The sequence below is a fragment of the Rhinolophus sinicus genome, linkage group LG06, assembly GCF_036562045.2.
Source record: "Rhinolophus sinicus isolate RSC01 linkage group LG06, ASM3656204v1, whole genome shotgun sequence".
In the NCBI taxonomy this organism is placed as follows: domain Eukaryota; kingdom Metazoa; phylum Chordata; class Mammalia; order Chiroptera; family Rhinolophidae; genus Rhinolophus; species Rhinolophus sinicus.
This window is the reverse complement of record NC_133756.1, coordinates 118,494,166-118,551,606: the sequence shown is the minus strand read 5'-3', so window position 1 is coordinate 118,551,606 and position 57,441 is coordinate 118,494,166. Positions and strand designations below refer to the sequence as shown.

Below are 57,441 nucleotides of genomic sequence, written 5' to 3'. Positions count from 1 at the left end.
CTCTCCCATGTTCTCTCCCCCAGGAGCCAAATTATTAATAACCATAATCCCTCATGTCCCACTCTTGACACTTCACAAAAGCAGTGGTTCATCCATTATCTCATGCTGTCCTTCCCAAAAGACAGGATAGAGCAGAATGAAACCTTTCCTGTTATCCCCCCACCACCATTTTATAATAAGGAAACTGAGGACCAGGCAGGAAATGGACCCTGACCAATGCCAGTGTGTTGGTGGCAGAGCCGGGGTTGGGGGCCAGCCAGTGCCCAGTCTGGACCCCGTGAGAGGGCACAGCCCTGTAGTACCCATGGAACAACAGCTGCTAACAACGGCCACCTGCCTGCCTGGTGAACCCCAGTTTTGCCCTTGAGCTCTGTCCGACCTCAGGGGGCCTTCCCTTGTGATTTATTCCCATGGGGTTGTCAGTTAGGTTGTACTGACCTGACACCACCTGAGTCTTCCTCATCTTCTGTTTCCAGAATTACCAGAGTCATTGCCACCATCCCCACATTAATAATGGCTTGTGTCTGATCCGCTCTCAGAACTTAGCAAGGACTAATCCATCCATCAGCTCATCGCAGCCTTATGACAGCCCGGGGAAGGTATTTCCCAGACAAGGGCACTGAGGATCAGAAAGGCAAGTGACTAGCCTCAGGTCACCCAGCTAGGCCTTGGGGGTGGATACGGTCTCCTGAGAGAGAGAAGCTGTGCACATGCCGAGTTGAAGATAAGGTGAGGTGATCGGGTTTAGTGCAGGCCTGCAGGAGGTTTCCTGTCATCTCAATGTTATGGATGAGGAAACTGAGTATCAGAGCTCTTCTTACTGGGTCAGGATTGAACTGTCTGATGCCCAGGCTCGTGCTCTTTTAAGGCTCAGGGCTGCCACTTTCAGGGAGGGATGCAGAGCTTCTAGCATGGTATGCGTTCTCTCCAGGGGGGAATGGATGGTGGGAGGTGGAGTCCGTTGGACCCTGGGAAGCCTGCAGTTGGGGCAAAGGGGCTTCCTGAGGAGGAACCTCCAGGAGAGGCCTAAGGCCGAGTGGGCTGGAGCAGCCAGTGGCTGTGCCCACCTAACCAGCACTTTCCCGACAGGGTTAGGCAATTTGCTGTGTTCTAATCCAGGAGCTGTGTCAACAAAGAGGGGTAAAGTGGTAAACCCTCGGCAGAGAGAGAAACTGAAACCTAAAGAAAAACAGTGACTTCCCCGTGGTCACGACATGCACAGCAGAGCCTACCCCTCTTCAGGCCTCAGTCTCCCAATCAGAAAAGGGGAAAGGTTGAATTAAATGGGCCCCAAGTTCCCTCCCGCTCTGACCTCCGGAATACCGTGCATCCATCCTTGCTGTCCTTGGCTCAGATTCCAGTCCCTACTGTATATTTGACATGTATCCTTGGGCAAGTCACATGGCCTCTGAGTGTCAGAGTCCTCATGGGTGAAATAAATATGACATTGCCTTCCTTGGACAGAAGTAATGAGCCATGCACGGGAGAATGTCTGCACAGCTTGGGTTCTGACTCCCAGACAGCACCTGGAGGGGTAGGAAAGCCTGAGGCTCTCACTTGTCTCAGCAGCCAAGGGCTCATTTATAGATATCCGCTCCCCGGCTGCCAGGCTAGAGGGAAGTGGGAGTAAAGGTGCTGAGGTGGCACTTTGGAGCCTTTTTCAGGAAGCAGCCTCTGACCACTCTTCCCTCCCCCTTCCCCATCTTCTGGGCATCCTTACAGCGATCCTCAAAACAGTCCTGAAGGTGAACCATTTGACTTCACAATCTCCGTTTAACAGATGAGAAGACCAAGACCCAGAGAGGAGGAAGGACTTGCTCTAAGTCCCACTGCAAGGTAGCAACAGAGCTGGGACCAGAATCGAGGTCTTGAGTCTGGAGTCCAGGACTCTTCCCTCCTACCCAAACTCAGTTCTATAAAATGAAGTCTATTTTGCCTGGTTTGCAAAAAGGCATTTCCCCGAATTGGTTGGCATAAAGAGGGGAAGAACTTGGGTTCTGCAAACAGCCTGAGGTTTTACCAACAGTTTCAGGCTCAGCATGAGGACACAGGGCTGTGAGAACATCACGGGGCCCTGAAAGCTACAGAACTCTGCAAGCTGTGCCAGGCTTTGCCAATAGCACGAGACTCAAAAAAGGCATCAAGTTTGCAAACTGGGGAATCTACAGATGGTACTGCAATCCCCACACATCGTGGGGCTCTGTAAAATGCACAGGGCTCAGCAAACACCACTCTGGCAAGCGGCAAAGCTGGGGTGCAAACCAGGTTGTCAAACCTCAAACCTGGGCCACCCAGAATGGGACCTCACTGCAGGATTAGCCCAGGAGCCATCAGAAGACCTGTTTACCTAACTCCCTGAGGCTCCCAGGTACCTGACCCTTGGTCCAAATCCACAGCTGTGTTCAGAAATATTCTTGGACCCAGCTGTACCAGCCTGGGGAGGCTAAAGTGATCAATGAAGACCGCTCCTGCCTGAGGTTACTGTATGTTCCATACCCTGTGGAATGTTGTGCCTTGATAAGATGAACTTAGCCAAGCAAGCTAGTCCCAGAACATACCCAGACCAATCCACGTGTAGAACTTCTTTAGCCTCCAGGACCAAGATAGGGGCAACTAGGCTTCCAGAAAGTCTAAAGGGATCTCCCCTCTTGCAACCTTGCACCTGCAGTTTACAGTCTGGAAGGATGCCCTTCTGCCAACCTCAGGGAGGACATGCAGTGCTGACTTCGCTCTGAAGGCTTTATAGAGAGAGACCCAATTTGGTTTTCTCGGGCAGGATCAGGGTCTCATCTTTCTATCAGTCCAAGCCAACTTTTGACCTTTCCCAGTGCAGTGGTCACATTCTGGTTTCTCACACGTTCACATTTCTGGTTTCTCAAAGACTCATTCACGCAACAGGTATCTGTTGAGTGCTTACTATGTGCTAGGCCAATCTGTGATTATTTCAAATACCCCTCACTTCCTATGACCATCCTCATACAGCCACTAGAAGCCAAGGGGGGCTAATGTATATTTCTCTATCATTGCACCTTGAAAGTTGGACTCCAAACCACACATTGCCATTTCATGTAAAGACCCTGTTTCTGGAACTCGATCAGGTTTACCTACTAGCTGGGTGACCTCTGGAGAGATCCTGAGACTCAACACCTCATGTGTCACATGAGGGAATAAATTCCTGGCCTATAGTGTCAATAAGAGAGCCCGATGTGACCACACACATATGTGAAAATACTGAGCAAGCAAAACCAGGTTTTTCTCTCTTGCTGCTCTGTTTGGGTTTTGTTTTATTTTTAATTTCAAGTGTGTTTTTCCAGGACCCATCAGCTCCAAGTCAGGTAGTTTTTTCATTCTAGTTGTGGAGGGCGCAGCTCACAGTGGCCCATCTGGGGATGGAACCGGCAACCTTGTTGTTAAGAGCACCGCCCTCTAACCCACTGAACTAACCGGCGCCCCATTGCTGCTCTAGTCTGAGCCCCACCTCAGCCACTCCCTTCTCTGAGCCCCAGGCCTTCAGAAGCGGCTTCTTTCTAGCTCACTGAACTTCCACAGCAGCCCTGCCAGTGAGGAATAGTGTTCCTTCTTTATAGATGAGGGAACTAATGCTCAGAGGTGCAGAAACTTGCCTAAGGCCACTTGCCCAGTGAATGATACAGCTAAGAGGGGACCCGGGTCTTCCTGGCTCCAAGGCCTCCAGCTTCAGTCCTTAGTCCAGGGAACTCTGGGAATTTCCTACTTGCCTTCTGCTCCCCACCCCACTCCCACTGAGATGGCCGTACTTTATGGAGCTGCTACCATGAGTCCTTCCCAGGCAGGCTGGTCATTGTGATTCCCAGTGGACAGAGTCCCTCCTTGCTCTGGGTCCTTGGATTCATAGAGGAGATGGGGGTTCAGTGAGAGGGGATAAGAGCTTGAGGAGGACAGGGGTTCAGTGAAGGAGGAGAGTGGGAGAACAAGGCTCTCTATGGTGCTCATGGAGGGTGACAGATGTTCTGTGAGGGGAACAAGAGCTTCATGGTGCAGGGGGCTCAGATTGAGAATGGGAGCTCAGTGAGGAGACTAGAGAATCAGGGCTGAATGGCCCTGGGGTTTGGGGACGCTCCCTTTGGCCCCACCTCTCTGCTGCAGCCGTGTTTCCCTGATGAGAAGACCTAGCTGGACCATCAGCTCTAACGCGTCTTTTGGAGCAAACATTAATACATGACCCGGTCTTCTAGTAAAATAAGACTGGGTCTTATATCTTGCTCCAAAAGACGCATTAGAGCTGATGGTCCAGCTAGGTCTTACTTTCAGGGAAACAGGGTAACAGAGTAGGAGAAAATATCCAAGGGAAATGCTGAGGCAAGAGACTGGGATCAGGCTGAGGGGAGCCTCCTCCCATCAGAGGGGCTGAACTAAACAAACCCAGCCTCCCACACAAGTGGCCCTGGACTGCCTCAGCCAGAGATCAGAGGAATTCAGAGAGAGTCAGTGAGCCAGGACACCGGTAGGGGGCCAGGGCAGAGAGACAGAAGGAACACGTGGCAGAGAGAGACAGGCACTTGGAGAGTGGGGTCAAGTGTGAGCAGGACTTCCTAACTCCTACCTGAAAGGTAGCTGCCGCACAGGGTGGCCCAAGAGGCATCAGCCCGCTGCCTGGAGTCCCCACGTTAGTGCATCCCTGCTGTGGCGCGCAGCTGCTGTCTCCTGGAGTACCTGACAGGGGCTTCCTTCCTCTCTCCTGCTAAGCTCTGGTCCTGGGATTGAACTAGGGGCTGGAACTCACCGCACCCCAGCAGTCATGGGACCCAGGATAGGTAAGTCCAGATAAAGTAAGGAAGGGACATTGGGAGGGAGTCTGGGGGCCACGTTTCCAGTGTATAGGGTAAGGCTGTGGAGCCAAAATGGGTGGGGTGGGGGTGGGGTGGGGGGGTCTCATGGTTCCCTACACAGAGCCAGGTTCGTGGCTGGACCTAGTAAAAGTGCGTTGAATGAATGAGTGAATGGCGGGAGGGGCAGGAAAGGATTCTGTTTACTCAGCTGGAGGCAGGGAACCTAACCTAACCTCCCTGATGAGAGTAGAGACCAACAGGGCAATGGAAAGTCAGTCCGCCCACCTCACACCAGTCATTCACCGAGTCCTGTTTCCCGTCTCTGAAGCAGCTAAAGACAGAGACACACATAGGAGAGAAAAACAAAGGGAGAAGCGTAGTCAGAGACAGAGCAAGTCCAGAGAAATGCAGGAGTCAAAGGCCCAGGTAGAAGGACCGAGGCAGGGAGAGGACAAAGATCAACAGGTGTCTGCCTGCGGAGCAGGCGGGGAGAAGACCAGCCCTGAGGGAGGCCTGCAGAAGAGACTGGCAGAAATAACAAGAAGCAGAGAGAGTGAGCAAAAGAGAAAGCCAAACAGAGGCAGGTACAACAAGACAGACAGACCTGCAGACAGAGAATCAGATCAGCACAGGAGAGAAGCGGATTCAGAGAGAGAGAGAGACCTGCAGAGACCTACGTGTGCTGGCCTTGGGGTAGGGAGCAGGCCAAAGGGAAGCTGTCCTGACGCCTTGAGAAGCCTGTCTCGGAGTGTGGCTGAAGCACCCTGTGGAGAGGGTGTTGGTTTTGAACAGAGATCCCAGCTGAGCATTTCTTGGGCAGGGAGAGGGAAGTGGAAGAAACAAAGGGTCTTAAGAGAGGATGGCCCTCCGGGCAGGGCACCCTGCTGTGATTACCTCTGACCCGCCCCCCCCACAGCTGTCTGTCCTCCCCTGGCTGTGTTAGCCTCACACCCACTCAGGCAAGGCTGGACTTGCTCCCTGCAGTGCAGCAGTGAGGACTTTGTGGGCCGGGCAGGCAGACGTGCCTGTGTTGCAGCCATGACTTGGGGACAGAGGCATGACAGGAAGGGTGGGAGTGGACGCTTCCTCTGGGGGCCTCACAGGAGAGATGACAATGAGGTCAGATTTGGAAGGCTTGGTTTGGAGATGGGCCACTGACAAACCATTTCCCAATCACCTGGTGCACTATGAGATCGGAGGTTGGTGATGGGAAGAAACTAGAGACTTTGGCTGTACTGCGCTTGCCTCACCGCCCACCCCTATTGTTATTCTTATCCCTGCAAGGCTCAGTTCTGGAATATTCTGTAGCTCCCCCACCCCATCACTCCCACCACCTACATACATGCAGCATGAGGCTGACCCCAGCATCTGCCCACTTAGCCACCAGAAGCCACATCTGGCCTCTCTTCCTGAGCCCCAACCTGAGCTGTGGCCAGGCTTCCCCCAGGTTCTCTTTCCAGTCTGAGGAATGCGGGGATGCAGGTGGGGCAGGATACAGAGCCTGGAGCCTGGGAAGAGACTCAGTCCCAGCTCACTGGAGGGAGAGGGGCCAGCTGTCCCAGCCAGGAGCAGACACAAGAGAGAAAGGAGACAGCCTCAGATCTGGCTCTCCCAGCTGAGCCCACCACCAGCTCACCACATGCCCTTAGACAACAGGCAAAGCTTCCTTGTCTGCGGAGGAGGGGCTGGAGGAAATGCACTAAGACCAGGCCCATTTTGTAATTCAGAGAAGACACTGTCCCACCTCTGCACCTTTGCTCAGCTTTATCTCCCAGGAAAGTCCCTGCCCACATCCCATTCTGGTGAAATTAGCCGTTTTCCAATTCCTCCAAACACCAACTCTTCCAAGGAGGCCTTCCGGACTGCTTCTCCTAGCTAGCACAAACCTCTCTCCCATGTGCTGTTTGACCCCCTCTTTGTGGTTCATCCTTCCTTGTCCCTGATGTTGTTTCTATTGCTCTCTCGAGCTCTTCTGGGTTCAAATGTGAGCCGATCCAGGGCAGATAGGAGGGGCAAACGAAAAAACCCACAGCCCTACGTTCAAATTTCAGCTCTGCATCACTGGCTTTATGAGAATGCAGTGACATGCTCTCACCCTGTTTAATAGGTGAGGAAACAAATGTTCAGAGAGGGCAAGTGACTCGCCCAAGGTCACCCAGCAAACAAGCAGCAGCGTGGGGGCCAGAACTCAGCTCTGCCTGATACCCAAACCCTTTCCTCTCTGTGCCAATGCCTTCAGGGCTTCCGTTGCCCTTCTACAGACCTCACACTGGTGAGCCTCCACCCACCTTGGGCATTTCTCCACTGGCTCCAGACAAAGAAAGCTGTTCTGGGGTATAGTGCGGGTATAGTGCCTGGGGAAGCGGCAGTGTGTGTGCTGGGTAGGGGGAGTTATTTCCTCCTAGGCTGGGCCTTGCCTGCTGGACCAGATCTCAGACAGCTGTGAACCAAATGGAGTACTTGCTTACCCCACAATCGGGTCCCAGTCTGCTTCTGTCCCTTTCTGGGACTCACTTTCGTCATCTGTGCAGTAGATGGAGGGATTTGGCCAAGGTGGTCACTTGCTCCCTTCCTGTGCTGAGAAGCTTCTGTCTCTGGAAGGAGCATGGAGCAGAGGCCTCTCCTTAGGGCCAGGGCTGGGTCTTCCCATCAGTGTTAGGGGACTTGGCTATCTCTGGGGGCCCAGCCTCCGCCTCAGCTGCACCTTGGCGGTGGAGTGAACGGAAGCCTGGTCCCTGCTACCCCTAATGGGCCGCAACCCGGAGCCCTAAGCACTCATGACTGAAATGATGGAGAATAATGCTGCCTCTCCAGACTGGGAGTTCCCTGGGGGTGGAGCCTGATTTGATCCATTCTTGAGGCCCCAGAACTCAGCAAATGTGGGGCAGAGGTGGGTACTGGGAAAGCCTCAGTTCTAAGCTGTCTTCCTTCCTCTCTGTGCCCCCATCCTCCCATGACTTTCCTTCCCTCCCTTCCACCTTTTTTGAAAGCCTGCTCTGATTAATGGGAGACTGGAGACTCATGAAATGGAGTGAGGTTGGGGTCCAACAGGGCCCTTAGGGAGTAAGTGTAGGCACAAAGAGATGAGCTAGGACGAGTGGTTACAGGAGGCAGTGGCCTGGGCCACTTATAACTGAGCCTCAGGCTCTGGGTTTTAGGTCTAAGGAAACCAGCCTGGATTCTCTGTAAGCTCAGGGCTCACACCCCACCCATGTCCTCACCACTGCATTTAGGGTCATCTTGGGTCTAGGTGAGAAGCTGGGGCCAGAACTGGGAACAGAAAGTCCCAGCATAGGGTCTCTGACCCGGCTTGGAAACCACCAGAAAGTGGTTGGCTCCATCCTGCACCCCACATGGATCTCCAAGAAGCAACAGCTGGGAGGCCTGCAACAGCTGGACCTCAAACACGATATTATCCTTTCAACAGACCACTCAAGGGTCCTTTTAGGAGGAATTTCCCGAAAATTATAGCCAAGCCCAAGGCCTAGAGATTCTGCTTCCTGCCATTGACGCTGCCTTCTGAAGAAGCCCAGCCTGGCCACCCTGGGACTTGGAGCACTCAGCACCGCCAGCCCCCACCTTAAGCTCCCTTTACAGCCCCCGCCCCAGCCTGTTTTCTCCCTCATTCAGTTTATCTCAATTGAACGATCATGTTTTTGAGCTGGGCCAGGCCTTGAAAAATAAGTGGTTTGCTAAGAGGATGGATGCTCCAGGCTGAGTACAGTATGTGCAAATGCTGAGGTGGGAAAGAAAACAGGATGCATCTCCCAGGGCCAGAGAATATGTTGTTCACTAAGTGTGGGTAGATGAGACAGAGTGGCTCCCAATGGCCTTGACCCCCTAGAGGCTGAGGCATCTACTCACGAGTGGCAGATGGGTGGGAGGGAGGAGAGGCTGACCGCTGCTGAGGACCACAGTGTAAACCAGCAGGGCATGTTTGTGTGAGACGCTTCTCTCACTTCTAGAGAAGGACACTGAGACTTCGAGAGGCTCCAAAGGCTGCCTAAGGTCACACAGCTACAATGCGGCAGAACAAATATTTGAATCCAAGGTCTCTGACCCAGAGGGTTTTAGCAAAGGCCTGACATGGCCCATCAGGGCACAGGACCATTCACTGCCTAATCAGATAAGAGGGAAGTAAATAATGCAGGGGAGTGACCAGCTCTGGCTGAGGGAACTGGCCAAAGTGGAGGATTTTGTGGAGGGAGAGACAGCTGGCCTGGGCTGCAGGAGCAAGGCTGGGGGGCCAGCAGGCCGAGGGAACCCAGGCGATCTAGGAGGTAGGGAGGGCTCAGGCAAAGGGTGGCAAGATGAGGCCGGCTTCTTCCCACCCCAGGCCCTCCAGAGAGAGACATGTGCCCTCATGATGAAGGATGTATTGCCCAGTATCTGCTTCTGGGAATATTTCCGTTTGGAGGCTCAGGCGATGGGTGTGTTAGTGCTGGCGCTTTGTGGATTTTCCAAAATATCTTGGCTCCTTTGTGACACTGCATCCCCACCCCACACCTTTGGCATCTGAACACAGTTCCAGGATGGTTCCTCCTTTCGCTCTGTTCTCCTCAGATAGGGTACATGGTTGGGGCTTCTCAGGCTCACTGGGCAAGTTTGCCCACCTGTGGCTGCCGTTACCTTCTTTCCACACATGCCTCCTAGGCTTCCAGAGGTCTGGCTTGAAGTTACACCCTCTCATGAGTTTTTCTGGAGCCCACAGCCTTGTAGGGATCGCCCCCTGGGTGCACCCTGGCCACCCCAGCCTCACCACGTCTAAGGCTGAAATCATCACCGTCCCACAATCCTGGCCCTCAGTGGTGGTACACCCAGGTGGAAAGCTGTGCCTTTCCCCTGCCTCCAGGACTCCTCAGCCTCTTGCACTCCCCACAGCTGCTTTGCCACCAAGCCCTGTCCATTCCACCTCCTCACTGTGGCGCATCTGCTCATCACTCCAGCTGCCACTGCTCGGCCCAGTCTCATGCCCACTTACTCCCCTGGACCTCACTCCTGACTTCTCCCTGGTTCCTGCTTGCAGCCTCAACTCTCCACTCTGCTCCCACAGGCACAGAGGTCTTCCCAGGTGGCCAAATCAGACCTCCTCACCAGGCTCAGGACAAGGTCCAGCCTTTCCGCTTGGCCCCTCCAACTGCTCCAGCCTCACCTCCCTGCCTTGACCCCAGAGGTCCAGCCTTGCCAGACTATTTGTTCCCCAAGCAGTCGTTGCACATTCATATTTCTGCCCTTCTGTCTGATGCTTCTTCCTCCAGGAAGCCTTCCAGAACCTTCAAACCTAGGCTAGGGCCTCTATGCTCTGTTTCTAAAGCCTTGAAACTCCTTGTGTGATATCAGTGATTCTGTGTTAGATGTCTGCTGCGCCCCTCTCCCCCACGCATACAGCACACACCAGGAGCTCCCCGAGGGCAGGGACTGGGGCTTCTTGCCTCTGTGTTCCCAGTGGCCTGCTTCAGGGAGCTGTCAGTGTGTGTGGAATGAATTTTTATTCTCTTAAACCAGCAGAGACCAGCTCTGTCCCCGCCACGGTGACCCTGGGCAAATCATGGCCCTCTCTGGCCCTATTTCCTCACCCTTCAAAGGGTTAACCCAGCTCAGCTTTCTGTCCAATGGATTCCCCAGGCCCAGTGTTGCTATGGGATCACAGACAGGGAACCACCCAGGCAGGTAAAGAGGGTCCGTGGAGCAAGCTAGGCAGGTACCCCCAAAGAGGCTCCAACAGGGCAACTGCTATGTGCAGGCCCGTAGCTTGGACAAGCTGAGTGTTGCCACATGTGAGTGCAGGCCCAGTGTTGCCAGATCTGCCAGTCTTCCAAGAAAAAACAAAAATCTGGAGTTTTATGTGAAATTTTCTGATTTTTAAATGCTGGCAACTAACGTAAAAATACTCAGCGAGCCTGTATTACGCAAGCTCTCAAAAAATGTCTAGGAGTTAGATGTGCCCCCAGGCACGACTGCTGTGCCCTGCACAACTCCAGAGGGCGCCGTTCCCCTCATGCTGCCCAGCCCACACAGCTGCACACAGGCCAGGGCCTCCCCGGGGTACCTCTGCCTTATAGTCTGTCTCTGCCCATTCCTTTGATGGTCCTCGTAACGTGTGTGTGGTGAGTAGGTGGGAGGCCTTTCCTTGTTTTGCACAGGAAAATTATTAGGAAAAAAACCCCAAAAGCTCTTGGGATGCAGCTAGTGGGGATGGGGTGAGGAAGGAAGAGAAGAGACAGCAGAGGGACAGCATCCAGAGGTGTCTGTGTCTTTAGGAATCAGGAGGAGGTGAGAGAGAATGTTAGGGCTGAGTCTCTTATAGGAAGGAAAATAAGTTATTCTGAGGCCTGGTTGCCAGACCTGGAAATAGACTCCCTGGTGAGTCTGGGGTAAAGACTGACAAAACTGGCACTTATGAAGCATCTTGGAGTTGACAAAGGACATTATCCTGTATGACTCTCACACAGGCTTGAGAGGCAAGGCACTTATCCTATTTCACAGGCACAGGAGAGGTCCAATTGCTGGCCCAAGGCCACACCAGGTCTAAGTCATCCTAGATCTTGCTCTCTCTGCTGAGAGGCAGGCTGGAACATTCTGGAGAGAAAGTGTCACTGCCTTGTGCCCCTTGATCCAAGACCTCCTCCTCCATCCTCAGAATGTGAGAACTCAGCATTTCTCAGCATGCCCCTCCTGGAGGTTCAAATCTGGGCATTCGTATGAGTCCCAAATTCCTACCATACCCAGGTACCCTGGACTGGGGCCCACATGCACTTCTCACCACATTTCTCTTTCCAGCCTTGCCCTGACGGTGCTCTCTGAGGCCCTCAGAAGAGGGTGTTGACTGACTAATGAACTGACTGACTAAGTGACTAGCTACAAAATCAGCTGGTAGAATGGCAGACTGTTCCCTTACAACCACCTTTGATCGCTCACAGGAGGGAAGCCAGGATGAGATAAGAAATGGCTACAAGGGGATTATTTTTGCATTTGTTCTAAGGTCATCATTACAGCCATCTTGTGGTTGTTGGGGGCTCAGGAGTCAGACAGATCTGCGTTCCAGTCCAGGCTTTTCCATTTACCAGCCCCAGGATGCTGGATAAAGCACCTCGCCTCTCTGTGCCTCAGTTTCTTCATCTGTATTATGGAGTCACGGTAGCCAGCTCAAAGGGTTGCTAGGAGGATGGGTGAGTGTGCCCAGCCCAGTCCAACCCAGCCCAGCCCAGCATAGTGTTGCTGGACTATGGTAACCCCTGGGACAAGCTCCTTCACCTGGGCTACTTCCTGTAGGGGGTTGGGGAGCCAGAGAGCTGGGTCTCCCAGCCCCCCACCTTCCCAGCCCTTGAGGTTGAACTTTCTCTGATTCTCAGGTTCTGAAGGTGATGATGCTCCTTGCTGTCACAGACAAGTATGGAGGCTGGCGGGGTGTTTGTGCCAGGACAGATAGCTGACAGAAGGACTGGCTGCCTGACTGAGAAGGAAACAAAGTTCATTGAACATTTGCTATGTGCCATGTCTGTACTGGCTCCCCACTCATTACTGACACAACTGCTGATAGGACAAAGTGTATTGTTTACCAGATAAGAACGGGCACCACTACGCAAAGCTTTGGCAGTGTCTCAGAGTAGGAGGAAAGGTCAGCATTTGTTGAGAATTGGAAATTTGTTTTAAGGCTGTCCTTCCTTCAGCGCGAGCAGGGAGGTGGGTGAGGGGAGTTTGACTAGGATTGGGTAAGAGTCATGATCTGGGATTTGTAGTCCAGGATTTATGGGTGGAAACAGCAAGGTAAGGATTTTGAGGGGAGAGGTTCAAAGAATTTGAGGGTACACACTCTGTTGATGGTTTCCTTTGAAAGGACGATCAGTCTTTCAGGAAGTTCCTGTACTAAAGTGGTCAAGCCATTGGTTTGGTCTGGTCAGTCTGGGGAGAGTAAGACGGAAAAACGCTAATGAAGACAGTGGAATGTCAAAGTCAAGTTCTTGTGGACGGTAAGGTGTGGTTTTGTGCTTTCACTGTCCAAACCTGTGGGGTAGAAGGGCCTGTCCCCAGGGGACGCTGTCTGCAATGGGAAGTAGGGGTCCTTATGCCTGCACTGCGGATGAGGAGGCCACAGGGTCACTGGTCCAAGCCCACGCAGCAGGATTGCCACTGGGGATTCAAATCTGGGTGGTTGCCTCTGAAGTTAGTGAGTGTGCATGGAGGGAATGGGTCTAGGTCCTCAGGTCTTGTGGTTGATTTGGCTGCGAGGGGGAGAGCTAGTCCTGAGATGGTGTGAACTTGGAGGAGCCAGGTATGTGTGGAAGGGAATGGAGTCAGGTGGGCCTTGTGGTCTCAGAGACAGTTGAAGGTTATCAAGAAAGGGGAAGGCAATGGTCTTCAGTGGGGCCTGCTGTGTGCCAGACATGGGCCAGGCGCCTGTAATACCTTAGCTCCTTGGGGCAGATGCTGTATTCTCACCTCACAGATGAGGAAAAAGGCTCAGAAAGATGAAGGGGCTTATCTAGGCTCACATAGCCAGCCAGTGGCGGTGGGGCTGGGGTTCAGGAAATCTGCCTGGAATTTGCTATTAGCAAATGGGAGGTGGTGGAGAAGGCAGGACCTCAAGCCTTTCCAGCAAAGAGCAGGTGGGAAGGGCAGCCCCCCATCTCAGGCTGTTCTCTGAAACCTTGGCCCTCATCACCTTGGACTCAGTTGGTGTGAAGAATGCCAATTCCTGCCCATGGAAGGGGTAGCTGGAGGCAGACCCTCTGCCCTGAGCACCTCTGAAGTCTGACTGAACTAGCAAATAAGGTCTCTGGCTGACAGGCAGGTAGTGGGCTGACAGCCCAAACAGACACGTCTCCTGAAAGACAAGCTAGACCAATGGCTTGTCGGTTGATGAACTGTGCCTATGTGAATATCCGACACCGAACCCACTGACAGGCTCACAGACCCTTGTCTGTCAACTTTGGGGCCATGAGCTCCAACACTTGGAAACACCTGGCTACCTGCGGCCCCAAAATTTGTTTACCTGGGAGAGAAAGGAGCTGGGATTTTTTTTCTGGGGCTTGGCTCCCTGCCTCTCCCCTCATGCCTCTAGGCCACCTCAGCCCAGCCCAGGTTCACTCCCACAGCTGCCCACTTCCTTCCAGCGCTGGCCCCTGCCAGTCTTCACAGAATGGGAAGGGCTGCAGAGACATCACATAAGGACACACAGCCCTGGATGCAGGACTCTCCTTCTAAGGGGAGTTCTGTCCTCTATCAGGGAGTTGGACTATTTGCTGCCAGCCTCTCAAGAAGCCTCAGGAAGGGCTCAGAGGACAACCTGACTGGCCAGCCCCATTCATTGACCGACTGACTGATGGCTGCTCTTAGAACCCAGGGGGTCAGGGCCAGTGTTTCCCTCTTCTGCTCAGAGCTCAGGCTGTGGACTGGACCATAGGGACGTGGAAGTTCTGAGCTGGTCCATTGACCTTCTCTTCCTCTGCCTCATCCATCCCCTGCGTTTTTTTTCAGAGCTGGGGCTCCAGGTCAGTGACTTCTGCCCTCCCAGCCTCAGCTCCAGCCCCATCACCTGGCTGGCCAGGCCCCTTGGTTGGTGGCTTCTGCTGCCTTCCAGGTGGCCTGGCTAGGCTTGGTTGGGCTAAGACAGAAAAGAGCACTGTGCTTCTTCCCCTCAGCAAACCTGTACAAGGGGCATCAAGTAACGTTGAGGTTAATACCTGCGCTTGAGTCCTGGCACCAATGTCAACCAGCAGACCTAGTTACCTCTGAGCCTTGGCACCCTCATCAGAAGTGTAGAGACAATGAAAGCACCAAAAACATGGAGTTTTGGAGAGCCTTCACGAGCATGTAGAGCGTGCACCTCGGCAGAGAGTGTGACCGGTTTCTGCTGGTGAGAGAAACTAGAGCCTACAAATGGTCCCATCATCTCCTCCGGGTGTCTGCTTGGAACCCCCTCACCTCCTCTTCTCCTTCAGTTGACCTCTGCAGGGTGCCCCCTACTCTTCACTAAGCCAACCCCTAATCTCTTCCCTGTCAGGTGTCATTTTTGTTTCAATATCTCCTTTTTCCTCTGAGTATTTATGTCCCCCAAAGGGGTTCCTCCCCAGCCAACACACTTTCATTTTCCTCAGTCAACTCCTCTAGGTTTTCTTTTTTTTTTAATTTAAAGTTTATTAGGGTGACAATTGTTAGTAAAGTTACATAGATTTCAGGTGTACAATTCTGTATTACATCATCTATATATCACATTGTGTGTTCACCACCCAGAGTCAGTTCTCTTTCCATCACCATGTATTAGACCCCGTTTACCCTCTTCTAGAGTCCCCCTCCCCCCTTCCCCTCTGGTAACCCCTAAACTATTGTCTCTGTCTATGAGTTTTTGTTCCTTCATTTGTTTGTCTTGTTCTTTTGTTGTTTTCAGTTTTATACACCACATATCAGTGAAATCATGTGGTTCTCTACTTTTTCTGTCTGACTTATTTCGTTTAGCATTATAATCTCAAGATCCATCCATATTGTCACGAATGGTCCTATTTCATCTTTTCTTACCGCCGAATAGTATTCCATTGTGTATACATACCACAACTTCTTTATCCATTCATCTATCGAAGGACATTTTGGTTGTTTCCCTGTCTTGGCCACTGTAAATAAAGCTGCAATGAACATTTGGAGCACACATGTTTTTATGGATAAATGTTTTCAGATTTTTTGGGTAGATGCCCAGGAGAGGGATTGCTGAGTCATATGGTAATTCTATTCTTAATTTTTTGAGGAACCTCCACACTGCCTTCCATAGCGGCTGCACCAGTCTGCATTCCCCACAACAGTGTATGAGGGTTCCTTTTTCTCCACAGTCTCTCCAACACTTGTTATTATTTGTCTTGTTGATGATAGCCATTCTAACTGGGATGAGGTGATATCTCATTGTGGTTTTTATTTGCATTTCTCTGATGATTAGTGATGTTGAACATTTTTTCACGTCTGTTGGGCATTTGTATGTCTTCTTTGGAGAAATGTCTCTTCAGGTCCTCTACCCATTTTTCATTATTTGTTTTTTTTGCTGTTGAGTTGTATGAGTTCTTTGTATATTTTTGATATTAGCCCCTTATCGGAGGCACTATTTGCAAAAATCTTCCTCTAGGTTTTTAAACAGACATTTCTCCAAAGAAGATATACAAATGGCCAAAAACCACATGAAAAGATGCTCAACTTCATTAGTCATTAGGGAAATGCAAATCAAAATCACAATGAGGTATCATTTCATACCCACAAGGATGGCTTTAATAAAGAAAGACAGACAACAATAAATATCAGTAAGAATGCGGAGAAACTAGAACCATGATACTTTGTTGGCAGAAGCATAAAAGGGTGCAGCCACTTGGGAAAACAGTTTGGCAGTTCCTCAGAAAGTTAAACAGTTATCATACGACCCAGGAATTCCACTCCTGGCGGTATACCCAAGAGAATTGAGAACGTATGTCTCTGTAAAAATTTTACATGAATGTTCACAATACCTGAATCAACTCAAATGTCTATGAGTGGATGACTGAATAAACAAAATGTGATATATACCCATACAGTGGAATATTATTCAGCCATCAAAAGGAATGAAGTACTGATGTATGATATAACACGATGAACCTTGAAACACTATACTAAGTGAAAGAAACCAGTCACAAAAGACCACATATTTTATGATTTCATTTGTATGAATTTATATGAAACATCTGAAATAGGCCAGAGAGCTAGAAAATAGAATAGTGGTCGCCAGGAGCTGGGGGAGGGAGGAATGGGGGAATGACTGCTAACGGGTATGGGATTTCTTATCGGGGTAATGAAAATGCCCTGGAATTAGGTAGTGGTGATGGTGTATAACTTTGGCCCATACTAAAAACCACTGAATTGTGTACTTTAAAAGGGTGGATTTTATGGTATGTGAATTATATCTCAATTTTTAAAAAATTCCTCAGGTTTCCAGGTACCTAGGGTGAGGAGCACAGAACCTCTGCTTATAGCAGTTCCAGGCCTATGTCGCCCTCTCCTGAGTTTGCCTTCCAGGTCTGGAAATGGAGAGTCCCCAGCCCCCAATCTGGTCAGAGGTGTCCTCAGGTCAGTTTTCAGCCTCCAAAAGGAGCTTGTTGAATGAGAGGAAACTCCTGCCAGGTTAAGAGGCACATGAAACAATGGAGGAGGCTTCCGCAGGAAGTAGGGCCCCAGGAGGCGGGCAAGGCCTGGGCTGTCATGAGGCACAGGTGGTTTCCATCTAAGGGGAGGGGTGGAGTCCCCCAAGGCTGGACTTCCAGTTCCTGCTGAGATTAAACATCAGGAGACATTAGGAGATGCCTTTGAAGGGACTCAGCTTTCCTCTCACTGCAGTGAATGGGATAGTGACATGGTTCCCATGGTGGCCATGGGAGAAAACCGACATGCGACATGCGTAATGGGGCCAGGGGCCAGGTTCTACACATTTCTGCCTCCTGAGTCATCCCCCCACTTGGGGCCTCAGTTTACTGTCTCGGGGACGGGGGTAAATGGGATGACCTCTGAGGGCCCTTTCTGCACCAATCAGCAACATGGTTTGATGTGGGATTTGGAGATTGGATTGGTGAGCTTTGTAATTACACACAGGGTGATGCCCTATGGGGTGTTGGTATCTGTTCCAAACTACCTCTAGGAAAAGGCTTTATACCCTGACCATGGACCACGCCTTCCCCTGCACGTGGCCCCAGATGTCTGATCCTAAGCAAGACAGACCCAGACCAAGACTCAGCCTCCAGGAGCACTGATGTCTCACAGCTGTAAGCCCAAGGGAGGCTGATACTGTGTGTCCCTACCACAGGGGCCACTGCTCAAAGGTTGTGTGACAGGGTCAGCAGCTTCTCCCTAGAAGGCAGGTTTACGCTGGAAATGGAATGAAGGTGTAAAATCGGTAGCCCTAGTCAGGATCTGGCCAGTGTGGGCACAGGGAGCACACACGCACCCTCTTTTAGGAAGGGCCCTTCCAGCACCTGGGACTCAGAAAGGCTGAACGTACTTCGACTCTCAGATTCTCACCAACCCCTGAAACACCATGGCCTACCTGGGTCAGGGTCATTCTCTGGGGTTCTATCTCCACTCTCACCCCCTGGCTATCTATCCCACAGGACCAGTGGGTGAAGAGCCCCAGATGCCAGACAAGGACACCATGGCCATGACGGGCACAGAAGACACACCTGGAGGCAGAGCCAGCCCAGACTCTCAGGACTTGCAGCCAAGTGTGTTCCACAGCATCAAGGTACCTCTTGGGGCTTGGCAGCTAAAGGGCCATCCAAGCCTGGCAGAGCAGGCTATGCCACTCACTGGCTGTGTCACGCCAAGCAAATTGCTGCCTTTCTGAGCCTCAGTTTCCTCATCTGTAGGATGGGTGGCTGCGATATCAAAGGGATGACCTACGAAAGCACTTAGCATGGTTTTGGGCACATGTAAGATGCCTAGCACTTGTTCTCTCCTTTTAGAGACGAAAGAAGAACTACTCTGTGGCAGTGGGGGACCAGTCTCCCTACTGCTTATTTCCCTAGGGGGAAAGAAAAGACCCCGAGAATCCTGAACCTGTGTGATTACCGGGGAGTTCTGGCTCCACCAAGGACAGCCCTCAACATCCAAGCACCCACTGGTCCCTACAGGTTGCGAGGCCATGTGTCAAGTGCTATTCCCACATAATCTTATTTAGTTCTCACAGTGACCCTGTGGGGTAGGGAATTTTCCTCATTGTATATGAGGAAACCATGACTTGAAAGAACAGAGTGAATGTTATTTAATTCGTACAATGTTATTTAGACATAAAAACCTTGTTTTTTAATTCTTTAAGGCTAGTTTTTCTTTTAGGAATTCTGCTGATTTTTAGGAAGCAGGAGAGGATGTTCGCGGTGGGTCTGGGGGGCGGGTAGGCAGCTCAGGGATTCGGTATGTATAGGTGGTCTCTTAGGAGGGCTGTAGGGAAGGATGGGGTGCAGGGGTGAAGGTAGGGGCGGGTGGAGAAGGATATGGGACAGCTTCCTGGAGAGAGATGAGGTGGTGGAATAGGCAGGAAGGTCCAGTCCAGCTCCAGGGGAGCTCTGAGGGTCAGGGGGTGCTTCCACCATTCTTGGTCCCATGAAGACCCTGCTCTCAGTCAGGTAGGTTTTGAGTAGCCCTCAGGCACCAGAGTCGTACCCGGGACAGCTTTTCTAGTTTTTAGGTCTGTGTGAGAAGCTGTGGCTACTCCAATAATTCTTTCTGTCTCTGTCTCTCTCACTCTTGACTCTCCTCCCTTACTCTCTCTTCCTATGTGTCCGTCCCCCCTCATTCTGTTTTCCCATCGCTATTCCTTGTTTCTCTCGTGGCCTTCCTCCTACTCTCCCTCTTTCCTCCACTCTGACTCTGTGTCTCCACAACACCTCCCGCCCCCACCCCTGGCCCCCTGCCCCCTGGCCCCCTGCCCCCTGCCCTCTGCCCTCTGCTCCCTGCCCCCTGCCCCTGCCCTCTGCCCCCTGCCCCCTGCCCCCTGCCCCCTGCCCCTGCTCTCTGCCCCTGCCCCTGCCCCCTGCCCCTGCCCTCTGCCCCTGCCCCTGCCCCTGCCCCCTGCCCCCTGCCCTCTGCCCTCTGCCCCCTGCCCTCACTGCGGCCCCGTCCGGCAGCTCTTCGTGCTGTGCCACAGCCTCCTGCAGCTGGCGCAGCTCATGATCTCGGGCTACCTCAAGAGTTCCATCTCCACCGTGGAGAAGCGCTTCGGCCTTTCCAGCCAGACCTCTGGGCTGCTGGCTGCCTTCAATGAGGTACTGTCCCTGGCCCCGCTTCCGGGGTGGGCCCTGAGGGAAACGGGCACCCCCAGCTCCCCCTGGTCCTCCTCTCTCACTAGCCCAACATACACCCTTTCCCTCCCAGAGCCTGCAGGCAATCACAGCTCCCCCCAAACCTTCTTAGCCAGCTCCTTCTGGGCTCATAAACGGACGAGCCACGTGTTAGGCCTAACAAGGCGACCTCGCCCTCCCTGTAAAATCACAGCATTGGCACTGCTGTCCTTGGGGCACTTTCATGGGGGGGTATGGGGTATTTTAAAGCTAGCCAGGCTTTCCATATCTACCTACTTTCCCTTTGGGTGCTTTTCCTTTTTGGGCACCTGGCTAATGTCTGTTCCAGGAAGGAATCAGAGGAAGTCACTTCAACAGTAGTGAAAAAAGGTTTAAATTAGACCAAAGGCAGGATTTAGGACCTTGAGGTGGTTGGAGAGGTTGTGATAGCATGGCACGGAGTGTCGTCTTCAGAGTTGCCCAGGGATTTACAGGCCGCTGCCTCTGGGGCCAGCCACCAAACAGGGAAGAGTGGACAAACTGCTCTGGGCAGTTTGGAGATCAGAGTCCAGCTGTGCGCAGCACCTCCCCCACCAGATGTTTGGAGAAAGTCACTGTCCAGAGAACACGCTCTCTCTTCCCTGCCCCAGCAGATGTCTGTGAACTTCTCTCCCCACTGGGTGATGTGTCATGTTCTTCCAACTCCAAAGCCTGCTCGCTGCACAGAGTGCCCAGTCTTCAGACCCCACCTCCAGATCTCAGAGGTGTAAAGGAAGCATGATCACCCAGCTCTGGGGCCGTGGGCAAGTCACTCTCTGTCTCTGGACCTCGGTGTCCCATCTATAAAACGGAGAGTGGCTGTCCTTCCCAGGGTCAGTCCTTCCCACCCACCCTCTGCTGATACTGCCCCCATTCTACCAGCAAGGAACCTAGGGTTCAGGGGGTGAGGACCTTGCCCACCGTCACCAGCCAGTAAGCAGCGGAACGGGGTGCACACCCCGGCTTCTGATGGCACAGGCTTCTCCTTCCCTGCAAGCTCTCAAGTCCCCACATCCTAGGATTTTGATGCTAAGGCTCAGAGTTCTAAGTCATAGTCCTCTGGCCTTAAATTTTCTTTATTTGTTTCTCTCATTCATGATGTCCCAGAAACTCAAAACCCCTTTCCTTGACTGCCCCCCTTCACGTTCCAAAATGGGGTCCAACCAGTGTTACAGAATGAAATTGAATTTCTAGCCTTGTCCACTCTGCCCTCATTTCTCTCCCCTAATGGGGCACTGGGGCCCTTCCTAGGAGGACCCAGAATCTGAATGTATAAGAGGGACCCCGGGGATTCTTATTCAGCCAGCTAGTCCATTATACACACAAAAGCACTGAGGCTGTCAATAGAGGAAGGATGGTGCAGGCCTCTAGCCCTGGCCTCTGCTTCATTTTAATGGGTCCCCTTGTCCTTTTGCAGGTGGGAAACACAACCCTGATTGTGTTTGTGAGTTATTTCGGCATCCGGGTACACCGGCCCCGACTGATCGGCTGTGGGGCAATCCTTGTGGCCCTGGCAGGCCTGCTCATGACTCTGCCACACTTCATCTCGGAGCCATACCGCTATGATGGCACCAGCTCTGGTAAGAGCAGGAGCGACTGGGCTGGAGGTGGACATGAGAAGTGGCATTATTGTGAACCAGGGCCTCTCCCCAGACCGGCCTCGGCCCAGCCTCCCAGGACACATGCCACTCCTCCCACCGCATCCCCACTGCCTCCCTCAGTCCCAGCCTGGGTGGGTCCCTCCGGCAGTGCTGAGGAGTGGGGTAGCGGGGAGTCCTGGGGTGAGGCTCTCTGGGCCAATCTTGGTGAGGGCCTGCTTCTGTGTCACTGCTTTTTTGGAGGTGGGGGTGAATTTACAGCACAGCCTACTTTGGGGCCTGGCAGTAATAGGTCCTCAGGAAATATTTGTGGAATAACAGTATCACGTACCACTACTATGCCCCAGACACTGTTCTAAGCACTTTACGTGTGTTAATGCGTTCAATCCTCCCAAGAAGCCAAGATACTGATGAAAGAATGAATGAGGGAATGAACAAATTAAAAAATGAAAGAATTTTAGACAGGGATAGTGAAGCAGGCCCTGTTCAGCTCAGTGGGCTTTTTGTTCAGGGCCTACTTAACAGATGGATACCTGTCCCTTAGATAATCACCCAAGCAGCCTGAGAATTTGTTTCATTCCTTTTTTCTCCCATCTACCCATTTACCCATCCATGCATCCACCCACTCATGACTCTTCATGTTTACAACTCTACGAGCGGATGCAATCGTTATCCTATGTTACAAGTGAGGAAACTGAGGCTTAGAAAAAGAGGGATTTCCCCAAGGCCCACAGCTAATACAGCTATGATAGGCCCAGGGAGCCTGGCCCTAGAACCCCTGCTCTGAACTACTGAATTATTCTTTTCTGAATTCCGTATTTCTATAGAACTTCCATTCTAGGAGACTCTTTTGAGAGATGAGGAAACTGAGGCCCAGAGGTGTGGAAAAATCTCACAGCCCAGGCAGCCTCAGTTGCGGGTCTGGGTCCTTGACCTTGGTTCACCCAGCTTTGCCTCAGAGTCCCGGCTCCTGGAAAGGGCTGGGCAGGCCGCACAGAGTAGGCCTCCTCTAGACCCACACTTGGGATAATAATAGCGTGAGGGTCTCCTTAAGTTTGCTCACCAAATATTGGTGAGCTACAGGAAACAAACATCTGGAACTAAATTAAGAAATACCCCTCTACTGCACTCTGCCTCTGTGTCCCAAGTGGACACCACGCCCTCCCCAGAATGAAAGCCGAGGGCACTAGAGCCCCCACAGGCCAGCCCCAGCACCCATCCCCTGCCAGCCCTGCCTTCAGCCCTGACCTCGCCCGTCACACTGTGTGTGGCAGCCACGCTGACCTTCTCAAGCCCCTTTGTTTACATGTACTGTAACCTCTCCCTGGACCAGCTCTCCCCACCTTCTTTTTCTGGAAAATCTTGTTTGTTCTTCTGGACTCAGTTCAAACTTGACCTCCTTTGACAGCCCCACCCCGCCCAAGAGCCACCACTGCCATGTTGCCATGGCACTTCCACGTACCTCTGCTCAGAAAGGTGGCATAGGGTGGTGTAAGAGCATGGACTTGAAGCCAGGCTGCCTGGGTTCCAGTCCTGGCTTTAACCTTTGCTAGTTGCTGCCTGAGCACAGTCTCCTCATCTGTGAAATAAGAGTCATGCGAGCACCCATCCCCTAGGTTTGTTGTGGGGGTGGTGGTGGAGGGGGGCAGGGTCAAATGATTTAAATACACAAGCACCTAGAATAGTACCTTACATCCAGGAAATGCTATATAAAAGTTTTAATTATGGTCATAATATGTTTTATTATCTCTCAGGGAACGTGTCACAGGATTTCGAGGCTTCCCTGTGCCTTCCCACCACCTTGGTCCCGGCCCCAGCCTCCTCCAGCAGCAACTGCTCAAGTCACACGGAGGCCAAGCATCTGACCATGGTGGGGATAATGTTTGTGGCACAGACCCTGCTCGGCGTGGGTGGTGTGCCCATCCAGCCATTCGGTATCTCCTACATCGATGACTTTGCCCACAGCAACAACTCTCCTCTCTACCTTGGTGAGGACTGGTCCCACCTCTTGGCCTCTGAGGGAGGGCTGGGCTCAGGTATGAGGATGAGAGGCCCCAAGTGAGAGGGGGTGGCCGGGCATGAGTCCCTGACCTTGTCCCATGTGACCGGTAAAGAGCCAGAGAAGCTCTGGAGAGTTTCCCAGGCCCAACCATGAGAGACAGGCTGCCCTGGGCCCATTGGGCAGGCACTGACCTATGGAGGAAACCAGGGTCAGCGAGGCCTAACCCAGGCTTTGTGTTACAGGGATCGTGTTTGCAGTGACGCTGATGGGGCCAGGTTTGGCTTTTGGTCTGGGTGGCGTCATGCTGCGCCTTTATGTGGACATTGACCGGATGCCAGAAGGTGAGCCTTAAGAGCAGGGGTACACAGATATTAGCTGAGTGACCACTGGTCTCATAGGAGACACTGAGCCAGGGGCCCAGGTTCAAACCCCAGCAATCCCACTGACCTTGGACATGCCTCTTAACCTCTCTGAGCCTCAGCTTTCTCATCTTTCTCATCTTTGAGATAATCTCTGTCCTGTCCACCTCCCAAAGCCACAACCAGAATCCAGTGAGGTGATGGAGCTAAGCTATAAAGCGCCATCAGATAAGGAGCTGTGGTTGTCGTCACTGCTATTATTATGAGTCTTTACCTGTTTTATCTCTGAGTCTCCCAGGCCCTCATCCCCGTGCTCAGATATGCTGTGGGCAGAGAGGGGCACATACTCTCTTGGCCTGTAGGGAGCTGCCATCTTTAGGGGGAACAAGACCCAGGTGAAACAGAGAGGACACTGGTATGTCAGAGAGAACTTTGGGAGCAGGACTCAGTTCCCTTGAGCCGTTCTCTGATGAGAAATTTACTGGGTGACCTGTAAGGACCCTTCTAGTTCTGGCCGCCTCAGAGTCTGGGAACCTGTGCTGAGGGCACCATTTGGGGGACAGTGGTCTCTGATCCAGATAGTGGTCAGAGTGGGGCAAAGAGTGAAACTGAAGTTTGGTATGAAGGCAGCCAGGAGGGAGGAGTTTGGGGTGGGGGGTCCTGGTACCCTGGTGCCCTGCTGGAGTGTAAGAGCAATCCTTTTAGAACAGGTCACTGTGGCATCTCAACTGCCTGCCTGTCCTACCAAGCAGCTCTGAGCTGCCTTGATTTCTGCCTTCTGCTACTCAGAAATCTTATCTCTCACCTGGGCATTTTCCAGAAAGCCCTAGAAGCCTCAGGTGATACACATATGAATAGATGGATATGCAGTACAGATTCCGCTTCTTGTTCTCCAGCTTTTGCCCAAGGGTGCCTCCAGCCAGGACAGGTCTGGGCAGCTCTGAGCGAGTAACTAGAAACAGCCCTGCCCTGCCTCCTCTCCTTCTAGAAAGCTGGGCCCAGGAGCCAAGTGTGAGCTCTTGTTATAACTCCTTTGGGAGTCAAGGCTCCCCTAGGTTTCCCAGACACACCCCAGCTCGGGGCAAGCAGGTGTATTTTCTGGTTCTGTTGGCGTCATCCTGCAGATGTGGCTACCTCCACAGGCAGATATGACATTCCTGTGGACGTAGTCCTTCTTTCTCTCTGGGGAAGTTCATGGGGCAGGTGGATTGTGTCCACTGCAGGCACAGACTGGTATATGAGAAGCAGAGGAGTTGGGGACAAGCATGTATGAGCTCTCACCAACTTGGCACAGAAGCAGGAGGAACAATAAGTGGAGGAGGGAATCAGTGCAAAAGCCAACTTCATCTCCAGTTGCACAGATATATTTCCTGAGTGCCAACTGTGTAATCTGGCTCCCGCTCAGAAGGAGCTCAGGACCAAGTACCTGGGAACCAGTCTGACTCATGGGGCTGCTGTCATCATGCATCCATATTGTTACAAAGTGCTTGTGGAAACTGTGGCGATTAAAGGAGGAGGTACCCAACTCAGCCTGGGGGTCAAGACGTTTGATAGGAGATGTGGGCCCCCCCGCCAGCAGGTACATCTGGGATAATCTAGTCCTCATCAAAAAATCACCTGGGGAACTTGTTAAAGGTACAGATTCCTTGGTCACCTTCCCACCTCACCCTGTGGTAGTTCTAAGTTGGTCTTGGGTAAGACCAGGTATTTTTTATAAGCACCCCTGGTGATTTTAATCAACCTGCAGGTCTGAGAGCCACGAGAGTAGTCTTAACCATCAATTTAATAACAATAACCACAGTCGTGACAGTAAAATGAAGAGCAAACACCTATATAGAGCATAGTATATGCCAGCACTATTCTAAGTGCTTTTTACATGTATTCATTTCTATGATTCTCACAACAACCCTCTGACGTAGGTACTACTAATACCTGTATTTTACAGAGGAAGAAACTGAGGCACAAAGAGGTTAAGCAACTTGCCCAAGGTCATGTTAGTAATGGAATTCAGACCCGGCCGTCCATGACCTTGACCACTACACACATTGCCTTAGTAGTTGGAGAAGCCAAGGCCCACAAAGGGTCAGGGACTTGCCTGAGGTCATACAGGACATAACCGGCAGAGCCAGGACCATAACCCAGGTCTCCTGACTCCCCGCCCAGGCCACCTTGTATCTCAGAGGCCAGTCCCAGGGTGGTGGCCAAGAATCGAGGGCCTATTGTGACCCCAACATCACCATGGTCTTCTCTTCCAGGTGGTATCAGCCTAACCTCGAAGGACCCCCGATGGGTGGGTGCCTGGTGGCTGGGGTTCCTCATCTCTGCTGGCGCAGTGGCCCTGGCTGCCATCCCCTACTTCTTCTTCCCCAGGGAGATGCCCAAGGAGAAGCAGGAGCTTCACTTCCGGCGAAGGGTCTTGACAGTTGTCAGCAAAGTAAGCTCCCTCCGTGTCCCCACCCTCCAGGCTCCAGGCCCCAGTCACTTGTCCTCCTTCATTGCATTAAACGTCATCCCTCCTGGGCACTGCGTGTCACCGCTTACAAAACCATTCCTGTCGCGTTCCATTGCATCCCCTCTGACAGCCCTGCCCGGTGAGTGTTTCCTGCCCCTCCCGCAGTGGAGGAGATCAAGGGCCAGAGATGGAAGTGCCCTGCCCAAGAGCACCAGCCCAGCAAGGGCAGCCCTAGGATGAGAACCCAAGCCTGTCTGAGCCCATGCTCCTGGCTCGAACCACTACCCTGCTGCCTCTCTGCTTGTCACTCAAAACGTTTTTGTAAATTCTGAACATGCTATAGTAAGGTTGAAAACTGGTAGGAGATGAAGGGTGTGTGGCAGGTCTGGGAAGACTTCTCTGAAGGGGAGAGAGTTGAGCTGGATTTTAAAAGATGTCTGGAAGCCTGGAAAAGAGAGGGAGGGGCATTTTAGCTGTGGAAACAGCTGGGCAGAGGATTTGGCTACAGAAATGAATCTGACTTTTTCAGGGACAGTGAGAGGACAAACATATATTGAATGCGTCCCCTGGGCCAGGCGTCAGGCTGGACACTGTCTCTACCCATAAATAGGCACAGCTTAGTCAGGACAAAGACTCATTGATAAGTAATAGCTGGTGAGGTGCTCCACGGTATCTCACTGAATCCTTCTGCTTTACTTATGGGGCAGGTGGGCTTTCCTCAGAGGAGGCCACTGAAGCCCAGCAGGTGCCAGGATATGCCAACGGTCACAACTGGTAAGAGAGGGCAGGACCCTGTGAGCCACTGGGCAGGAGAGATGATTCCAGCCAGGAGATTCCAAGGTTTCCAGAGACCCACAATAACATAAGGCCAGGAAAACCATAAATCGCCTCCAAAATACGAAAGAAAATGACAAAATAGAAATGTTTTATAAATACTCAGTTATGAGGTACGACAACTAAGTTTGCGAACTCATCCTCGAAAAAGTGCTCCATACCTCATTGCTGAATATCACTATGGTCACCTTCGAAGTGCTCCCCTTGGGAAGCTATGCACTGATGCCAGCACTTAGTCCACCCTTCAAAGCAATTTTGGAACTCTTTCTGGCATGGGCATCAGAGCTGTCGTCGTATTACCTTTGATGTCCTGAATGTCATCAAAATGTCTTCCTTTCAATATTTCCTTTATCTTTGGGTAAAGAAAGAAGTCATTGGGGGCAAATTAGGTGAGTAGGGAGGGTGTTCCAATACAGTTATTTGTTTACTGGCTAAAAAACTCCCTCAGAGACAGTGCCGTGTGAGCTGGTGCATTGTCGTGATGCAAGAGCCATGAATTGTTGGCAAACAGTTCAGGTTGTCTAACTTTCTCACGCAGCCTTTTCAGCACTTCCAAATAATAAACTTGGTTAAGTGCTTGTCCAGTTGGTACAAATTCATAATGAATCATCCCTCTCATATCAAAAAAGGTTAGCAACATTGTTGCAACAAGTTCACGAACTTAATTGTCAGACCTTGTGGGGGGTGTGTGTAGATATAGATATATAGGTATATATAGATATAGATATACCGGGGGTGCCAAAAAAATGTATACACATTTTAGGAGATGTTATCTATGCTCAAGCAGTAGTTCACAGTAATCAGAAGTGTCTGGACACTGATGGTAACCATTTTGAGCGCCTCTTGTAATTGCAGAAGTCAAATGTATTCATCTTTTGCTATTGGTCTATATTGAGTATTACAATTAATATAGTTTTTTTTCCCTTCTTAAAATGTGTATACTTCTTTTTTGGCACCCTCTGTATATTTCACAGGGAAGTAATTATTGAGAAATCACAATCATAAATTAAGTTAGTTGTTGCTAAGTAATTCTAATTTCAAAGGGAAAATTTATAAAAATCCTGTTTAATATTTTGCAGCAAGAATAATTCTATTTAATGTGTCAGCTTGGTACATTTGAATACGTTTGCTGTAATATATGATAGGGCCTCCTTTGTAGAGCAAGAAAGTTTGGGCCTGGGAGGAAGGGCTGAAAATGTCTCTGCCTAGAAAAGCTGAGACTTGCGCCCAAGTCTGTCTGACCCCTGACCTGGCTGCTCTGTGAATCTCACCACCCATCTACCACTTCCCCCACCCCTACTGGAGCAGAGGGTGTATATATGGGGAACCAAAGAAAAATGATGTAGGAATAGCCAGCAGGGCCACAATAAGAAAAGCCTTGCCTGCCAGCTTCAAGAGCAGCAGGTGGCCCTGGAAGGAGGGTAAGCAGGGGGTCCTGTGGCTCTATCACCAGGTGCTAGGCAGAGAGAGGACTAAAGGGTATGGGGAGTGTGCAGAGAATGGCTGGTGGCAGGGAGGCTGATGCAGCAGCTATGGCATCGGTCCAGGCAGGAGACAGTGCATTGGCAGTGAGGTGGGGCCTGGGGGTGTGTCTAGGAGCCACCCAGGCGGGGACTGCACAGACCTGGGTGCTGGAACATACCAGAGACAGTGAAGGGCGAGGCTGAGGCTGGCTCCGAGGCAGGGGGAGGCAGGCCCTGGAGAGGGACCAGTTTCGGGAGAAGAGGAAAGCTTGGAATCACAGATGGTCCTTCCCGCTTCTGCCTAGCTCAGGCCAAAATTTGAATGAGCTAGAATTCCTAGAACTGAGGCAGTGTTCTTAGAAGTGAGGGAAATCACAGAGGAAAGGGAGAGCCTGGCTTGCTGGTTACGGGTAATCTCCAAGTTGAGCCCTAAATGGAAACAGAAAAAATAGCTTTAATACTTGAACCATGGGGTGGAATGTCTATGCTGGGCTCAGTCCTATGTCAGTCATGTGACCTTGAGCAAGTCGCTTCCCCATTCTGTTCTGTCATGTAAGATGCTGAGGTTAAATAGCTGGAGCATATTCTGTGTGTCTCAGATTCTGAGAATGTGCGATTCCTTGCGTTGAAGCTGTGGAAATGTGGATTTGGATTTTAAGAGCTGTGTCTCCATGATGCCTTGAAACCCTGGTTCCCTAGCTGTGAATCTGTCTGGCTGTCTATATTCATTCTGTCAGCACATTTTGAATGGGGAGTGGGGAGGGAAGGAGGTGAGAGGTTCTTAAAAAAGAACGGAAGGCTGAGAACATGATGATCTGCTTCTAGCAGCTCTCAGGCAATAAATATTGATGTGGGAGGGACTTGTTCCCCCATCCTCCTGAGGCTCCCGTGGCCCCGTCTCCTCGCAGTTACTCAGGCTGGCCCAGACCACTCAGGCACTGACGCAGAGGCGGATGGACCGGAAGGAAGGGCCCAAGCGGACAGAATCAGCTGCCAGAAAGTCCAGGTCCCCAGACATGGGGTGTGTATCTTCTACAGGGAGTGGGAACAAGGAGGGGGAGAAAGCGAATGGGACACTATTTCTGAAACCCCTTTGAGCATCCCCTCTCAGGCTCAGGGGTCCCCTAAATACTCTCCTAGAAGTAAATATGGTTTCTAATGGTATCCAGGCGATGGTGGTATGTAATATAAGGGCTGTGAGACCCAGAGAAGGCCTCAGTCTCCCTGTCTGTACAATAGGCAAAGATTGGACAAGGTCTGTCAGGTTCAGTGATGTCTCCTCTAAATGGCCCCCTGTCTCTGGAGCAGTACCTCAGCGCTATCACAGGTAACAGAGGAGTACACCCCACAGTCTGTGCCCCAAGGAGCAATCAGGTAGTAACTGAAGGCCAGGTGCAGACAGACAGGGCATGGCTGAATGACAGCTCAGGTTTCTCCCCTAACCAGTGCTCAGAGTTCTCTGCCTGGGCGAAGGAGACCATTAATAGTCTCTTAGAGAAGACTATAAGATGAAGGATGGGGCAGGTGGGGGGGGCATACAGGACATGGGAAGGGGCAGGAGCTCTACTTTCCTGCCTTTGGGTCAGGCTGTGAGCTCAGAGCTCAGGTGGCCACCCAGACATTTTTCTAGGAGTGAACCTGGGCAGGTGTCTATAATTAGCCAGTCTCTGAGGTCCTGTCAAGCCCCTGGACTCCTGGTAGATGGCTCTGCAGGGCCCGTGGAGTAAGGGTGGTCTCTTAGGGGCTCCCTAGCAGGTCTTCCTGCTCCATCTGGCCCCATTCAGCCAGCCACCTTCATGTGCCCTCCATCCCGTCAGGTCTTTCTGAGCACCTGCCATTGGGGCTGGGCCAGGGGCTGGGAAGGGCCGTGACTGTTGAGATCCTCTGCCCCTGCCTAGCCTCTAAGCACCACTAGCCTCTGTCACCTTCCCTGGGTTCGTATTTCCTGGGAGTTTCCATGTCTGTTACTCTGGGTTACCTCTCAGGGTCGGGGATTCTAAGATCATATGGTTTTAAAGCTCTGTGTTTCTAGTAGTGGAAGATTCTCCGGTACTTGTGTTCTATTATTCTAAGATTCTATGCCTCAACTGGTCTGTGATTCCCAAAATTCACATTTCTAAAGGGCTAGAATATGGCCCAAGAGTCTATGAAATCCCTGTCTCCCAGTCGTTAACGTTGATGTGCTTTTTTGGAAGAATGGCCGTGGGTGGGTCAGGAGTAGGCCATGGCAATGGCCTTAAAACCCAGGATTTAGGACTAGTCTATTGAGGTTTGCCCTGGCGGGAGGCCCCGTCCCCCTGGGTCTTCAGGCTCCCTCTGCAGCCCCTGTGAGGCCCGAGGTGACTCGGGTTTCCTGTGCCCTGTGCCTCTCCCTCCGGAATCCTCCCGGCTCATCTGGGAGCCGCTGGTATCCTCCCGCATTCCTGGCACCCCAGGCCTTGTGACTCTACCTTCACCCTGCTCACCTCTCTAAGGTAGATGGTCTTGTGTGATCATTCAGTTCAACCCCCTCTGTCTTACAGATGGGGAGACTGAGGCCCAGAGAGAGTTGAGGCCGTGCCCAGTACCACCTCTCCCTGCATTAGTCTGTGCAAGACTAGGTCTTGGCCCCAAAGGACTGAGGAGAGGCCCCCTCCCCAGCCTGGTGCAGATAAGAGCTTCCTCAAACTTCGGGGCTGGAGGGCCCTTTGCGGTGATTTTGCTTGAGTGGTTTTCAAATTGTACCCCTCAGAACCCCAAGGGTGCTACTATAGGGAAACTGAGGGGAGGTGTCCCCAACAGAGCTAAGGGCCTTCTACGCAGCTAGACAAACGCGTACACACACACACACACACACACACACACACACACACACTTCAATCAGACAAGTTCAACTTTTATGTCTTTTTATTCCAGTTATTTGAGTGAGATTTCAACTGGGAAAAGGATTTTGTTGCTAAAAACCAGTTTTAAAAGCACTGGTCTAGTCCAATACACCCATTTGACAGAGGAAGAGACTGAGGCTAGAGAAGAGAGGCGATCGGGTGATTGGTAGCTGATCTGGCCCAAGAGGCACCATGTGAGAGTCTTCTCAGTGTCTGAGACATCCTGCAGTGGCAAGGAGGGAGTCCAACAGTGGCAGGAGTTAGACACATGGTGTCTGCACCATACTGACTGGCGTGTGAATCCTGGCGCAGCCACTAACTAATTCTGAAATATGTAAAATGGGTATAACCAGAAAATCTACATTTTGGGTTTTTTGTAAGAACAAAATGAGGCAAAGTGGTGAGGTGGATAGTTTAATGGCTGATGCAGAACTTCAATAAGCAGGCATGCTCTTTCTTTGCATCTTTCTCTGATCAGATCAACTCTTAAAAGGAAACATAACAGAAAAATGATATTTTTTCTAATTTTCCTTTTATATGCTTTTCTGTATCCTACTTCCCCTATATTCCATAAAAGGTTTAAGGCAGCTTACAACAAAGCATGTACAACACTAGTAAAAGAGTGGGAAATTAAGCTAACATGTATTGCTTAGTCTGTACCATGCACTGTTCTAAGCCCTTGATGTATTATCTCATTTAATCCTTGTAACCTACCTATGAAGTAGGTTCAGTTACTACCCCCATTTTATACCCAAGGAATTGAATCACAGAGGGACTAAATAACCTGATCACGTGGCTAGTGAATGTTAGAACTGGGATTCAGACTCAGGAAGAGCATTGCAGAACCTATGTACTGAACCACTCAATCAAGACCAAGAAGTAAAAAACTAGAAATAACAGCAAAAGGTATCAGAAAGAGACAGAGAAACACAGAAGCGTGGACCACAAAGCTGAATTCAATTGATAACCACTTATTTGGTTCTGAGCTTTCTGGCAGCCAAAGGAAAGTGAGGCATGGCCAGTTGCGTGAATCTCGTTATAAGAAAGCGAGAAGCATGTCACGTTCCTCACAGAAGTTCAGATCTCCAGGCACTCTGCTAGAAAACACCATCTCCCTCCCATAGGAGATAGGAAGTTGAGCAGATAACCCCATCCCTGTGGCTGCTTCTTGTGACCACAGGTGATGGAAGCTGAAGGCTGGCAGAGAGTTCCACATCACTCGCCAGGCTCAGCCCTGACTCCATGGGGCTAGGACAGAACCCCAGGTCAGAGCCTTCCTTCTAGGAACCCAGCTTCCTCTGATGTTCGAACAGCTCCTGGATCTCTGGAGGCCCAGTAGACAGTGGGGCCTTCCATGCACTGGACCACACGGGGATCCGTGTTCTGTGGGTTTGCAGCAGTCAGCACACAGCCCCAAGAGGGGAAATTCTAACCAGCTCCCTCATCCCAGCCTGCTGACCTGGGCAAACCATAGCCAGATGGGTCATACTCCAATCACTGTTCTGAGCAGAGGCATAACGTTTCCTGTTTCTGGAGCCCACTATGAGTCAGGAGTCCTCAAAACAGATCTGGGAGAGAGGGGCAGAAACATGAAGAGCACAGAGACAACATTTAGGAACAGTCAGAGCTCGTGGTGTCCACGGGATAAAGCCCAAGGCCCTTAGCTTGGCCTTCCAAACTGACCAGCTCCTGCCCCAGAGACTTCGGCCGTAGTCAGGTTGGTTTCCCTACCACCCCCCACACACACATACCAGGCCCCTTGCTACCATCACACTTTTGCTGTACTATTGCCTCTGCTTCCGTACCTCTCCCTTTCTGACAATCCAAATCCCAAACCTCACTTCTCCTTGGAAGGGAGGACCCCCAACCCCTGAAAGTCTGTCCCTCCCCTCCTTTCTCCAATCCCTGTGTCCTTTCTCATAGCATGAGACGGGTGAGGCGGGGCTACTGTAGGACCTGGGTTTGAGAGCCTGCTCTGCCAAGTGCTCCCTGGGTGACACTTCCCTTTTTGGGGCCTTAGTTTCCTCTTCTGTAAAATAGATGTGGTACTAATCCCTGCACCAGACTGTTGTGGGAATTCATTGACAAGGTGGATGTGAAAGTGCAGTGTAGACCATCTAGGATCGTCCATGTGGCCACAGACGACACTGTGGTTGTTTTTATTGTTTACTTGAGGACGAAGAGTCCTAGGCAAGGAACTCACAAGATTCTGCCTGTCTAAAGGTCTAGCCCGCCCCTGCGTGATAAGAGAGGCTGGGAAGTTATCAGTCTATCCCAGCCTTTCCTCCTTGCATTTTGGGGGCAGTATCCCACACGGAGCACCCCTCTTCCCACACAGGAGCCTCGCACCACCCTGGGAGGTCCCTCCCACACCACTCTCCCATCGCTTGGCCACGACTGAAAAAGGAGCAAAGAGAGTCTCTCAGTCTCATTCGGCAGCATGTCCAAAAGAAATAGTATGTGAGCCACCCAGCTAATTCTAAATATTCTAGTAGCTATATTCAAAAGTAAAAAGAAATTAATTTTATTAATATATTTCTTTTAACCCCCCTATAGCTAAGATATTCTCATTTTAGTACATCATAAATATAAAGAATGTCGGTGTAAGAAACTTTCAGAGCTGTAGAGAATTTTTGTAAGAGTTTATTTGAGCCCAAATTGACAATTGCCTGGAAGTAAGATCTCAAATGCTCCGTGGAATGAGTTTCAAAGTTTCTTTCAGTACACTTGGAATTAGGGAGGGAATGTAAGGAAGATTACACGAAGGTGTGAGAAAGCAAAGTATAGGATACTTAACAAGATCATGTGCTTCCTTGAGGGGGGTTATGCCTGCCAGGAGTCTGAAAAGAGGATTACTCTGGCATTTTAAAGGTGTTTTAACCTGGGTTCAGAAGAAAAATGGACAGGGCTTGTTTAAGGCAAAGATAAAGCTTTTACTAAAGAAGATATAGGCCTGGGGCATGACTACCCACCATGACCTGCTCAGTTAGGAATTTGTGATCAGACTACCCTGTGAGGTTGAAACCAGAGGGCAACCGAGTCTGGGGCTCGTGCTGCCTGTGCCACTCAGCCAACCCACCGACACAGGAGCTGGGCTATAGGATAAGCGTTTATTATCAGAGCACCAGTGGTCTGAGAAGGCAACAGGGTAACAGCTCCAAAAATTGCCTTAACATTCTCAGACCGCCTTAGGGCACTTAAGGGAAAACCTGAGCGTTCCTCCTGAGGCTACGTGAAGGTTCGGGGGTCTGCATGGAGCCTTCCCTCTGGCAACGTGACTCTCCGATGGCGTCAGCAATCCAGGAACAATGATGGGAGTAGCCTGGAAAGAATGCTAGACCATAGAGATTGTGATCAATAAACCTAAGAGTATTAATCATAAATTTCAGCGTAATTTTCTAAAGCAGGGCACGGGGACAGAGGACATTCCGAGCTCAAGCCGCAGGGGAATGCTCTATTGTTAAGCTATAGGTCACGGAAAGGTGAGGCCAGGGAGGCCTCTACTATGGGGGTCCCAACTGGGCCCTCCTTCAACGGTACTTTCTACCCCTGGATTTGTCAGTTTTATTAAAGAACCCCCCTTTTTTTTTTTACCACAAGAGGCACAACCAGAGGACCCCATGTACGTTTTTCAGCCCAAACTGGCCTCTCCTATAGTGTATTGTACCCGAGACCAGGGAGAAGCCAGCCTCTGCTTGCATGCTCCTAGAGATAGGGAACTCACTTCCTCCCAGGGCAGCCTCATCCAAAGCGCTCTTTACTTTGGGCTTGTCTTCTTCCATGGACCTTGTTCCTCCTGCCTCAGGCTGCATAGAAAAATGTAATAAAACCAGACCCCACTCGATCACTGGTATTTCTCTGCCAGGAGCAACTGCTCTAAGATTTCGTTTCCTTATCTAAAAAATGTGCACAGTAATAGTACCTGCATGAAAGTAGTATATTAGAGCAAGCCACCCAGCACTCAGTGACCTTGGGTTTCACCTTTTAGGGTGAACAAGCCAAGTGAATACAGGCTCTGGAGTCAAGCTATCTGGGTTCAAATCATAGCCAGACTACTTACCAGTTGTGTGACCGAGCAAGTCACTTCATCTCTAAGTCACTTGATCTCCTAACAATGGGGATTATATTATACTAATACCTACTTCTGAAGGTTGCTGTGAGGTTTCAATGAGTCAGTGCATTACGGTGAGAACAGCACTGGGCTTCTAGCAAGTGCTTAGGAACAATTAACCACTATTTATCATTATTTCCTTCTTCCTTTCTGACACTCACAAGACTGCGATTGTGTCCCCGAAGTCTTCTCTTTCCCAGGATTAACGACCTCTCTTTCAAGAGTTGCATGCAGGCCATCCTCATCAGGTGGAAGGACACTAGTGAGGGCAATAGAGGTGATTTATTCATGATGATATTGGTGATGCGAATGGGGTGATATTTAACGTGATGGGAATACTCACGACGATGGTGGTTATGGTGGTAATTTTCATGGTCACGTTGGGGATGATTGTCATGGCATGGAATTAACCCCTGCTTATTCACAAAAGGTGAAAGCATTCACAGACTCCACAAAGGAAGTTTTTATTAAAGGTAGGAAGAGAAAAAATGCCCATGGCAGTGTCCCAAGATGAGGACTGTCATGGGCTGTAAGGAGAGAAACCCCAGCGGGGGGTGGGGGGTGGTCGCCAGGGCAGAGTCCAGAGTCTGAGGGTGGACAGCCGCTGAGACAGAGGGGCAAGAGAGAAATACCGGCAGATTCCTTTGGCAGGGCAGGGCCTGATCTGCAGCTGCACCTGACTTCAGGTTAGCTTTGTCTTACATAGGAAAGGGGGGGGTCAGTTAGGCAGGTCTGGGGGCTGGTCAGGCAGGTTTGAGGGCTGACATCCTTCCTGGAGTCTGGTCTGTTTGAAGATGATGTTATCTCCAGACTCTGGACTTGGACTTCGGACTTCGCCATAGCAGCCTGAGATGGCTGCCAGTGTCACTAGTAAAAACTGCGGGTGGGGGTAGGGGGGAATATGTCCAGATGGCTCAGGTGGTTAGAGCACGAGCTCTTAACAACAAGGTTGCCGGTTCAATTCCCACATGGGATGGTGGGCTGCACCCCCTGCAACTAGATTGCAAACGGCGATTGGACTTGGGAGCTGAGCTGCGCCCTCCACAACTAGATTGAAGGACACCAGCTTGACTTGGAGCTGATGGGTCCAGGAGAAAACACACTGTTCCCCAATAAAATTAAAAACAAACAAACAAACAAAAAACTGCAAGGGAGTTGTAAATTGGATTCCTGTGTCTGGGTGCCTGAGGACTAAGAAATTGCTCTTTTCAGGTTAGGATGTTGTTACTTAACGAGGTATGTGTAGCCTTGAGAAAGAGAACAGAGTTCTTCGGTGAATCAGTGAGGGGAGAAACAGAGAGAAAATAGATGAATATCAGGATGGATCAAATTATATAGGTGGCGAGATAGCGAGCTATGTAGTGAGGCAAACTGCAAACTAGCTAAGTTTAAGTTCATTATTGATTCCCTGAATTCCACCCTTACAATTATTATGATGTTAATGATGGTGAGGACAAAGTGTAACCACTGGAATGTCATTCATTCTTCCAAATCCACTTGTTCAGAACCTATAGGGCCAAGAACAAACGGAACACTGCTGGCCCCTGTTGCTGCTGAGGCAGTGGCAGACGCCATACGTTCTCCCCTCCCAGCGCTCCTTTCCCCAGCCCACAAGCATGTCTGAGCAGAATGTCTGGCATCCAGCTGACTGCCCTCGGTTGTGTGTCTTCCCAGGATGAGGATGCCCCGCCTGGGGAGCCCCCAAAGAAGGAGGGCCTAGCCCAGATGGCACCAGACTTGACTGTGATCCAGTTCATCAAAGGTAAGTGAGCTCAGGCCAGGCTATGGGGAGGCATTCGAGGTTGTACAAGGTCCAGCCCCTGCTTGCCTGTCTCGATTCGTCTCCCACACCGATAAGCCCCTTATAAGCACGATACACTCCTTGTAAGTCTTTGCTCAGAAGATCCCCTCTGCCTTGAACATCATTTTTTATTACTATCTATCAAAATCACCCTTGTCCCTCTAGGTCCAAATCAAGTACCACTCCTCTCCTATCCTCTCTCCCTCCTCTCAGCTCTCCAAACCTCAGGACGTCTATATCAGCTCAGACCTGTGCTACACACTTGTCTAGTCCTTCCCCCCAAGCAGAGAGCTCCTGAAGGCCAGGGCTTGAGCTGGCTCATCGATGACCCTATTCCCACCCACCACTGAGCCCACAAACAGGAGGCGCTCAGTAAATATTTATTAAATTCCCAGGCTGGGGCATGGATAGAGGGCGCTCTGGGTTAAAGTGCAGAAACCTGGGCTTTTGTCCTGGGTACTCGCGCATCCCTGGGCCTCAGTTTCACCATCTGTACAGTGGGGAGTAGACTCAATGATTTAAGATCCATGTCACTCTGATCCTGAGACTATGTCGATCAGTAACCAGGGTCCATATTGTGACCAGGACATCCTTTCTGAAGATTCTGATCCTATCACCACTGATGGAGTGCCTGCTACCATGTTTCCCCGAAAATAAGACCTAACCGGACCATCAGCTCTAATGCGTCTTTCGGAGCAAGAATTAATATAAGACCCAGTCTAATTTTAATAGAAGACCAGGTATGATATAATACCGGGTCTATAATATAATATAATATAATATAATATAATATAATATAATATAATATAATATAATATAATATAATATAATACTGGGTTTACATTAATTTTTGCTCCAAAAGACACATAAGAGCTAATGGTCTGGCTAGGTCTTATTTTTGGAGAAATATGGGATGTGCCAGGCTCTTGTAGGGCCCTGGACAGCACGTCAGAGACCTGGATTAGAGGCCCACCCCCAACATTGACCAATGTACAGTCTTGTGGAAGTTCCTTTCCTCCCCTAACCTGAGTTTTCTCACCTGAAAGATTGGCTACAGGCCTTGCTCTGCCTCTCTCAAGGACTATTGGGAAAATCAAATTGGATGATGAACGGAAAGCCCTTTGTATACTTATTTTTTTTAAAAAAAACTGTACTTATGTAAGGTATAATTACTATTTCAATTACCACTCCTGCCTTACTGTTATTATTCTGACCCTGCCCCAGGACAGAAAATTGAGCTGCCTGTGGTTTAAGAAGGTAATAGCCACTGGGTTTCTTCATGCCCCCACTGAGGACTTTTGCAATAGGAAGTGAATTCTTGGGGAAGTGTTTTCCTAAGACATGATGTTGGGATACTAGTAATCTAGCCCCCAGTTCTCTAGCATTCCCAGGGAACAGGGGCCTGGACCCCAGCGAGCTGAGCCTGAAGTCAGGGGCTTAGAATCCTTAGCCTCATGTCACCCCCGGCTGCTGGAAGGCCCTGGGGTGCGGCTCCGTGGAAGAGCTTATTAATCATTGCTTTGGCTCCTGCCTAGAGGGAAACTGGAGCCCATCACTGACACTGAATCCAAAAACACGTGTCCTGGCCAGATTATCTAGGGTAGACTCAACTTCTACCTGAGACTAGAGGAAACTGAGGCAGGGCTGGCCACAAACACTGTGGCCAGTCAGCCAACTTGGCTCCTGGGCTTTCCCCTGAGCTCCAGAAAGATCAGTCTGACCCTGAGGCTTGGCCTTGAACATCTGGGACCAAGGGAGAAACAAAGGGAGGTAGAATTATGGTCCTTCAGCTGGAGGAGACCTCAACTCTTAGGGGAAGACAGTCCCTGAGCTAAGGAAGGCCCTTGTCTGAAAGGGGAGACATAGCTCCTGAGCTGGGAGAGGCCTTGGTGGCGGGAAGAGACACAGTGTCTGTGCTGGGGGTGGGGTGGGCTTCCCTGTCCGATTTAAGACACATAGTCCCGGAAGGGAGGGAGAACCTGTCTTGTCTTATGGAGGAGGCCCCTGTGTGATGAGGGAGACATTGTCTTTGAGTTGAGGGAGGTCCCTGACAAATGGAAGAAATATAGTCCTTAAACTGAGGGGTGACCTGTGCTATCTGAGAGAGGTACCTGGCCTCTGAGCTGCAGGAGGCTCCTGTCTGACAAGGGAGACATAGTCTCTCAATTCAGCAAGGCCCTGGCTTATCTGATGGGGGAGACATTGTGCTAAGCTATGGGTAGCCCCTGCCTAATGAAAAAGACACGCTTCTGAGCTAGAGATAGATGCTGCAGTCTCCTGTCAGGTATCCCTATCTAAGTGAAAAGCATAGCCCTGACCTCCAGGAATTTCCCATCTGTTCTAGGGACAGGCTGCAGATGCTGGAGATAAAGGATGGGTACAAAGTGCACTGCAGTGATTAGCACAGAAAAATGGGAAACAATGAATGGATGGAGCCCTCTGGAGTCAGGCAGCCAGAGACCCAGGAATGTGGGGTCGGGGGGACAGAAGGGGAAGTGGCCCTTATACTAGAAGTCAGGAAACCCCCTGCAACTCCTGGCCTTGCCCTGACCTCTCCAGATGAACTTGGATGAGTCCTTGCCCCTCCCTGGCTGCCCCTGTACAAAGAGGGTGTCTGTACAGCTTGGGCCAAACCCAGGCCAGTCCTGGCCAGGGCAGCTTACAGAGGGAGGAAGGGAGGCTGGAGTAGCTACCTGGGGTGAAGTTCTGGCGTCACACTGCCCTGTTTCAAATCCTGGCTGAGTGCACTGCGTGTGTGGCAAGGGACCAGGGACAGGAGACAGGCCTGGGACGTGAAGGAGGGGGAATTCCACAGCCCCAGATCCCACCGAACCTGCCTGGACTGTTTGTCTTTATTTTCTGACTCCCAAGAGAAGAGCTTCAGGCCCAGCCCAGAGGGCTGGGGAATCAGCTGGCTTGGCTCTGGTGGTGCTCTGAGGACAGACAGAAATCTCCCATGACAGAGGCCCTGGTCCTGCTGCTGCAGGAACAGCAGGGACCCCCCGCTCGGCCTAGAGAAGCCTCATGGCTGTCTCTCCCAACCAGCCCAGTCTAGCAAGTGGTTTGCTCCTGACACCCCTTCTGCGAAAGGCCTTCCTCCTCTCTCCCACACACTTTCTGTCTAACTTGTGTCTCCCCTCCCACAGGCAGAAACACATCTCTTCCTCTTTTGTTTTAAGTAAACAGAGTCACACACGTCAGAACAGAAGCATTCTTGGCTGTCACCTTGGCTGCCTCTGCTGATGAAGGCCCTGAAGCCCAGAGCTGGGGACCGACCCAGTGTTCTGGGCGCTTCAGCGTAGCAGACTAGCAGGGAGGAAACCTGCACCCAGGCACCAGTGTAGGAGCCAGCAGGACACTGGGGAGGCCTCACTTCTATTCCTCTCTCTCCATTCGTTTGCCCCTGTTGTGTCCCTACTAGGAATTCCTCTTCCTTCCTGCTCCACTTCTGAGACGCTCCCGTTCTTCAGGCCCCACCTCTGTCCTGCCTCCAGGGAGCCGCTGATTCTGCTCAGGGTTCACCTTCTCTGGAGGTCTTAAGTTCTGCCCCAACATTTTGTAATTTGATCACATATTAGTCTGCACGTCCATTCATTCACTCCCTCATTCATTCTATAAATATTTATTGAGTGCTTAGTATGTCCTGGGCGCTGGAGATGCAGCAATTAACAGCAGACAAAAATCCCTGCTCTACATGAAGTTTACATTCTGGTGGGGTGACAAAAAAAAAAAAAAAGGCTAAATGAGTAAAATGTGTAGTATGTTAGGTAAAGTGCGGTGGAGAGACAGGAACTAGGGGTGGGGAAATCAGGGGAGGGGCTGCTGTCCCATGTTGGGGACACAGAAGGGAAGGCAAAGGCCTGGTTTGGCTTGGAAAGAGCTACAGCAGGAAAGGATGGAAAGGGCTGAGTGAGAAATAAAGGGGATGACTAAACGGAACAGAAGAAATGAAATGAGACGGGATGGGATGAATGAAACAGAATCAGATAGGATGGTATGGAAAAGAACTATATGGAGGAGAATTTTGAATAGAATTAAATAAAAATAAATACAATTGAATAAAATGCAATCTCATTCAATGGAATAGAATGAAACAGAATTTCAAAAATGAAATAGACTTAAATGGAAAGGAGTCAAATGTAACGGGATAGAATTGAATGCAATAGAATTAAATGGAATGAGATGGAATGGAAGGAAGGGAACCGTTTAAACTGAACAGGGCAGGATGGGACAGAAATGAATGGCATGGCTGGCCGAGCGCTCTGACCTTCTCCCCTCTCACCCCCACAGTCTTCCCCAGGGTGCTGCTGCGGACCCTGCGTCACCCCATCTTCTTGCTAGTGGTCCTGTCCCAGGTGTGCATGTCGTGTGCGGTGGCGGGCATGGCCACCTTCCTTTCCAAGTTCCTGGAACGCCAGTTTTCCATCACAGCTTCCTACGCCAACATGCTCATTGGCTGCCTCTCCATTCCTGGCGCCATCATGGGCATCGTGCTGGGGGGCATCCTGGTCAAGTGCCTCCACCTGAGCCCCATGCGCTGCAGTGCCCTTTGCTTGCTGGGGTCGCTGTTCTGCCTACTTTTCAGCCTGCCCCTCTTCTTCATGGGCTGCTCGACCCACCAGATCGCAGGCATCACCCACCAGCCTGGGTGAGTATGCGGAAACCGTCGGAGCAAAAGCATGGGAGAGAGTGGGACAGGAAAGAGGGGTGAGCCAGACAAGGCCAGGTCAGTGGGGTACCACAAATCTCACCCCCCTGTAGCCCCATCTCCGCTCCCTATGGGGTTTAGTTGTGAGCAGTGGACTTCTTTCTCAGGTGAAGGTTTCAGGCAGCACTAGAAGGGGCAGGGATGGAACTGCACCTGGTGGGATAGCTCAGGCCTGGAGATGGGTGGAGGCTGAGTCAGGACAAAGCCACTTTTGGGGATAGCATTGCCAGGGTGGAGAAGTGCTGTGTGTCAGTAGAGGTGGGGTACATCAGGAGCAGGACCCAGCTCAGCCTGAGGAAGGTTTTGCTCCCAGGCAGAGGAAAGGCCAGCCCAGGAGGGAAACCACTCTCCATCCATCGGGGCAAGGGTGAGAGAGGGGGCAAGCAGGGGCTGGGAGGCCCCTATCAGAGAGACTGCAAAGGGACTTCTGCTCTGGGAAGGGGTTGGCCTGGAGACCTCGGAGATTCTTACTTCTTAGAGTGTGGAGCTAAATTCTATTGTTCCATAACCCCCAAATTCCAGAATTCTTTTTCCATGTCTGTGGGGCATCAGCTGCCTCCACCCACACACCCCCACACCCCGCCCAGGTGGAAAGCCTCTGATGTCTATTTCCCTTCCCTCTCACGCACCACCCCCATACCTTCTCCCCTTGGGAGCAACTTGGAGAGGATGTTGGAAATTACATTGCTACCTCTTCTCTGGAATGATTTCATTTTTCCTGGAAACTACTCCAGGCTTAGGCTGGCCCGACATCCAGCCAGAATTCCTCAAATTTCTGTGTTCCTGCCTCTCCCTGGATGTCTCCTCCCTCTACCCAGGTACTAGCTTTCTGCACCTGGGGCTCCTTCTATGTGACATGGGCAGGGGTATGGGCGAGTGGCTAGAAATGCTCAGCCCTGGCCCTCTCTGTCCCAGGTCCCACCTCACTGACCTCTCCCCCATCTTCCTCCCCCCTCACTTCCTTCCTCTCCTTCTCCTTTTCCTAAACAGGCCGCTCTGCTGTCCAGCGTGGGGCCTTCCGTGTGTGAGCCGTGTTCTAGGCACTACAGGGAGGGCTTCAGCCAGGCCCTCCTGAAGCCCCCTCTGAGGAGGGAGCCAGGGCCTTGAAATGATTTTTAGAATAGAAAGTACATAGATATGTTACCATAATTAAAATAAAGGAAGTCAGCCTACACTACATGCCCTATTTCTCCTTTCTTTTCCCTCTCACCTTGACGTCTCGTCTCACCTGTGCTCTCATCTATATTCTTGTAATGTACTCACTGAACTTTGGGTTCTAATTCATTGAACAAGCCTTTCAGGACCAACTGAGCTAATTGAGGAGAATTTCTCATATGCCAGCACAACTAATGACACCGACAGTTGCCAAGAACTGAGAGCCACCAGGTCTTTCATATTCCATCTCATTGGATGGTGGGGAGGGGGATCCCCAGCTTAGGTGACAGACAGAGAAACTGAGGTCCAGAGAGAGGTGGGAACAGGTCGGAGATCCAGACAGCTAGGCAGGTATCCTGAGTTCCACACGCACAGCTCAAATTTTCTAAGAAAAGGAAGTAATCCAGCTAAATCAAGAAAGAAAAGGATTTTTCATCTGAGACTAGATTCTGGGAGGAATTTATTTTATGTTCCCTAAAGAAGGGCCACTGAGGAACGGAGATGTCCACAGAAGCAGCTCAAAGACTCATAGGCTCGTGGGGCTGGAAGAGGTCTCAGAGGCTTCTGGTCCAGGCTCAACTCCCCACTTCTCCCAGGCGGAAGCCTCCTGAAGCTTCCAGCCCATCCCCCTGCTCCCACACCTCCTCAGCAAGGAGCTCAGCACCTCACGTCATGGAGCAGCCCTGACAGTGAAACACCTGTGTGAAATGGAAATCTCTGGTCATTGGTCTCTGGGGAGGGGAGCCTGGCTGAGGGCTGAGGTGGACCCAGCTTATAGTGTAAACGAGGGAGAGTCAGGCTAACCCTGCCAACCTTCTCTTCCCAGCAGCCAGCCCGGGCTGGAGCTCTTTCCAGGCTGCATGGAGCCCTGCTCCTGCCCATCAGACGACTTTAATCCTGTGTGCGAATCCAGCACCCGTGTGGAGTACCTCTCGCCCTGCCATGCAGGCTGCACAAACCAGGCGGCTCCGGACAAAAGCCACGTAGGTCCTGCCTCTGGCTGCTCCTTCCACCTCTCATGGGCTCTACCCATCCCTGTCTCTGTGCCTGTCACCCTCTCCACCTCTGAATGTTCTCACTCTCTGCCTCTTTGTCTATCTCCTTCTATTGGCAGGTATAGAATATTATTCTCTCAATCAGCTTTCATTACCAGCCTAGGCCCAGGCATGAGCCAGGGTCCAGCAGACACCAGTGAATAAGATCTGGCCCCAGCTGTCTGCAGGGGATATGCAAAAGGAAATAACTTGGGAATTCCAGGGGTGCTAATAGGTAGGAGAAGTGGTTCCCACAAGTACAGACAAGGATGGAAGGAGATACATCCCACCTGAGAGGGCTCCAGAGGCTTCACAGCAAGTGGCATTTGTGCTGGATCTTCAAGGATGAGTAGGCAAACTAAGGAAGGTCTCTCCAGGCAGGGGGACCAACAGAAGCAGAATCCAAAAGCAAGCACATACACGTGTACACACACACACACACACACACACACACACACATGCACGCACGCACACACACGCACACGATGTTTCATGAAATGACAAAGAACTTGTTGGAGCAGAAGCATAAAGGTTCATGGAGAGAAAATAAAGCCCAGACCCAGGGCCTAGAATGCCAGACCTCTAGAAGGGACTTTATCCCGAGAGCCATGGGGAACCTTGGATGGGTTTTAAGCAGAGTCAGACCTGTGTTTGATCACACTGAGGCCATGGGGTGGAGGAAGGAGAGCAGAACGCAGGGAGGAGACAGCAAAGCAGACAGGAGGCTGTGCAATGAGCCTGCTCAGTCAGTCACCTCTGGGCTGAGGACCCGGAGCCCCGGGACCTGCCCTCAAGGAACTCGCAGGGCAGGAAAAGGGGGCAGCATCACCCACCGCAGTGTATTCTGCACGGACCTTAGAAAGGCCACCAAGACCAGCTGGCTCCTCCTCCCCTTTCTCCTCAGTCCCCCAAATGACAAATGGGGATAATATCCGGCCCCCAGGTTGTAGTAAAGCACGCGTGTGAGAGGTGTGGTGTCGGGCTAGTTGTTATAAAAGCACCTCCCGCTCTTCTGAGTCCCCCCACCTGCCATCGTGTCCTGCTGGGCATCAGCATCGAAGCCAGCAGCTCCTCCAGGGAGAGACCTGCACACCAAGGGCTGGTGCAGAGTACAGCACCTGGTCGATGGTGCTTCAGAAGCCAGCCAGGCGGCACTTGGGCTGTGTAAACTGTTTGCATTTGGAATAATTGCAATCCCAGCCTTCCAGGCCTCCTAGCACGCATAGTCCTGACCTGGTTTGATCTCCCTGAGACCATTCCAGAAGCCTCCAGGCCCTGGAATCTGGGGCAGGATCCCCTAGGGGACAGTGAACTCCTATGGATATGTGCCCCTAAGCACTGAGGCCGGGTCACCTGGTTCAAATCCCTGTTCTGCCTCTGACTCTTAACTAACTCTGTTACATTTGGCAGATTAATCTGTGCCTTGGTTTCCCAGTCTGTAAAATGGAAGTAATAGTAGTATCTACTATATATACCAGGCACTGTGCTAAATGCTTTCCCTTAGATTAATTCATTAAATAGTAAGTGAAGAGCCACATGACGTAATCGATGAAAAGCACTTAGCACAGCACCCGAGAAAATGTAAGCACTCAGTAATACATATTCCTATTTACACCTATTATACAGATGGGAAATGGAGGCCCAGGATAGAAGCAGGCATTGCCCAAAGACTTAATGCCAGAGCTGGGACTGAAACGCAGGGTTCCGGCCTCCCAGCCCAGCCTCGTCTCTGCAGCATCCTCAGAGGTTGCGTTTTGTTACAGTACTTGGTGACGATGCAGCTGAGTCCTGGTTAGTGCTCAGGAATTGTCCCTCTGGCCTGGAATTGTCTCTTGGTAGAGACTGCCTCCTCCTGCGGGCCAACTGGGAGCTCCTGGGCCCACAGATGGTGGGTGGGTATCCAGCTCAGCTGTGCTTAGTAACCATTTATGAAGGAGCAAGTGACCAGCGGAAAGATGGGGAGAGGCGGGCTGCCGGCAGGATAGAGGGCTCAGTGGGGAAAGCTGAATCCCCTTAGGGAGTGAGAATCAGAGGCAGCTGAAGAGATTGAAATCATTCATAAGAAGAACTTTCTGCCATGGAATTAGATCAATATGAATGAAGGGCTGGGAAAATCCCCAAGAGAAAGGCGCTAGCTTTTGTGTCTGTCCCAGACTCTCAGAAAAGGAACAGGGCATTTCTCTTCCAGTGACCTTGCCCTGGCGTATTTCTCCCCTTACCTGTCCCTTCATTGTATCTCCAACCCAGTGGCTGCTCAGCCTGTACATGAAGGTCCAAAGAGTGTGAGCTCAGAAGATGACACACATGTGACAGGCGGCACAGCCTTGTCACGCCCAGGGAGCTCTGCAAAGTGACAGAAAGAGCAGGAAAGCACACCGAGTTACCCACACCTGATCCTAAGTGTGTTCTCTCTCTCCCTCCCTCCGTCCATCTCTTTGCCCTAACTCCCTCTCCTAAATATCTATCATATCAAACCCCTTTTCTCCACCCCCATCCTCTTGCAGCAGCCAGAAAAGCTTTTGTACTATCAGGCCTTTTCTCTCCAAGGCTCCCAGCATCCACCTCAGGGCTCCCCCAGACCTTTTCACCTTGGGAAGTGTCTGAGGCTGCCAAGGCTGGAAGAGAGAGGCCCAGACCATTCCAGCTGCCCTGGGCCAGCCAGGCTTCATTGGGGCCAATCCCTCCATACTTGTCTCCCATCTGAGGCCTGAAGATCCCTGGGACACGTTGGTCTGGGGTACACTGGTCAGGAAGCTGATCTACGGGGAAGAAAAGAAAAGCCTGTGCTTCCTGCCGTGGCTTTGCTCCTGTCTGCGCCTGAGGTCACTGGTAGTCTAGACCACTTCTGAAAGAATCGTTGGCTGGAGGTTTTCCAGGCCACCTAGGGGGTGGGAATGTGGGCTGCAATCAAACACACTGTTGGCCTGCCTGGGGACCTTTCCTTTCCTTGCACTTTGGAAAGGGGTCAGCATTTACTCAAACTTCAGCCCTTGGAGGGGGTCCTATTTTTCTGGGGGTCTGTTTATTAGACTTTTCACCCTGGCAGGAGGGAGGGCTAGGACTTGTTCTCTGGCCCTGTAGCTCCCCTGCCCCCAAACCTCAGAAAGCTATATACCATTGTACTATGTTCTGCAAACACTTTGAGGCCAAAGCTTGTTTCAAGATGCTGCTCACCTCTCTGGATTCCTGCTTCACTTAGTTCCGAACGTGGGTGTGTTTTACTTTCTGCCAGTTGTGAATGCATTCAGGACAAGGTGTTCAATACTTCATCCAGCATTCTAAGTTGTTGTCAGCAGGATGATGGGCAGGGCACCTGGTCCACTGTGTCTCTGGAAATAGCAGCCCAGGTTCCTCTTTCGTGTCCAAGGCTCTTCACAACGTCACCCCAGGGAACCCTTCGAGCACCTCCCTTCTGCCCTCTGCTGCATGCAGTCTGCTCCAGCCAGAGGGAAGGATTTGCTGGGTTCTTTCCTGCTGCTGTGATTTTACATTTGACCTTTTCTCTACTCATTCTGGTTTTCCTCTTGGCAAACTCATTCATTCCTCAAGACCCAGATCCAACACCCATCTTGGGGAAAGCCTTCCTTGCCCCTCACCTACTGAACCAGGACAGGACTCCATAGTACTGTCTGCATTTCTTCTAAATCTCTCCTTGAGAGTCCATGCCAGAACCCAGCGTCCTGGAAGACCTCAGTCCAGTGGAAGGGGGGATACTGTGCTGAAAAATCTGAGTTCCTTCCCCCAGAAACACTTTTTGTTGCTTCGATTATTTGCACATGTGGTCAGGAATTTGGAACATTCTGACATCTCCAGGTGAAAGAATGAGTGTATGTATGTGGGTGCGTGTGTATGTGTATATGCATGAATGTTTGTGTGTGTGTGTGTTTGTGGTGTGTGTGGTGTGTGTGTATGTATGTGGTGTGTGTATGTGTGGGAGTGTTTATGGTGTGTGTATGTGTGAGTGTTTGTGTGTGTATATATGAGTGAGTGTGTGTGGGGGGTGTTGGGGGGTGCTCTCATAGGCCTCTCTCCCTTTCCTCTCCGCTTCCCTCTCTCTCTCCCCACAGCCTCAGCGTGGGCTCAGCCCATTTGTGTGCAGACAGCCTGTATCCAGGTAGCTGCCTGGCTGCTCAAGCTATCCTGACTCAGCCAAGGGGTCAGAAATCCCAGGCTCCAGTCAGCTTTGGCCCAACCGGTTCGTGCCCTTGGGTCTCTCGCAAGCCTTCCTGGACCCTTGGGCCATGGCCAGCTGCTTGTCCCTGGAGGTTCCTGAAGGCTCTTCTTCCCCCCCACTCCCCTCAGGTTTTCTACACCAACTGCAGCTGCGTGACAGGAAGTGGCCCTGTGCAGGCGGGCTCCTGCAACTCAGCCTGCAGTCACCTGGTGCTGCCCTTCATGCTCCTGATCAGCCTGGGCGGGGTCATGGCCTCTGTCATCCACACACCGTCCTTCATGCTCATCCTAAGGTGAAGCAGGGTGGGCCAGACCCAGTGGATACTAAGGTCCTTAACCACAGGCAGGACCGGGAATCCTGAGGGAGGACTTGGAAGGAGGAGGCCACTCAGGTGCCCTGGGTCCCCACAACAGACCAGGCTCCCACTTCCTGTCTTTATCCTCATGACAACCTGCGGAGACGTTTTGTCCCCATGTTACAGATAAGAAAACTGAGGCTCAGAGCAGCTCAGGAGCTAGCCCCAGGTCATGTATCAAGTATTGGGTAGCAAGTGGAATAGTACTGGTGCCAGGACCCAGAGCCCAGGCCCCCACTTGACCCAGGGGAGGGGAGGCCACACCCAGGGCGCTGCCCTGGGCTTCTAGTCACTGGGTGGAGGAAGTGAGGGTCATCACCAGCCCCCATCTGTCATGGGCGGGCCACAGGAGGTGATCCAGAAAACCAAGCCCTGTCAGTGTGGTCCAAGATTCTGAATGCCACTGGTTAAGTGCTCACTGTGGACCCAGCCCATGCCGAGCACCGCCTCCCGGTCCAAGATCTTTCTGGCCATTGTTGGGGGGCAGGAGCTGCTGGGACTGACACATTGTCACCTGAGGCTAAAGTCAGCATCTCCTGGGGTTGTGGCTGGAATAAGAGCATCGCAGAGAAGGATAATTACAATTTTTCATTATGCCGGGATTATTTTATTCCCTGTCTCCTAGACAATTAGAAGGCGCGGGGGGTGGGGTGGAGCCCCTTACAAATATTAGAAGACACCTAGATGCATAAAACAGGCTGGCCACAAGAGAAAGTACAGGAACCAGCTGCCCCAGCAGGCAGCCTGCTTTAGGGGAGTTAAGGCAGTCAATGTGCTGCACGAAATCCCGCCCATCAGCCATAGGATCTTGGCCAAGTCACTTCACCTGTCCAAGTGTCTGTCAGTCTCCTTATCTGTAAAATGGGGCCACTGCTAGGCCTACCTCAGGGGGGTTGCCGTAGAGAATCACTGAGCCCGTAGTCAGCACTCCGTAAACGCCAGCCGCTGCTACTACTTAGGAGAGGAGCCAGTGATTGCTAGGGCATCCCGGGCGGCGGCATTACGGGGTTGGGGAAGTCAGAAGGCATGCCTGGCTGCCCAGCTCCAGGTTTTGCTAAGTGTAGGAGGAAGGGGAGAATTTGGTGGGGCCACGAATGGGGAGAGAAGGGAGGTATCTGAGACCAGGAACACCGGGAGGTCAGGACAGGGCAGTGAGGTCAGCGGGTGTGCCTGGGACATAGGGACCTGACTCTGCAGTTCGAAGGGGGACGGTGTGTGGAGCCCGAGCACACCACTCCCCACCCCACCCCACCACCCAAGGAGCTTCAGACTGGGGAAGGCCAGTGCTGGATGGTGGGAAAGAAGGGGACGTCGACCCTCTTGAGGGCTGGAACCCTCTCGATCCTCATGTCACCCATGTCCCTGCTTGTTAGGGGAGTGAAGAAAGAAGACAAGGCTTTGGCCGTGGGGATCCAGTTCATGCTCCTGAGAGTTTTGGGTAAAGAACCTGCTGTGTGCTGGGCCTGGGGGACACAGGGATGAGTGAGACTCAGTCGCTGACCTTAGGGTTCACAGGCCCATGGGGGAACAGATCCGACCCAGGTACCTGGAGGTGGGTGTGCAAGCAGCTAGACAGCCCATGAGGATGGCAGCATCTGATACCAGGGTAAGGGGTGGGCTCGAGGGTCAAAGACTTAGGGGCCGAGAGGCCCCCCGTGGCTCAGAGCCCTGAGGGGTATGTATGCCAGGGATTAGGGGTGGGGGTACAGGAGGACCGGGCCTGTGTCCCCTGAGCACTTCCTCCTCCAGCCTGGATGCCCAGCCCTGTGATCCACGGCAGTGCCATCGACACCACCTGTGTCCACTGGGCCCAGAGCTGTGGGCGTCGGGCCGTCTGCCGATACTATGACAACGACCTGCTCCGAAACCGGTGAGGCCTGGGCTGGGAGCTGCCAGGGGACTGTGGGAAGGGGGCTGGACGTATTCCAGGAGTCCCAAACCGAATACCAGCAGGGAGGGGAGGTCCATTTATATCCACCTGCTAGCTGGCTGGTGCTATATCCAGTGCTGAGCTCACCAGTCCTGTGAGCTAAACACTACCCCCCCTTTATGGAAGAGAAAAGTTAGAGTTAAAGTAAGTGGCCCAAGGACACAGCTCATCACTGGCAAAGCTGGTCCTTGAACCCAAGCTTCCTGACCATAGTCTGTGCAGGAACATGCCTCATCATGGCTGAGTGTAGGGAGAATCAGGGGAGAAGCCTGGTTGTGAGAGAAACGAGAAATTGGGGTGGGGTAGGAAGAAGGCCTTATCTAGAACACTGGAGGCCTGGGATCCAGGCCCAGCTCTGTCACCTTCATTGTGAGATCTGCTTTTGGGGGGCTCAGTCTTTCCATCTGTACAATGGGAAGCCCACAGGAACCTGAAGGCAGAGAAGCTGCTGGCTCTAGGATGGAGTGGGGGTGAGTGGGGGGGACTTGCTAGCAGGTTGGGGGCACGGAGCTGGTCACCTCCAACTCTGAGGAGAGCAGGGTTCTTGTGGGCTAGAGCTATCCAGGGACTTTGTAGGAGATGGAAAGTCAAAGGAGAGACATGGTGAGTTAGGCAAATGAAGGAGAAGGAATCCTCTTTTGCTTTTGGTGGGTGGGGCAATCCAAAATTGAGATTGTCAGGTCCCTGAGCCCTTCGAGAGACCTAGGCAGAGGCAGGGCCGGCCCAGGCCACAAGGCAGTCAGGGCAAGAGCAGGGAGAATGCCTAGGCTTCTGCTCCCAACCCAGGGCTCCTCCGGTACAGCTCTCGCCCTCTTCCAGGGAAGGGCCCCCACAAGGGTCAACTCCAGGGGCTCCCTCGTCTCCCCAGCCAAGGCTAGGACTCCTCCTCCCAAGGCCTCAATGCTTCAAGTGCACAATGGCTGATGGTTGCTGACCCCATTCAGACCCCAGCCCAAGGACATCCAAGCCCTGGCCGGGGAGGTCCTGAGCTCACGGGTCCCTTGCTCTTTCTCAGGTTTATTGGTCTTCAGTTCTTCTTCAAGGTGGGCTCCCTGGCCTGCTTTGCCTTGATTTTGGCCATCCTAAGGCAGCAGGACAAGGAGGAGGGGACCAAAGTGACCTGCCCTGGCCTCCAGCAGCAACTGTTAGTGTCGCAGCCAGAGAAGAAGCCTGAAGAATCCAGAGTGTGAGCTCTCCGAGGGCCCCACCCTGGCCAAGAGAGGCAGTTACGGCGAGTACGTCCTCTGGGCCCTTTGCCTGAGATTGGTTGTCAGGAGCCCTGTTTTCCAATTCTGACACCGCCACTAACTTGCTGTGTGACTTCAGGCAAGTCACTTACCCTCTCTGTGTCTTTGTTTGCTCATCTGAACCAGGGAGTTACTTAGGGAGTTGCTGTGTTGGCCACTTTTTAAAAAATATACATATCATTTTATTTTTAAAAATATTTTTTGTTGGCCACTTCTGAAGCAAGAGGGTCCTACTTCTTTCTCCCCAAGCCACACAGGCTGACCTGAAACTAGGCTTTCCTGGGTGGGAGGGACTGTACACCTCTCCCCAGGGCCCTAGGGTAGAGAAGTGGACAATAGTAGGCCATGCTGCCCTGCACATCAGACCCTAGCCCTGCTCTGCCGCTCACCTAGAGCACCCTCTCTGAGTCTTATCCACCATCTATATCAGGTGGAAACGGACTCAGCAGTTTTCAAGCCCCTTTCACCTGTGACCAACTGTGCAGTCAGGATGGACTCATGTGCCCTCCCCAGCCCTTCAGCCTAGAGGCGGGGCCAGGACAGCCTCTGTCAAGAAGTGTCCATTTGGCGCCCCCTGGAGGCAGAGCCCTGGGCTTCAAGGGGAGACCCACTACGGAGGCAGGTGGCCTCACACTCAGGACGTCCAAGCTGGGTAGGGCCTTCAGGAAACGTGGTGTGACGGCCCCAGCGGGTCTTAGCTGAGAGAGGAGACTCACTCTCTGGACTCAGCAAGTCCCAACTTTTGCCTTCAGGGCTCCACAGTCTGGATAAGATCTAGTCTCTGCCTTAGGTGCTCCGGTGGAGAGGGAGACCCAGGCCCCCCACTTGAGCATTTTCCAACTTCAAAGACCACACATACCCAGCACACACAGGCATCTATGCGTTGCCAAGATTCTGCACATTTGACCAGGGTCCCCCATCAAAGTCACTGAGACTTTTGTAACTAGAATCCTAATTTTACCATTTCCTCCCAGGTGCTTGAATCTGTGTCACCTAGGACTATGTAGAGAATGTCTGGTTCTGTGACACTCAGGTTTTGGGGGGTACCATCTGGTTTTCTGTGATGCCTCAGTAGGTGTAAGGAGCTGCTCTTTGTACTGCCCAGGCCTATGATGCTGAGAACAGTAACACCCAACTCTGTGTAACAAGAGGGTCTGTGCAATGTTTGGGCCTGAACAAACTGGACCTTGTCTACGTCAGGCCTTGCCTGATTTTATGGCCAGGCCTGGTTATCACCCTGGAAGGTAAGAGAGTTTCCTGATCTGCTCCCGCCTACCCGACCTGGCTGGGATCTGGAGGCAGGAGACAGGAGACATCCATAGCAGTTTCCCAAGCCCTATGTCCAGCCCTGTGCTGGAGGCCAGGGAGAAGCTGGGGGGAGGGCAGGGGACACACGTGGCTGTGGTCCTCTGAACAGCTCCCAGCAGTAGGCTTTGAGGCTATCTCACATGAAAGAAGAGGGAAGTACAGAGTTCTAATTCCCATTTTATTCTACTCACTGATACCTTTAAACATTTCACCAATATCTGAGCCTGTATTTGTCAGTGCCAAGAATTTCAAAGTCTCCTCCAATAAGATGAGGCTGTTTGTATGTTTATATTCCTTCTCCTTCCCTCCTGTTTGCCAGGTTTTGCAGAAATAATCTGGAATTATAGATACAGCTTATTATTAAATTTGTTCTTGCATAATATCTCTTCTGTTACAAAAATCCTTTCTTACAAACTGCATTAGTTTGCAACAACCACATTATTTCCAATTATTTAGATTTAAGTTTTACTGGATTCATTGCTCACCATTATTTCTTGTATACGACATCTTCCCCTATCTGTATATTCTGGTCCAATTTTGTTTGGCTGGGCTGCTTCCTCTAGTAATGGATTCAGAAACGGAATAAGAACATGAGGCTTTCCGAGTCCTCACCTGTCTATTTACATTTTACCAAAGGGGAAACAGTTCCGAAAGCATAAGTAACTTGCCTAAGATCACATAGAAAATAAATGGTGGCACCAGGGTTAGTTCCAGGTTTTGTGGGAACTGAAACTCATACAATTTGGGGAGTCTTCTTTAAGAAAAAGAACATAAAATGAGGTAAGAACGTGAATCTTTACCTAGAATGAGAAAAGGAGTCAAAACAACTACATCACACAATTTAGAAAAATAGCACAGTATTTTTACTAACTGCTGTGCATACCTCTAAAAAACTCTAAAATACTTTTTTTTTTTTTTTTACCCCGATGATTGGAAGGATTTCCCACATCACTAGCTTCTGTTTCTGTAAATTTTAAACCTATTTCTCCCATTTCTCCTCTATTGCCCAAATAATTCCTGGGCCAGATAGCATAAGACACATTCATGTCATGAGATGACCTCTGGACATGACACCTTGACATAACCGTGCTGAGTGAGTTGGACACTGGTTAGGCAGATTCCGAGAAGCCATTCTCTACATAGAGGTGGCTAGCAATGATTTATATCTATACTCAGAGGTGACTGAGAATCGCATAAATATATCCCAATGAACCCAAACTAAATTGATTCCCATCTCAACTACCCCTTAGCCAGATCCCAGAAATGCCCATGGGCCCTCCAACCACCTCACACAGAGGGAAGCTGGGACACAAGAGAAGGAGTTGAAAGAACTAGCAATATTAACTGATTGTGGTTAAAATATTGTACCTTTGCAAATTTCCCAAGAACCCAACAACGTGAAAACATTGTGGAGGCGCCTCCCTGAGCCCGGGGAGAGGCCCTGATGCTCAAGCAGCATCAGCTTCAGGCTGAATCTGCCTCTGGGTTGAGCTGAGATTTGAGGGAGAAGAGGGGTCCTCGTGCTTAAAACCTGTGAGGCTGGTCAGGACACGGAGACTCCAGGAGTCATCGCGAGAGAGACGTGAGGCCGAGAGCCAGGGGTGGAGCAGGTAAGTGCTGGGGTGGCTCTCGGAGATGGAGGGAGTCCAGGGAACAGTCCTCTTCTCTAATATGGCCTCTGGCCAACGGAAAGCCACAAGCAAGTGCACCACCCTGGGAGCTGGGCAGAAAAGGTGTGAAATCTCCCTTCCAATTCTACTGGTGGTAAAATGCAGCAGAGGACATGACTGGAACCAGGACAGACATCCTGATGCCTAGCCCAGAGTTCCTTTGGCCCGTAGACCTGTGCTGGGAAGTTGCAGGGCAGGCAGATGCCCCAGGGGAGCTGGGAGAGAGGAGCCATGAGCCATGATTGGAGCACAAATGAGGAGCAAGAACCCACAGCACCCTCAGCATTCTTTGGACGTGTTGAATGATTTCCCCCCCAACATACCCCTATGTGTGATCTTCTCTACCCAGCTGGTGTACTCCATCCACACCCCACTGCCTCCCATTTTATGAAGTCCTACCCAATCTTCTAGGCCTGGCTCAAAGGCCACCCCCCTCCCCGTGGAGGCAGCATGGTGTAGGCAAAGAGGGGTGGGTAACCACCTTATGGGATCTGATAAAAAATGTAGACTTTTCATTAAAAACACACAAAAAACTATGCACAACTGAGCATGTGATTTCACAAGCTGGGGGCCACCTGAAGGCTGGCTCTAGACCTCCAGGGAAGTGAAAAGAGCAGAGTTTTAGAGTGATTGGAGTTCAAATCTCTCTACCACTCACTCGTGGTGTGACGCTGAACAAGTGACTTCACTTATCTGTATCTCAGTTTCTTCACCTGGAAATTGAGGTTAATCATTCCTGTCTCCTGTCTCCCAAAAGTTGTGAAGACCAAATAATGATTACATACTAGCTCACAGGTAGTGCATGTACCCGGTAATCTGTAAGTTTCCTTTTCCACCCCTGGTCCCTGAGAGAATTTAAGGAGTGCGTGGAGCACAGGAGGAGGGGAAGGTGGAGAAGACAGAGGGAAGAGGCACTATGAGGAGAGAGGGAGACAGTCCCCTTGCCCTGCCCTGGCTACAGCTCTGCTGGTCCCTAATCTGTCTTCCACTGTCAGCCAAGGCTCAGCCATTCCAGTCTTATCTCTCCCCACAGCCAACCTGGGACAGCTTTTCTCAACCAGATTTACATTTTTATTGATTTTCTCCCTTCCAGGGCTGTCTCTTCCTTTTGCTATAAAATGGCCTTACCCTGGAAAACAGCAGTTCTGGGGCTGGCCAAGAAATGACAGTTCAAGGATGGATTCATTCATCATTCATTCATTCATTCATTCAACCAACCAACAAATCCTACTTGGCTGCTCCAAGCACCTGTGCTGCCCTCCTGGGGACACAGCCATGTGCCAGATACGGGAAACTCCCAGTGTATGCAGGCAAGCTGACAAACAGTAATAAAAGCATGAGTACTCAGATAGGAAAAGAAGGGGAAGAAGAAGCCCCAGGCTCTTCCCAGCGCCACCAGGGAAGGCTTCCTGGAAGAGGTTAAATCAAAGTTGGCACTCCAGATTAGGCAGGAAATCTCCAGGTGGAGAAGATGGGCATGGGCGTGGAAAATGGGATGAGCAGAAAGGAAGGCACAAGAGAATGAGGCATGTCGGAGCTACGGAATGAGAGCGACATGGCTGGGGTATACAACATGTGCAGGGCTGGGAGAGAGAAAGGAGAGCTGAGGCTGGAGACACCAGTGGGGCCCAAGCCTTGAGTTCCAGCTGAAAGCTTTGGATGTCTCCCTGAGGGCAAGGAGGAGATCTTAAAGCATTGATTGATGCATTATTCCATTGGCTGGTTATTTTAAGCAGGGAGTGACATGATTTGTGTTTTAGAAAGGCCAGTGGCTGCACCATGGGGGCTTTGAGTGGAAAAGAGCAGCTGGAGGCCACGCCGTCAGGAGGCTGGTGCACTAATTAAGAGGAGTAGGAGGCCTTGCAGCCGGTCATGAGCGGCATCCTAGAAGTGGGGACATCTAAGCTGAGTCTTGAAAGATGAGTAGGAACACACCAGGTGGAGAAGTTGGGAACAGTGTCCAGGGAGAAGAAACTGCACAGATAACGGCTCAGCGTACAGAAAGCTCCTGGCAGGCTTGGGAAATTTCCACTAGTTCAGTAGGGCTGCAGTGTGGCATAAGAGAGAGGTCGTGGCGAAGGATGAAGTTAAAGAAGTGGGTTGGGGCCTTCAATTTCTCTCAGTATTCTCTGTCTCCGGAACCTAGACTCCAATGAGAGAGGAGACGATCACTGGCCACTTGTACAAAGGTGGCTGTGTGGGGCTACCTCCTGGCGGCGGCAGGAGCGCACTTCTTACTTCAAAGCAAACCTTTCTGGGATCACAACACTTTACATTTTACAAAGTCCCTTCACACTTGTGCTCATGGTTTCCTGGTGAGGAATGTGGAATGGGGATTATTATCCCCAGAGAGTGGATAAAGAAACTGAGTCCTAGAAAAGTGCAGGAGTTTGTCCAAGATCACTCAAGAGCCCAGATATAACCCTGTTAAACCTCTGATGCTTTTTCTAATAAATCTACTTGTTCCTGAATCACACACACACAAGATGTTGTAGCTGCTAACAAACATGATTGGAATGAAAAAACAAAATGGAGAGAAAACACCTCAGAGAAAGAGACTGCCTCCTCCTGTTCCCAGTTCCTCAACCTTCACCCTGGAGCTGGAGACATTCCAGCTGAGAAAATAGAACCAGGTCCCCTCTGCTTTAGAATGTAATAGACATGGAGCAAATCCCAGGGTGGCCACTTTCCAGGTATGGGAAGTTTCAGCCTTGGTTGTCTCATCTGAAAACTGTGAGAAACAAGCTCCACCTTT

General features: G+C 51.3%; 1 protein-coding gene across 6 annotated transcripts; it reads left to right on the top strand.

Moving 5' to 3' along the window:
- The first annotated feature begins 4,437 nt into the window (after window positions 1-4,437).
- On the top strand, window positions 4,438-53,398 carry SLCO2B1 (solute carrier organic anion transporter family member 2B1). Of its 6 annotated transcripts, XM_074335762.1 has the most exons (15): window positions 12,582-12,778; window positions 17,918-18,048; window positions 19,430-19,567; window positions 21,039-21,201; window positions 22,974-23,207; window positions 23,464-23,562; window positions 25,836-26,014; window positions 36,979-37,066; window positions 41,396-41,753; window positions 43,795-43,951; window positions 48,305-48,468; window positions 49,905-49,969; window positions 50,281-50,401; window positions 51,477-51,696; window positions 52,139-53,398. In XM_074335762.1, exons 1-14 carry the CDS (start codon window positions 12,739-12,741, stop codon window positions 51,649-51,651), a joined length of 2,112 nt encoding a protein of 703 aa, XP_074191863.1. In that variant the 5' UTR covers window positions 12,582-12,738; the 3' UTR covers window positions 51,652-51,696; window positions 52,139-53,398. The 6 variants fall into 6 exon arrangements, with proteins under 6 accessions (XP_074191864.1, XP_019582032.2, XP_019582036.2 ...); XM_074335763.1 differs by lacking the exon at window positions 12,582-12,778 and adding an exon at window positions 4,438-4,793 and having other exon boundaries at window positions 43,798-43,951; window positions 51,477-53,398; XM_019726473.2 differs by lacking the exon at window positions 12,582-12,778 and adding an exon at window positions 4,439-4,793 and having other exon boundaries at window positions 51,477-53,398.
- Window positions 53,399-57,441: the final 4,043 nt, after the last annotated feature.

Bases quoted from the DNA above. Each gene is read 5' to 3' on its own strand.
- SLCO2B1 (XM_074335762.1), top strand. From the start codon at position 12,739: ATGAAGACAGTGGAATGTCAAAGTCAAGTTCTTGTGGACG. The intron at 21,202-22,973 runs GTAAGAGCAGGA...ATTATCTCTCAG, and splicing joins CTATGATGGCACCAGCTCTG to GGAACGTGTCACAGGATTTC. The intron at 26,015-36,978 runs GTAAGCTCCCTC...GTGTCTTCCCAG, and splicing joins TCTTGACAGTTGTCAGCAAA to GATGAGGATGCCCCGCCTGG.